This window comes from Chrysoperla carnea, chromosome 4 (genome assembly GCF_905475395.1).
Source record: "Chrysoperla carnea chromosome 4, inChrCarn1.1, whole genome shotgun sequence".
NCBI classification, from domain to species: Eukaryota; Metazoa; Arthropoda; class Insecta; order Neuroptera; family Chrysopidae; genus Chrysoperla; species Chrysoperla carnea.
The window spans coordinates 40,982,643-41,054,731 of NC_058340.1; the positions used below are offsets into that span (position 1 = coordinate 40,982,643).

General features: G+C 29.1%; 5 protein-coding genes and 4 non-coding genes across 13 annotated transcripts; 4 read left to right on the forward strand and 5 right to left on the reverse strand.

Moving 5' to 3' along the window:
• Window positions 1–11,607: 11,607 nt before the first annotated feature.
• Trnar-acg lies at window positions 11,608–11,680 on the reverse strand. Its single transcript has one exon. It is a non-coding gene; the product is annotated as a tRNA-Arg (tRNA).
• A 1,563-nt stretch (window positions 11,681–13,243) lies between these two features.
• LOC123297529 (zinc finger protein 879-like) lies at window positions 13,244–20,438 on the reverse strand. 2 transcript variants are annotated; one of them, XM_044879224.1, is made up of 8 exons: window positions 20,374–20,438; window positions 19,453–19,702; window positions 17,231–18,234; window positions 16,351–16,803; window positions 15,569–15,835; window positions 15,087–15,321; window positions 13,777–13,862; window positions 13,244–13,504 (listed from the first exon to the last, which is right to left on the reverse strand). In XM_044879224.1, exons 2-8 carry the CDS (start codon window positions 19,676–19,678, stop codon window positions 13,331–13,333), a joined length of 2,445 nt encoding a protein of 814 aa, XP_044735159.1. In that variant the 5' UTR covers window positions 19,679–19,702; window positions 20,374–20,438; the 3' UTR covers window positions 13,244–13,330. The 2 variants fall into 2 exon arrangements, with proteins under 2 accessions (XP_044735159.1, XP_044735160.1); XM_044879225.1 differs by lacking the exon at window positions 20,374–20,438 and having other exon boundaries at window positions 19,453–19,743.
• LOC123297531 (FAD-linked sulfhydryl oxidase ALR) lies at window positions 19,836–24,329 on the forward strand. 3 transcript variants are annotated; one of them, XM_044879229.1, is made up of 4 exons: window positions 19,836–19,956; window positions 22,117–22,277; window positions 22,368–22,621; window positions 23,823–24,328. In XM_044879229.1, the coding sequence occupies exons 2-4, from the start codon at window positions 22,119–22,121 to the stop codon at window positions 23,983–23,985; spliced, it is 576 nt and encodes a 191-aa protein (XP_044735164.1). In that variant the 5' UTR covers window positions 19,836–19,956; window positions 22,117–22,118; the 3' UTR covers window positions 23,986–24,328. The 3 variants fall into 3 exon arrangements, with proteins under 3 accessions (XP_044735164.1, XP_044735162.1, XP_044735165.1); XM_044879227.1 differs by lacking the exon at window positions 19,836–19,956 and adding an exon at window positions 20,077–20,316; XM_044879230.1 differs by lacking the exon at window positions 19,836–19,956 and adding an exon at window positions 21,810–21,822 and having other exon boundaries at window positions 23,823–24,329.
• Window positions 20,642–22,130, reverse strand: LOC123297530 (leukocyte receptor cluster member 1 homolog). The gene is made up of 3 exons (XM_044879226.1): window positions 21,813–22,130; window positions 21,641–21,740; window positions 20,642–21,483 (listed from the first exon to the last, which is right to left on the reverse strand). The coding sequence occupies exons 1-3, from the start codon at window positions 21,833–21,835 to the stop codon at window positions 20,677–20,679; spliced, it is 930 nt and encodes a 309-aa protein (XP_044735161.1). The 5' UTR covers window positions 21,836–22,130; the 3' UTR covers window positions 20,642–20,676.
• A 950-nt stretch (window positions 24,330–25,279) lies between the features above and the next one.
• On the reverse strand, window positions 25,280–45,386 carry LOC123297581. 2 transcript variants are annotated; one of them, XM_044879305.1, is made up of 9 exons: window positions 45,187–45,386; window positions 43,204–43,420; window positions 29,547–29,703; window positions 29,307–29,472; window positions 26,624–26,757; window positions 26,400–26,559; window positions 25,995–26,335; window positions 25,751–25,932; window positions 25,280–25,545 (listed from the first exon to the last, which is right to left on the reverse strand). In XM_044879305.1, the coding sequence occupies exons 2-9, from the start codon at window positions 43,410–43,412 to the stop codon at window positions 25,332–25,334; spliced, it is 1,563 nt and encodes a 520-aa protein (XP_044735240.1). In that variant the 5' UTR covers window positions 43,413–43,420; window positions 45,187–45,386; the 3' UTR covers window positions 25,280–25,331. The 2 variants fall into 2 exon arrangements, with proteins under 2 accessions (XP_044735240.1, XP_044735241.1); XM_044879306.1 differs by lacking the exon at window positions 45,187–45,386 and adding an exon at window positions 43,590–43,630.
• On the reverse strand, window positions 27,765–28,336 carry LOC123297583 (probable small nuclear ribonucleoprotein E). Its single transcript, XM_044879307.1, has one exon. It carries the CDS (start codon window positions 28,224–28,226, stop codon window positions 27,936–27,938), a length of 291 nt encoding a protein of 96 aa, XP_044735242.1. The 5' UTR covers window positions 28,227–28,336; the 3' UTR covers window positions 27,765–27,935.
• Trnag-ucc lies at window positions 28,443–28,514 on the forward strand. The gene has a single exon. It is a non-coding gene; the product is annotated as a tRNA-Gly (tRNA).
• Window positions 45,387–48,083: 2,697 nt separating the features above from the next.
• Trnan-guu lies at window positions 48,084–48,157 on the forward strand. The gene has a single exon. It is a non-coding gene; the product is annotated as a tRNA-Asn (tRNA).
• Window positions 48,158–49,014: 857 nt separating this feature from the next.
• Window positions 49,015–49,225, forward strand: LOC123299384. The gene has a single exon (XR_006535323.1). It is a non-coding gene; the product is annotated as a small nucleolar RNA U3 (small nucleolar RNA).
• The last annotated feature ends 22,864 nt before the right edge of the window (window positions 49,226–72,089 follow it).

Sequence of the window (72,089 nt, forward strand, 5' to 3'; positions counted from 1 at the left end):
TAACCAAAATTTCAGAATCCAACTTTCAGAAAATTTTTATAAAACCTAAAAAAACATGCTTTTAACCTACTGACTAAAGTCTTTAAACAAGCGAGAATAAAGTTGTCAGAAATTTTTTTTCATGAAATTGTTTGAAAACCTCAAAGTTGACAATTTCTCAATTCAATTACGTTGAAATTAGAACATTTTTGCTAAAACTAAAAAGTTGTTTATATGTAAATTTTATTTTTCGACGAAAAAACTTTAAATGTCACGTTTTAAACGATTTTACTTTTGTTATTTAGATCACAAATCAAATACTTTTTGTTTAAATTGTTTTATTTCAAAAGAGAATACTAAATAAAATATAGTGCTCACATTTAAATAGAAAATAGATAAATCTAGAGAATATTTGTTAATTTATTTGATAAATTAAACGTATTATGGGCGGATTGTTGAATTGTTTCACACATTTTAACACAAGAGAATAAACAAATAAAGAAAAATATCGAACCCAACATTTAAAAACTTTTTTACCTGTCCGTCTGTCATCACGATAACAGAAAAACGAAAAAAGATATCGAGTTGAAATTTTTACAGCGTGCTCAGGACGTAAAAAGTGAGGCCGAGTTCGTAAATAAGCAACGTAAGTCAATTGGGTCTTGGTTCTGTAGGACCCATCTTGTAAACCATAAGAGATAGAACAAACGTATTCCTTATAAAAAAATGAACAACCGTTGTTTGAAACATTTTTTGTAAACATCACTGTTTACCCACGAGGGCGCAATTCAGATGCAAATTTTCTAATATGTATTATATGAGAATATCAGTTATAAATATGTGGCTATCTAAAAAAGGATATCATTCTTTACTTACGTGTCGTCAAAAAACAAACGATTGCGTCATCAACACTGTAGATACGTCTATACATGCGTATTTCAATAATTAACTCAGTCAATTGTTTGTTTTCACTAGTTATGTTGTTAATACATATTTTTATTTGAATTTCATCTGATAAGTTGGATGTGTAGCAGAGTTTCATGAAATTCTCCTCATTTATTTGAAAATCATCAGTTCATTTTTTATTTTCATATAATTAGATTAAAATATAGTCGAAAATTTGTTGATTTAAGTCGAATCTTTTTTTATTTTGAAAAAGTCATTTGTTTATTCTCGATTTTCAAATTTTCATTTTGTAAGCTTTTATCTGTAACAAAATCACCATTAACTATTTTTATTTCCGTTGTGTACATAGTCCCCACAAATAAGGTCCAAATACTATCCACAAGTAAATGATGTTCAAAGGTAGCATTTGAGTCAAGTCAAGCTATCGGTAACAACGATAACTTGAAAAGAATAGCAATCTTTGAAAATTTATTTGGTAATAATCGTTTTATCAAACTTTGATGTCAAATGTCAAAAACCACGATCCAATTTGTGCAAAAATCCCTGAGAATCTTCATATTATAATAATAGAGATTACGAATGAAAATTTGTAAGTCAGTCAAAGGCCACAGTTGGTTTTCTGAGTTTCTAAGGTGTATGAATTAGTCAGCAGATTGTTTTCCTCATATTTTTCCTTCCACTTGATTCAGGGTGAAGCACTTAGCTGGTTATTTAGTACTTAGCAGGATTTAGCAAGTGATAAGGATCCATTGTCGACAACACAGATGATCCTCGGAATACTATGGATATTAACTATAATCATCACACAGGCACCGCTTTTGGGCTTGCAATTACTTAGCCCACTATCAATTTTATTATTAAGAGAACCATATATCGATGAGAATAATGAACTAAGCATAATAATATAAATTTAACGAACCAAATATAACTTTAGTCTTATATAAAATAAACATGTTTTTTGAATACACAGTAACCAATTTTTAAATAGTTTCATATAGCTTTCATTTGGGTACCATGTTGTTATTGTTTGGTTTCGTAAAAATTCATTCGTACCTATACGTATAATGTTCTATGTGTTTCTATTCCGAACATTTTGAAATACTATTCGATTTTTAAAGTAGTAGAAATGAAATGAGTGAAATCCAACGAATGGCATTTCTATGTTAGATACTTGATCGTATATGTAAAATTGTTTTTAACAATTTTGACATTTTCTACAATAAAATAGAATCAGTTAATTTATGTGTTTCAATGAATCAAAATAACTTTTTTTTTTCAAAGAACTGTCAAGCGTTACTCGTTAAATTATTCAAAAATATTAAGGGATATGTATACCTTAATTCGATAGCATAATTTTGTTGTTCTGAAATACACATCACTACTTTTTGGTCGAGGATACATGAGTATCAAAACTGACTGGCGTTGATTATAACAACATCCGATTTAAGCACATGCAGTGTTGTAAAGTTCTGGAGCTTAAACCCACTCATGAAAATCTAAAGAGGCATATACATAGTATGTAATACCAATCCCCGAAACTGGGGGGTTTACATAAACTTTATAACACTTTAAGGGTGTAAAAAAATCAATAATTTGGGTAGGCTGCAAAATATTGGGTTACAAAGGTTTTGGGAATGAGTCATCCTTCATTAAATATCCTCCTTCAAGCTTATATTTTACACGGAAAATCGTTAAGATATTTTCACTGTAAAATGCTACCTTTTTAGAGAAATTTAGGCATGTTCAATTACAATAATATATTCACTGCCACTGGGGCCAACTTTTTCCACTTATTATAAACCAAATTGGAAACCAAATTATCTAAAAATATAAAAACAAGCGTTTTTATAAGTAAAAGGTATAAATAATTAAAACTAAAAGGGGGTTGCAGATAAGTAGATATACAGTATGATTAAATAATAAGTATTCATTTCAATACAAAACTGATGAACACTAAAACTGCACCCCGAATAGAATATGATTCAAATGCGGAAATAATTTTTTTTACTAGCAACTTTCCAATGTCAACAATCATCATTTCTGCAAATATCCCAAGAAAATTGTTTGTAAATATTAGGTATACTTTAAGGCCGGTCATCATGAAAATCAATAGAGTTCTATGAATGAAATTTTTAAATAGATAGAAGGGTTTATACAAAGCAACATATCTTCTGTACATTTGTATATCTAAAACTTGACTCAGAAAAACTTTATTTTGCTTTCTACGTAGCCCTAAATAAACAGAGTTTTGTGTGGCTTTTAAACATTTTAACAATTTTATACAATTTTTTTCATAAAATTAATAAGTATAGATTTTAATTATGGCTATACTCGAGTTTTTAAATTCATAGTCGACATATTTTGAAAGATATTTATGATATCAATTTTTAAAAATCAATACCAAAGATCTTTCCAAGTATTGTAATGATTTAGAATAACTATGAAAACCAGTACAATTAAAAGAAGTTCAGTTCCAATCTGTACAGATTCTGCTGCAAGAAGCTTCAAAAAGTTAAAACTGATTAAGGCGTACTTGAGAAGCACCATGAGCTAAATGCGGCACATCTAGTTTATCTGTTCTTTAAATTTTGAAGCTGAAAATTCGATTGTTTTTATTAGATACTTTAAAGATGTTCCCTCGCCAGTAATAGAAAAAAATAAATTAGTAGATAATGATCCGAATTTCTAGTATGTTATAGTTAACGAAATATATTATTGTATAAAACAAAAATTTGGGTATCTTACCGATCAATTAAGGGAGTTTTTATTAATTAAAAATACACTAAATAACATAACCATCCTCATAACCTGTTTGTTGCCTCACGAATCTGATACCGCACAAAGTTCATGTTTTTTGTAGCGCCGCCACTGTTCCTTTCCAGGACTAATAAAGAAATAAATACAAAAATAAAATCTACACCTAATTATTCAATAGTTTCATGAAAACCCATACTTTATATACACGTTTATATTTTTATGAAACAGTGACGTATGTACACGGTAGGCACGTGTGTTTATATCAACCAATTTCCAAATAAAAAAAATTATTATAATGCACGTGTTTTTTCCATTCCATTTCAGCTTGTAATTTATTTTCGATGTCTTTATGTTACATAAAACTTTGTTTATATTTTATTCTTTAAAATTTTATTATGTACTACACATATTTTTCTCATGATTGAAGAAATTAAAACTTAATAATATTAAAAAAATAATGATCGTCATTTTTTTTATTTTGAAACTTTACGATCGTCATATACTTTGTCGGAACTGAAACTAGAATTGTTTTTATTATTCCATAAATTATGATGACAATATTATTAGAAACAAAAAAACATCTGCTAATCAATAGAATAAATAGATGCATGGCATAATGTTCTCGGGGCCATGTATACAAAATACCTATATTTTTTCTACATCGTTTGAATATTGTTTTTTTTTTAATGTGATTATGTATTGTCTGTATTTACTCGACGTGTAGAATAGTATTTACTTGGATCAGAAGAAAAAGCGTAAAAATTATCGCTTTCTACTTTTTTTAGCAGTTTAGGCTTTTTGATGATTTCTTAACATAATTCAAATTCTGTACTTAACATTCATCTTACTCGCCTATGACAAATTGAATACATGTTTACCCGGTTCACCAAATAAGTAATATGCATCCTAGTCCAGGTTTAGTATGATGTATGAAAGCTTCTCAAATTTTTTATCACATTCTTTGGTACATTATTGGGAACTACGGATAGTTTAGAACAAGTTTTTCTTTAAATTTCAATTTCAATATCTCCAAAACGAATCGAAAAATTGTTTTGATAAGGTTCGATTATTGAAGAAGAAAATATATTTCCAAAATTCGTGTAATTGAACAAACGTAGAGTAATTTCTTAATCTTCTTAATAGTGTTTTTAACTCATCAAAATTGTTTATCAAATACACTAATCTGTAACTGTAGCCAACTTAATCATTTTTTTGATTAATATTGCTGTGATTATATTATTATTGATGCGGATAGAAGGAAGAGAATTGTATGGAGAAGACCTTCACAGACCTTCACAGTGGTGTCCTTACCTATGCACAGGCAGTTTAAAGAATAGAACATTCCGTTAATTACATTTGCCTAGCTGCCGCAGCTGAGACTCTAGCCCATATCCTTTCAGCTCTAGCCAAAACCAGCAAAGAACATTCCCAGGCAAGCATTATAACTCCACAATCATTGCACCTAAAAGCCATCTCGAATAGCAATATACACATTTTGCATTGTTCATTTAGCTCTCTGAAAGTCTCCAACACGAAAAATCCATTCACTAATCTTTTGCATACTCAATCGCAGCTGGAATCCATACATGATCGCGATGAGTAAATGAATATAATTCATCACTGTACCAAATTTAAATATACAATCATAAAAAAGGGTAACAAGGTAACAACAACATCGCAAGCAAACTAAGCATCAATACATTTGCTATTCTACTAGGAACTGACATAGATTTTTATGTAAAAATCCTAACACTAAGGCCAGCATAAATAATAATAATAAAAAAAAGGTTTCTGGAAGACACGTCTACGTGCACGAAGGAATTAAAATTAAAAAGGTTTAATATCTTGGATACAGCGAATTTACCAACAAAGTGTTAGGTAAGCAAACGGCTAGATCTTGTTCACCAACTACTAACTTACTGATCAACATTAGTGTCAAAAATGGGGCAAATATCAGTGACTGTACTCGAATAACGATAAAAACCAGTACAATTAAATTAATAATTTGAAAAAAGTTCAGTTACAGTCAGTACCATGAGCAACATGAGCTAAGGGCGGCATATCTGGTTTATCAGTGCTTTAAATTTTGAAGCTGAAAATGCAATTGTTGTTTACAAACTATCACAAAATATTAAGAAAATTTTGTGAGATAAACAGCCGAAAAGTTCGTCTGTTTTAATTTCTGCTTGTGTAGTTAATCATCATCTGATTAGCAAAAAGACTTTTGAAGGCAAGAAACTTTTGCATGTCTAATGCTTATTACCTAGTTAATTTCATTTTTTTATTGGTGAATAATTAACTCAACCCATTTCTCTGAATACAAAATGCAATATCTACCAACTATCAACTTACTTATCAACAGGCGGCTAGGATTTTTACATAAAAATGCATGTCAGCTCTTAGAAAATATATGCAAAATTTGTATGAATTGAAACATGGTTCATCGTTCTTCTGTTTTGTTATTGTTCATTTCAATATAAAATTTGATTGTTTGTTTTTAATAGGGTTATTTATATTGAATCTGCCACCTTGTTGTTCTGGCTCACGTCTTGTTCAATAAAGACCATGATTGATGCGTTCGTATAAAACCACCTGGACATGAAAGAAACAACACAACTATCTCTCCCCATATCATCTATTTTATAAAATGAAGAACTTATGTACATATTTTAAAATTCATCAAAACCATCCATGGTTGTTTAAAAACTATGTTGTTTGGATTCATTTTTAAACTTACGTTCGTATAACAGAATAATCATGCTATGTCATCCATTACTCATTTATCAAACTTAAGTTGAATTACTGGAATCAGTTGAAATCAAATCAATTCATAGTTTGTAATAATGGTTTCCAGTTAAGACAGTATACAAGCTCTTTTGTGGGTAACCATTCAGGCCGGAAATGTGGTCAATAGCAATCACGATCACGACTAGTCACTTGAAACAACTTCAACTATTACCTGAATAACTTAGTATAATACCTTTGCCGTATAGTAACTAGTACTTTGCCTTAGCACTACTTCCAAATGTTTTTTTAACTCCCTTTCAATAAAACTTTTGCTATGTCTGGAATCAAGTCTCCGAAAAGATTGTCGCCAAGATCATACTGAGTATTTTTGTGAATCTGCGCATAGTCCATATTTAAAAAGGAGCCATTTAGCAAATGGAAACCAACCAATTAGGATATCTTTTAATAGATCAAACAACAATATCATCATGGGGTCTTAGCCAGTCTATCTGATCACCACTTAAATTCGACACAATTACCGGCTAAGCCAAAAATTATCTATCTACTGCTGGCTCAATAAAGCAACATGAATCCCAACTTGGCGTTACATTCTTAAGATTATCAGTAATTGTTATAAGAGAAAACTTTTTAAAAGGCAGATACGTGAAAATAGCTTACTAACTAATGAGGGAATATAGTTTCCCATAGAGGATATTTCATTATAGATTTGACATGTTATTAATTTCCTACAAAGGTTTCAATTAATTAAAAAGAATTGAAACAAAATATTTTTAGATTACAGGAGGTGTAAGTTACATTATTACGAGTTGGCTTCATCTACTCTGAGGAACTGGAAAAAAAATTTACGAATACAAGAAAAGCAATTTCAAACTTTTTTTTAATCTTATGAATTAAAAATTTCAACTTCTCTAACGTTAGGTTAAAATAGAAAAGGTTAGGTTAGAATACAGTTGGATTGGGAATTTTCGTGTAACCTAACCATATTGTAAATTACTAGCCTTTACATAACATTTGGAGTATATAAAACTATAATAAATTTAATGTCAACCAGAAAAGTGTTAAAATGTCTTCTTTAGGTTATTAGTACATACGACATAATAATTTAAAACATTAAATATATCTATCTTCTGACAAAATGACTTGAACAATTTAAAACATTTATATTATATAGGTTATAATAAATACATGACCTATTCTCTAAATTAATTAAATTGTATATGTATAAAATAAATTTTAATCAATTTAAAATTTATTCATTTTGTTTAACAAAATTTTCATTGTTATTAATATTATAAATACCATTCTTTATTTATTTAAATGTTGTGTATTGAAGCTTATTTTATTATAGAGTTTATATTAAAACATTCTTTATACTGACAACCATAAATAATTATGTTTGACAACGGCACCAGGTGTTTTTAATCAGTATTGCAGGAAGATATCTTTCTCTTTTTTAACCCAAAACCCCACAAAATTGTCTCTACAGTACGTAGGGAAAGATATAGTACCTGGAGTACAATGTATATAGTAGGTACCTTGAGTTATTTGATAGTTTCTTGGTGGATATTGCTATTTATTGGACAGCATTTGTATTGAAATGGGGCTATTTTTTTAAAATGTAGGTAGGCTGAAGACTGGTTGTCAATGTGGTTTTGTTTACGAATAAACTAAAAATACAAATTTTTTCCTACTAAAGTAAAAACTTTTGATTCTTCTGAGAGTCTATTTACAATTACTAAACATTGTATAATGTTTCAACGCAAAACATTGGTTGTTGGTATGCAAAGTGCTATACTAAATTCCTGTGTTAAATATAAAATATCTGGATGACCGAGCTTTGCTCGGTATTCTTAAAAAGACACAAATTTTATCACTAATAGAAGACCGTTTTAAATGTCTCCACACAAATACCAATTTGAATGTCCCGGTATTTTATTTCATTAACTACGATATACACCAATAGATGTCAGGAAGAGTTATAATTTGCATTGTATTTCATTAACTACGATATACACCAATAGATGTCAGGAAGAGTCATATTTTGCGATGTATGTTTCAGTTTTTTATGAAGAAACGAATAAAACGACGTTTTTTTAAAATGAAACCTTGTTAGATCGACTTATCGCCCCAAAAAACCCCTACATACTCATTTTCATGAAAATCGTTGGAGCCATTTCCAAGATCGTTGATATATATATATATACAAGAATTGCTCGTTTAAATATATAAGATATAACGTATAATTCGGAGGAGGTAAAATTTCAAGTATGCAAAGTAATGTACCTTGAATCTAAAAACATAATGCACCAGTGAAACATGATAATATGTCTTAACTAAATTTTACAATTATTCTTATTTTTAAAGTGTTACCAAGTACAGGTAAGCGAAGTATAAGTTAAAAAATGAAGTCTCATTCACTCCAAGCCATTATAACTTGAAGCTGTTACTGGGTGCTCGGAATAGTGGATGTCTGTAAGAGAAATCTGCAGGAATGTTTAGAAACGTGTTTCGAATGTTTCAATCACATTTATTATCTGATGCTGTGCGCTGAAGTGAAATGTAACAATTACATGTTGAAAAGAGCACCTGCAGATACAGTCAGATACAGGTACAGGTTTAGATATATGGTACATTATGATATTTTACCATGGGTCGCATTTAATGTACCATGGTTTACACGTTTTAATTGATAGTTGCTTAATATTTAAATTCTCGAAAAAATAACCTACATAGTGTTGAGGAATCATAGTGCTATAAACAAAAACAATTTACATTTTGATATTTTAAAAAGTTACTTTAGAAAACTAAAATTAATGTAAATTTTTATTCTAGGTATTAAACCTTCCCCTGAAATTTATATTATCACAACAATAACGATATGTGACATAATAAAATAAGCTGCTTATATGCGAAAAGTAGGACAAAACGTGAATGCTAATAATATAGGAATTGATTATCTAAAATAAATATATTATGTACAAAGTTTATTATAAATTTTAAAGCCTGCTCTAGGCTAAACTAGTTATACATTTATTTAATAATATGCAAATTAAAGACCCAGTGAAATTACCGTAAACTTGAGTTTTTCTAAGTATGAGTTGAGATAGATACAGGTAGATCATAAAATTATTTCAACAGGATCTCAAGCTATTTTAGGTGCCTACGAACAACATTCTTTAAAATTAATTGCAAGCAAGGTTTTATTTTTAAAATTAACTTAATGGATTAAGAGTCAGACCAAACAAAATTCGCTGAATTTACTAAAGCTGATAGAACAAAATTAAATTTTTTCTATTCCGATAGAAATCATAAGTTAAAAAGTTAAAAAATTAAATTTTTTTGATAACACAGGCAAATTTGATCCGATCTCATTGGAATTTTTTTTGAAACCCACTATTTTTGGGTTATTCTTTTCAGCTCTGATGTCAGTTTTTCGTTAGCTATCACTAATTTTCTTAATTTCGGTATCAGGACACCACATTCCGAAAACCTATTAGAGCTAGGTTAATTTTGATCACAAATTTAAGAAGAATGGCCCAAATTTAGTAGGATTACACACTTGGTTTATCAAAATTGGATAAAATTTGGATGTGATATTGCAAAATTAATTTTTTTGGGTTCTGATGACGTCATAAAGTTAAGAAATTCTAATTTTGAGAACACAGGCAAATTTGATCCGATCTCATTGGAATTTTTTTTGAAACCCACTATTTTTGGGTCATTCTTTTCAGCTGTGATATCAGTTTGTCACTAGCTATCACTTACTTGCTTAATTCCGCTGCCAGGATACTACATTCTTGCTACCTATTAGAGTTAGGTTAATTTTGATCACAGATTTAAGAAGAATGGCCCAAATTTAGTAGGATTACACACTTGGTTTATCAAAATTGGATAAAATTTGGATGTGATATTGCAAAATTAATTTTTTTGGGTTCTGATGACGTCATAAAGTTAAGAAATTCTAATTTTGAGAACACAGGCCAATTTGATCCGATCTCATTGGAATATTTTTTGAAACCCACTATTTTTGGGTCATTCTTTTCAGCTCTGATGTCAGTTTTTCGTTAGCTATCACTAATTTTCTTAATTCCGGTACCAGGACACCACATTCCGAAAACCTATTAGAGCTAGGTTAATTTTGATCACAAATTTAAAAAGAATGACCCAAATTTAGTAGGATTACACACTTGGTTTATCAAAATTGGATAAAATTTGAATGTGATATTGCAAAATTAATTTTTTTGGATTCTGATGACGTCATAAAGTTAAGAAATTCGATTTTTTTTAATAACGCAAGCAAATTTGATCCGATCTCATATATATCCGAGCGAATATATTAATAATAACTACAATTTTAATCCAATTTTGTTTGTAATACTCTGTATTATTTACTTTATTTATTTTCAACAAAATTTTGATTTTGAAGATTAATCAGATGTTTATGCAAAATAACCCAGCATCATTTAGGAGAGCAATGAGTTCCTTAAAAATATGTTTTGCTCGGAAACGTAGAGAGAAATCAATAGTTTAATTTGATACTTTATCATTTGAATAAATTATACAAATTTATCAATTAAATGTACAATTTTGCCTTCACTCTTATGTTTAATACTATCAGTATACGAATGTTCATCAAAATCGTTAGAGTCGATCCCGATATATATAAGGCGTAACTTAAATACTTGCCTCCGGCGCTATGTACCCTCGTTACGGCCCTGAATAAAACTAAAAACATTATTTGTAAAAAGATAAGATTCGAAAATTAATTTTTATTTTCAATGATTCTAGATCATTCCAGCCCTCATAACATCTACTTTTAAGTATGTGAAACGTGAAACTCTTTCCATTTTACCAATTGAGACATGTGAACCGGCCACATAACTTTCCGATGGAGTGTAAAAAAGTGTGCAATGTAAGTGTAAAATAATATCGTAATAATTTGTTTAGAAATTTAATTCTATTATACACACACAATATTTTATGTAAAGAAAAGGGTAACCGGATAATAAATAGTTTAAACAAGATTATAATTCAAAATTAAAATGAATAGAGTTTATATGTTCCTCAAATCATTTACCCCTAATAAATTTGAAAATCAAAAAGACATGTTTCAAAATGTGTCTAAAACAATCGATGTTTTTGTTTAAATAAATTTACACACAACAGTTTAAAATAAATTTATAAAAAGTAAAATAGAACTTTAGAGTAAAATTAATTCGACCTTGCCAGGATTCGAACCTGGAATCTTCTGATCCGTAGTCAGACGCGTTATCCGTTGCGCCACAAGGCCTGTTATGTTACGTGGCAATAAATAGCAATGTTTACAATCAACAATGAACAATAATGCTAAAAATACATTTCTACTATTATTAAATAGTAGAAATAGTAGATATGTAGGTATATTATAGTATACCTACATATCACTTATTGAAGATCATTAAAGTTAAAACACGTAATATACCCCGTATATATTATACATTATGACTAACTATAAGATTGTTATTCGTTAGAATTAATTAATAAAATAGTACGTATTTACGTTTAATTGATAGATCAAATAACAATTATATGTCATAGACCACAAGCCTATGCTGAAGTTTCTCGGATGAAATGATCCACCAGGAAACATATTGAAAAAGATGTTGATACATGTAAAAGTAAGTTTAAGCACCATGGCGTTAATTTTGCGCCAGACATGTGAGTACAGGTGACAATATGAATGTATCTCACCTCTGCACCTGCAAATATCTAGCGCGTTGGTGGATACAAACTCTACATAGGTATTCGAAGCGAATTACATAAATGCCGTACAGAAATAAATGCGGTAACGTCGATACAGGAAGTTAAGAAAAAATTTTGATATCCTGTCAATTTCCAAAGCTCTAAGTACTTATTTCTGTGCGGCATTTATGTTATTCGCTTTGAATACTTTTACAGAGATAGTATCCATCAATGCCGTACGTATTTGCTGTTGCAGGGATGAGATACCAAGGGGTGTGACATCCATATTCTCATCTGTACCCACCTCTACCTCGAAAAACTGACGCCATGGAGCTTAAACTTACTTTCAAAAATTTAAGCATGAGCTTGCGGTCTATAAGCGAAATCTGAATAATCTGTTTCAGAAGTCTTTATCATCATATGCGTACAGTATACCCCCAAAGAATATTCCCCACCCTTAAATAAGAAATATGTACCGAGGAGGGAAGGTCAAATTTATTTATGTTTATAAAAGTGAATTTATGACATTTTTAGAACAAAAATTTCTAATTTGTTCCCCCAAGTACTTAATTCAATCGCGTTTGATTTTATTACTCAGCCTGAAAATAAAAACCCAGCTCATTTTGTTCTTCGAGATATCTCCAAAATATCTCCAAATTTAATAAGAGCTTTTTGAATAGTTTTTTAGGCGATATCTCAAAAACTACTAATCCAATCATTAAAAATGCATGCGATTTTTCCATTTTTTGTTTTTGAGATGCTGTTACAAATCTTATACGTTGCAATATCCTAAACAATTTCAGCCGATATATCAGAAACTTATCATATAATCGCAAAATAAACCATTTTTCTTTTTTATGTAAACAAAATATCCAGTGTCAGTAAGCAATGAAACGAATTAAAAAAATCAATAGCATGAAAATAGTAAAATTATTTATTATTACTCAAAAAATGCTCATGAACAGTTCATATTGCCTCCCTACAAAATATTTTCTGGGCTTGCGTTTGGTACTAAATAAATAAATTCACAAAATTATATTATTTAAAAAAATAAATATTATTTGATTAAAAAAATATATGTACAAGTATTTCCTAAATCAGTTAATAAATACAAATTAATAATTAAGAGTTACATAATATCACACACAATATCACTTTCAGAAAACAAAAATTTCTTATGTTAGAAAAAAACAAACATTTCGTATTAACAATATTATTATTATTGTGATAATAACGCCATCTGTAATAACGACGAGCATTCCGGTTCGGCGGGTATTGTTATACCTCCAGTATCAATACACTGTTCATCATTTAATGGATCGTATTGTAAATAACAGGGTTCTTCGTTATCACTATATACAGATAATTTACGTTGCTCATTATTTGTTGAAACCTAAAAATACAAATATTTTACTAAAATGATATTAAGTTTTTTTCCAAAATTTGTCGCAATTGTAAAATTGCAATTTGCATGCGACAAGTAAATTCCGCCAAATCAATAGAAAATTAATTTACAACGACAAATAATCGTAGTTTTAATGGCTGTATAGCAGGAGCTAAAGCCAGTTTTTAATAAAAACAAACAATACACTTGTACAATATTCTGCTTAAATCCAAAAAGATATTTATAAGAACCGTAGCACAAACCAAGTACACAAATATTACCTGTAGTTGTGGTATGATGTTGCTCGTCTCCTTTTTAACGTCTTGGTAAAAGTAGACAGTTTTACTTGCATCATTTTTATTATTCCCTGGAATATTAGAATTAAATTGTTATAGTCAAGCGGAAATCTTTTTAAGCAAACAAAGAAGTTAACCCTTCAGAACAGTTGCGTATAGAGATTCATCAAAACGCTTAGTTTATTCAAAATTTCAAATGGAATGATCACTTGAAAATTTTTTATCTTTGCAAAATTTCATAAGTCACATTATATATCCACATTTAGATAAACGTTTAATAAGTAAGTAAAATTAATATACTATTCTTTCATATGAATTAATGTATTTTCATATATTTTGGCGCTTGCATAGTAGTGGGAAATTTTCTCACATCGCAAGAGTAATGAACGAAAACGTACGAGAAGATACAAAAAAAAATCAGTTTAAAGGGTTAAACTTTGTTGTGTGTATGTATTACAGACTACTATAGACCTTTTTCACATTTTTTTTCCTTTTTTTTAAATGCAAGTAAATGTCTTGATAAATAGGCTAATTTTTCCCCCGACTTTTTTGGAGCCATATGACTGAGAAAACAGACAATGAAAATCATTAAAATTCAAATTGGCGAAAACGATCCGGAAACACAAGATGTTACACGAAGGTTGGTTTGACGTCATTTAAACTTGATAATAATGATATATTAATACGACTGTTGACACTATTTTATTGTCATTGCTTGTCGGATTGACATCACAGATCACGTGTGCGGTGGAGCCAAAAAAAATTGTTTTAAATTATTTCAAATATTGTGACTTTTTTACAATTTTTTTTATAGTGTTTTTATTCTTAAAAATGCGTAATTTTCGAGTTACAGGTTCTACTCGACCTATATTTTCATAAAAAATTATCAAAAAGCATTTCTGTTTTTCATGAAAAAGGTCTATTGTTTATATTTATGATGAAAATAAGTAGAACTTAAAATATTTATGGATCTAGATGCCACCACTAGCGAACGTGATTTGTTATCGAAAAATCGATTATAAATACACAAAACTTACACTCATACATATTAAACTAAAAAAATGTATACTATTATTTGATTCAATAATAAATGGCGTTCGCTAGTGGAGACATCTATAAAAGAAAGTTTAAATTGGTTTTGCTAAGTAGAATTATTTCTACTAATTATAATCAAAATTTGACTCAGATCCAATATCAAATTTAAAATTAGTTTGTAATAATATCATTAGGTTCAAATAATCATTACAGATTTCAAATTCTATAAGTTTAACTTTAAGAACGACATTCATGCTTACCGTCATTAGAATTTGTTGTTGTTGAAACACTTTCAGCAGCTTTCGTTGGTGGTATGACACCTTGCTTGTGATCATTCAAATGATTGATGTAATTTTCCTCACTCACTGATTTAAATGAACATATATTACATGCAAATACACCAGGTTTTCCAGGATGTTTGATTGAAATATGATATTTATATGCATTCGATTGAATCGATGTATATGGACAATGAGGACATTTGTATGGTCGAATCTAAAAACAGTTGATGAAAAATTAATTGAAATTGACACGAATATCCGTTTTATTATTTTAAATGGGATAGCTAACTCACAAACTCCGAAACTTTTAGAAAAGTTAAGAAATTTCAGGAAATTGGCCCACTTCCGAAAATTTTTGTCGAGGATAAAGTTGTTAGGTTCAGAATAATTAAGAGGTGTATTTATCGATGGCATCATGCTAACGGACACTGTGACTAGAATTTATATTTAAAATTACTTACACCAGTATGTTTCATATTATGTCGTCTTAATGAATTATGATCGCCTGTACGATAATTACAAATATCACAAGAATAAGGTTTTTCTCCAGTATGTTGACGTAAATGCATTTGTAACATTGCTTTTCTGGCGCAACTATGTCCACATACATTACAAATAAATGGTTTCAATTTGCTATGAACAGATTGTAAATGTTTTTTTAAACTTTTTGAATTTGAAAATATTTTATGACATTGTTCACATTCTTTTTCGCGATACCATAATGGTCGCTGTAAAAAATAAATGAATTATATTCGACTTTATAAAATTCTAGAATAAAAAAATCAACCATCAAATTTTAGGTCACCTAAGCTCGCATATTAGATGAGAGCATATGCTCTCTATTTTGTTTAAATTTTCAGCTACTTTGAATATTAAGAAAAGAAGTGGTTTTAGCAAGGTTGAGAACAGGTCACACAAATCTTACCCATAATCATCTTTTTAACCAACAAGAACCTCTTCAGAAATGTGAAAAATTAATGTGCAATTAAGTATTAAACATATATTAAGTGATTGTGCTATCACAAAAGGAAATTTAAACGAAATGGTGAAGCAAATTTTAACCTAAACCACCTACTAGGAGATAATGAAAAGACATTAAAAATTATGTTTAATACTTTAAAGACAAGAATCTATATAACTTAGTTTAATGAACGCAACGTATCACTGAATATGATAATTTAGAATATTTATGTGGATATAGCCTCAGCAGCTGTGTACAATAAAAAACAAGGTCCAAACATACCTTATCTGATACTTTATCCAAATGAATAAGTCGATGATTACGTAATTGTGATGCTTGTTTATAAAATTTTCCACATTCTGAACAGCAATAAGCTTTTTTATCGCCATGTGTCATCATATGATGTTCTAATTGTGGCAATGTTGCTTTAAAAACATTACATACTGGACAAGTAATTAAATCTGTTTGTATGCTATGTGCTCGCCACAAATGCAACGCTGTGGTTCGCCAACTTTTTTGTGCAATTCCACATTCACTACATTTATACGCAACATTACCTCCACTAGTACTTCCATTTCCATTGGTTTTAACGGTTTCATTTTTCACATGACATTTTTCATGTTGCGAGCGTATTACTTCAGTTGCGAACTTATACGAACAACCTCGAACACGGCATTTTAATGGCAATGATGCATTTGTTTTACGAATTTTCAATATTGTTTTCTCGAATAAAGCCTGAATACAAAAATAAAACAATATTTAAAGTTTCACTTATAGAATCAAGTCAAAAATAAATATAATAGATAAATTATTGAAAGCACTAAATACGGCTATATCGTACAATTTACATACCTTCGGGAAACTTAACTTTTGATTATGTTTAATAAATCCTAGGAAAGTGACTCATCTGTTTAAAGTAGCCAAGGTAACCGACTTTCCCTAATTTTTTTTTTTTTAAAGTTGTTAACTCATTAGTTCTTAGAGAAGAGTCAATAATAATATAACCGAAATGAAACATTTTTTATACTAAAACCAGTTTTTTAATAAAATAATATCAGAAATTAAAAAAAGTTAAAAATTTCAGTAACTCGAAAATCAGTCATTTGCGAGTGCAAATTAAACTTGTCAAATTTGTTACAAATTATAAAACCTTTTTACTTACACGCGGATCATCTACAATGATTTGTTTCCCATTTGTATTGGTTTCAGATCGATCATCAACATGAACTTCAAGATTAGATACTTCAATTTGAGAATTATTTGCAATTGTATTATTAGCGATTGAAATAATTTTGGGTCTAGGTTCAGATTTCACAGACAATTCTCTTAATTTGTGATCATCAATCATATGCTGTTTACAAGCGTCAATTGAATCAAATCCTTTTTTACATTGGCTACATAATAAAATATATTTTTCTTTAATTGTTTCTACCATTTTATTGCCATTCGTGTTCAAATTTTCTAAATTATTACCATTAATCCCAATAGTCTGAACATCTTGTGTATTTAATTCATAAGTACCTTCATCCGTTTCTAAAAAATACTTTGGTTGAGCTTCTGTCTCAGATTTTACAATAATATTATCAAATTGTTGAGATGTATTTTCATCCTGCAATGTTACTAACTGTATATTATTTAAATGAAATTCTCTGTAATGTTCTAGAAATAGTTCTTTATCTGTACCCGTATAATCACAAGATTTACATTTATACGCTGTTATGACGTCAGCTAATTCAGAAATTTCTATTGAATTCTGATTTGAATCTTCAAGAGATGTTTCATCACTGTCATTATCAATGTGAAATATTTCATTTGAATCATCAATATTTTTTCTTTCTTGAATTGGAAATAGAAGTCCACTGACTGTAAAATATCCTTTGCCAGGAATTTCAATTGTACTCTCTGTATCTCCATTTTCAGTCAATACTGATGATATTAAGTTTGCATTTTCAGTCAAAATTTCAGTCAATGGTTCTTCTTCTTCTTGCCCTTCTTCATCTTTAACAATAATAATATTTTCATTTTGATTTATCTGATTTTCACTTTCTGATTGTTGTAACATTGTAATTTCTTTTGATGTGTCGATTATAGGAGTGGATTCTTGAATTTCAGATTCAGACATTTCTGAATCTTCCACGGTAAGTTGATGTAACATTGGTTGCCCATCTAGAAAAACCATTTTTTTAAATTAATGTTTGATATAAAATACAGTCAGTAATCTGGCGATACTAAGAGCAGTGCCTGCAAGAATCAATTTTTAAGCACAATTCCTATTTTTCCCAAATTTTTAAAAGTCTATACAGATTAAAGCCTTACTAAAGTGTATGTAATGTCATTGGAAAGTAAAATATCTTGCAATTAAAAAATTAGAAAACAATTTATACTGTGGATAATATCAAGTTTTTTGGATTTCAACAGGTTTTGTATTTCATAGCATATGATAAAATTTCAGATGATTAAACGGTAAATGATGTTTTTTGGGTTATAATTTTCATTAATAAAGTTTTTTTTCCAAATTAAAAAATTTTCTCTCTCAAATTTTTACGATTTTACTTGAACCCGCTTTTTTGCATCAACATTTATTGCATCAATAAACTTAAAAAATTGTAAAAAACCCAAAAAATTGGTATCCCGGTTCTTTAATTGTTTAAAGTAATTAGTGTCCAAAAGTAATGGAAGTTCGGTTCATATAACTGTTCGACAAATATTTTCTTAGAAATTGTCTGAAATGAATTCTTCATATGGATTTTTTGGGTCAAAATTACCTTATGTAGTGAGTTGTATCGAAATTACAGGGAAAAATAATTTATCGATTTTTTAAAAGGGAGACTTAAGAAAATTTCAAAAAAATCGGGAAAAAATTTTTGTCTGTAATTTCGATAAAACTCATTACCTAAGATAATTCTGACCCAAAAAATACAAAAATCGGATTAAATTGATGATTGAATGCAGTTTTAAACATATCGTCCAAAATCCCATACGATGACTGATTTCTCAGATCGGTTTCAGGCAAAATTTTTAGCAAACAATTTTTGTTTCGAAATTTGATAAATCTGTTTTCTTTGTCCTGTATATTCAAATATATAGAGTAAATATAAGTTCGACTTTGGGTCATATTTGATTTAAAGCAATTGTCTAGGGTTATTCAAATAAAAAAAAACAAACAAACAAACAATTTTATTATTTGATAGTTTATTCCTATAGATAATTCCAAATTATTCTGAATAGTGGCCAATCTGTAATATCATTTGTGTTTTGGGTTTGGTTAACTTTAAAGTTTTGAGTGAATAATCTTTAAAAAAGTTATCATGTAGTATTGTTTAGGTTTTATATATAAATGAACAATGGAAACTCCAAAGAAAAGCGATTAAACAAATTAATTACCAGTTGGAAATAGAACAGGTAATCCATCCAAAGTCCAACCGGTAGTTCCATCTTCTAAGCCTTGTAAGAACATATTCGTATCATCAGTTAAATTATTTTGTAACAATAACTGTGATGATCCATTTCCTCCCACTCCGTTTTCCGCAGAAAACGTATAAGTATACAGTGATACACCTTCAGTTTCATCTTCTAATTTTATATTTGATGATGATTTCTCCAAAGGCATAATTTATTCCTTTTATTATTCGTTCTAAACATATAAAAATAAAATTTGTAATTCAGATCGTTGTTAACAAAGCTGATGAATAAAAGTTACTAAAACAAGTAAATTTTCTTTATCTTTGCTTATCAATAAACTTAAAAGTCTTATTTGGTACGAAGATAAACAATTTTAAAGTTTCGGTAAAAAAAATTATATATGGAAATCTTTAAAAATGATATCAAAATTGTTTACGTAATACGTAAAATTTTATATCCTATTTGAAATTTACACATATGAAGAAGGTAGTGAATATTTCACCTATTTTACTTTTTAAAATCTACAACCTAATTTATGTATTATTATTATTAAATATTTAAAATACCCGCGTCCATTTTTTTAAAAATTGTGGGGTTTTGAAAAAAGTTCATGATTTGCCTTAAGGTTATGTTCCAATATCTACAAATTCGACTAATAAATATAAAAAAATACAATAAACTAAGTCAAAATTCATTAAAATAACTAATAACTCCACATTAAAATCATTAATATGGTAAAAGGCAAAATTTTACAGAAAAGTATCGAAATGTAAAAAGTGATTGTGACTCATTTTCGTTCGAGGTTTTAATCTCAACACCAGTTTGCCCCATTCAGTATTTATTTAGGTAATTATACTAGCGATTACAATTTGATTCTTAATTTTAAATTAAAGCTATACTTACCAAATTATTGTTAATATTTAATTCACGTAAAATGCACTTTATAGTAGTATTTAAGCAATATTCACTTCCACCATGACCTTCAATTATTGATCACATGACAAGTATGTATTAGAAAAGCGCGGATTTATTTAAAAAAACCTTTTTTATTCTTATACTGTCTGATGCGATAAAAAAAACTTTATAAATTTTGAAATGATAATTTTGTATTTATGAAAAGAAAAACGGAATAATTTCTAAAAGAATTTTATTCGATAGAACTTTTTTTATGTACAATACAAACTATTTACAAACAGCAAATTAAATCTAATATCGATCATCATAATTTTGTTTTGCAATTTCTGGATTAAATTGAGAATTATATTTTTGTTTGATTGGAATCCTTTTGGTTTGATCAATTTTTGGTTCTTCGATGACATCTCCACGTAGTTTAGCTAACAATTTCTCAGTTTTTAATCGCTCTTCACGTTCACGCTTCAGACGTTCCTGTCGTAACTGTTCTAATTTCTTTTTCTTTTCAATTTCATACGAGTCATCATGATTCAATTCAATTGAACTACTTCGTCGTCTTTTATGCTTCTTTTTATGTTTTTTACTTTTCTTACATTTTTTCTTATATTTTCTTTCATCAGTTGAACTTTCACTACACTTTCGTTTACGTTTCTCTTTTTCGCTTTTGCTTTCACTTTGAATAAATGAAATTTCTCTAGGTTTACTCAAGCTTGTGGATGTTTTATTATGTTTAAGCAATTTATCAATTAGGCCTAATGGATCATCTCTTAATTTTTTTGCCAATCCAACTTCAGTTTTCTCATCCACTTTTTCAGGTAAAACATCGTACCAATTTCTCTTACCCAAAGCTTCGTTAGTATCTTGTCCTAAATATGTTAAATATCCAATTTGTTTTTCATATTTTTCCTGTTCGTCTTTCTTTTCTTTTTCATGTTCTTTATTTGGTTTATGATGACTAACTTTTCCATCTTCTAATTCGGCAAAAAAATTAACATGCCCTACCGATGTTGGAGTAGATTCCTCTATTTCATCAGGAATTTCATCATTATTAAATCGGTCTTTTGCTCGCTTTCTAAGTAAATTAGTTCGTGCTTCTTGTTCCTTAAACAAAAACATATTTTTATAAATTTTACGGAAAATGAAATGTCCGTTTAACGTAAATCTTATACAATAGTTTAAATATTGAAGACATTTATGTTTTATATTGTTAGATGCATTTCGGTAAAAATTGTTATAAATTTAAATAATTATTACTTACAGCTAATTCTTGTCGTTTTTGTTTGGCAAGTTCTTCTTCAGCAGCTTTAGCTTCATCCCTTCTAACTCGGGCAATATTTTCTTTAGTTCGAACATGCCACCTATAATAAAACAAATAATATTTAAAAATGATAAAATATAATTTATTATTGGCAATTGTCCTAGGAACTTACCTCTTTTTGGGTAAAATATTCATAATTGTCAATCAATTTATTATAAATAATTTTCTCTGAAAATTCAACTTAACAACATTAGTTTTGTTTTCAATTTAATAAAAAACAAAAACTTTGAAAATTCTTCACTTTCATTTACGATATATTCTGTCAAAATAATACAAAAAAAATCCAAAAAAATACCATCAATGAAAATGTCTTCGTTTTATTTTTTCATTGTTGTTTAGTGCTATTTTATGTCATATATTTGGCTGTATTGTTTATTTACTATCTTATTTAACCTTATATTTCGGCGTGTTTCTAGAAATGTCACCACCCAATGCTTTTCCAACATCTACAAAAGAAGCCACTGATACATTAATTGCAAGAGCAAGTAGTGATCCAACAAAACCTTGCCGAGCGTGCACTGATTTTAAAACATGGGCGAAAATGCAATCACAAACTGCGAAATCAAAATCTCCGCAGGTATGTTCTGTCATTAATTCTGACGTAACATGATGCAATATTTGAAATTAATTATTAAAAATATGAAAATTAATTATTTTAAATTGATAGACCATCTCGGGCGAAAATTCCGTTCAAAATACGATGGCAACTGCAATGAGCGGTGATAATGGTGATCAACGAAGAACAGATTGTCCTGTGGATAAAGATGAATTGGGAAACGCTACCTGGTCATTTTTACATACTATGGCTGCTTATTATCCAGATAAACCAACGATAGATGAAAAAAAGCAAATGACACAATTTATATCATTATTTGCTAATTTCTATCCATGTGCATCTTGTGCGTCACATTTTAGAGATCAGTAAGTTTATTTAGATATATACTTTAGTGTTCTGAGGTCAATAACGCATCAACAAATTTGTGCTTGAATTGAAATTTACTCATTCTCTTTGACTTACAAGGAATGCGGATTCAAAATAGTGACCTCCGAGAGCATCCCTTTAATAGGGACTTCATATCGCTGACTAGCGAGAGAAATTGCGTTATCTGTACGCTTAAATTTAGTTAATATTACTTTTAGGCATGATCTCTTTGAAATATTAATTTTATCCATACTTTTATTTTCTACCTGTTATGACGGCACACGGCACCTCAATAAAAAGCATTTTCTATTAATCCCCCTAAGAATAAGTCCCTTTTATAAAAAATATAGGCAATGTATATTACCAATGCCGGATTAACCCTCAATGGGGCCCTAGGCAACCATTAATTTGGGGGTCCTTTTTTTCACGTCCGCTCCCTTCTTTTTTCGGTTAAAAAAAATACAAACTGTATATCTGTCAAAAATATATCTGTCATAAAAATTTTATTGTCACAATGTAATAATATCAATAAAATTACCATCTGCATTTTAAACATGTCGTTTTCTACATTTGTTTTCGGCAAATTCATCAATTATATTATCAATATCGATTTTGTTCAATAAATCTGACTCAATGCAAACAATACCTATCATCTCGAGTCGCTCTTGCCGCGTTGTAGCTCTTTCAGCAGCTTTGATTCTTTTTAATTGCGAGAAGGATTATTATTCAATATACTCTTCTTTCACTTCGATACACTTCTTTGCACGCTCATACAATTTATCAAATGAGTCGGAAAGGTCCTTTTTAGGAACCTTGTCTAGTTCGTCGGTCGTCGCCTTTCGAATGCGATCAATTGAGTTTTATTTATTTGAGTAAAATTTATTTTCAGTTCTGATTATATTTTTCTTTCACTCTAGAATTTTATGTTTGTAAGAAAATTTTAGAAGTCTTTTTCATTTTTCGGGGGCCTCCTAAAATCGGGGGCCCCAGGCAACTGCCTATTCTGCCTACTTGTTAATCGGGCCCTGTGTATTACATTACCAATTGAAAACTTTATTTGTGAAAAGTGCATACGCCTAGACATATTTATTTTGGATAAAGAACAATAAGTGTATTAGTGCCCCAAAATGACAAATGATTTGAAAAATTACTGATCGAATGAATTTCAATCAATTATACTAATAGAAAATTTATTTACAGAATAATAAAAGAACCTCCTAAAGTTGAAAACCAAGAAACATTATCACAATGGTTTTGTCGAATGCACAATAATGTAAATATACGTATTCATAAACCTGTATTTGATTGTAAACTAGTAAATCAAAGATGGCGAGATGGTTGGTTAGATGGATCCTGTGATTGAATCACTTAGAATTTTGAATTAATTTTCTTTTATTTTGTGATTTATTAGTTTAATTTATAAAAATAGTATTACTACACACGTTATACATATAAACAATTATTCAGAGATATATATGATAAACAAAAACACAAAAAACCTGGCTGTTGTTTTAAAACCAGTTTAAAGCATTATTTTATTCTTAAACACAATCATTTTTTTAAGAACAAAATAATTTTATGTAATACTTTCACTTCATCGAAACATTTCAAGATTGGAATAATGTATTTGTTATCATGTTGAAACATTATTCGTCAATTTTGTATTAAATTCCATAGACGTAATATTTGTACTTATTTATTCGTCTGTAGTATAATTTTTGATAAACACTGTACATTTCTATTGAATTCTGTAAGAAATAAAATTTTTAACAATAATTCCAACCAAACAAGTTTTGTTTATTCGTGAACCAAGAGCCAGCGCTCCCAAATTTTGATCGTTTGCTGAACTTCTTGTATTAATATACATCGATAAGGCAGACAGTATTTACCTTTACTCCATACAAAATTAAAAAATCCAAAGGGTTGCTTTACGAATTACGCTATCTGTCTATTGATTAAACAACTTTCTTTACCTTAAAAATAACAATCAATCTTGCAATAGTACGTTAAAATCTTACGGAATAAAAACTTTCGTCAAAAAATTGGTCGAAATCAAGACTAAAAAAGTTTTTCTAAATTTTTTTAGTATTGGTCCTGGAAATGCACGTAAAATACGTATGAGATGACCGCGTGGATATTTTAATACCAGTCAGAGATGTTACTCGAACTGCCGTTTTGCATAAAGATTCAATGTTGTAATCCCCAATCAGGGAGGAGATGTAAAAATCGATAATTTTAATAATTCGATTACCCTCCTATCTACTACTTTGCACCAAATTTCATCAATCGTGCTTCATTCAGAGGAGATGTACACTCCAATTTTTTACAAAAATCATATATTTCATGAAAGAAGAAGGGCAAAATTGGGTCTAAAATGGCTGATTGATGCCCATTTATTTCAATTCAAAGAGATTATCTCTCTCCTGGTTGGGGTAACGATGAGATAGGACAATATCTTTGGTTGCTATTAAATTTTCCACACAGCCGTGATTTTCGGAAGTAAACTGTAAAAATATTAGGACCTTGAAATATCAAAATAAGTAAAATTTTTGAATAAAGTATAATTTGTTTATTTTGTATAAAAAAAGTCTTATTCAAATTTACATACTTATAATACTGCTAAAATTATGTAGAGACTAAAAAAATATACCCAACATTTTAAATGAGTAAAATTTGTTGTCTAAATCTCTGGCAAGTATAATTTTGAAATCACTGATATCTTTCTGATTTTAGTGATTTTGTCATGACTACTGGTGTAAAAACTTCATAGTCGGTTACAGAAAAATTGTAATCCCCCATAAGAGCCGCTGGTGATGCACCTTCACCTTCATAAGAATGTGGTAGATTTGAATAACTTTCCATATTTGTATTACAATTACTTGAAATTAATAAATCAGCACCAGCTCCAAAAATTGGCCCAGAACTTGAAAAAAATGAACGGATATTTATTAAATTGTCGTTGAAAAATAATATATAACACAGTTCCACACTTGTATGCGAGAAATAGCTAATTGTTCATTGTGTGAATGTATGGAAAAGAGTGTGGAAAATACAGGTTTGTTTTTAAAGACAATCGCCTAAATAATGTCAATGTCGAAATAGCTGAAAAAATTTAATCTAATACTCACTCAGGGTGATAACAAATGGCGAATGGTTTTTTATATAAATGAAATTGAGTGGGTGGTAATTCTTGATGATTATGTAGTGTAAATAGAAACGCTTTTTCTGCAGCCGTGTAATAACTTTTGCCAGATGTCGGTCTTCCCCATGCAGCATCTGAAAAACCACCACAAACGTCTCCACGTCCTCCCTTTAAAATAAAATAAAAATAATCAAAAATCCATAAAATAATAGAAATCTTCCAGAACTCACCAAACAAATTACGTAAGTAGGAGCAACTCCATCACAATGTCGATGAAAAGCAGCTGCTGAATATCCATGGCTGGAAGCACGATACACTAATCGCCAACTCTGACGAGGATGTCCATACCATGCATTTAACAATCGTTGGAAATGCGCTTTATCACCAGATAATATTAATGAACCCGGAAATAAATGTGGGGCGATTCTCGGCCGTAGTCGTACATCATCTGAACTTGAAGCACCACCTTCAGGATATTTTAGAGGTAACGCCGCATGTCGATACCTTTCTAAAGACAATTCAATTGGTACAGCACCTGTTGGCTCTACTTCTTCAGCAAAAACTTGACTATCTGTATAAAAAAAGTCGATCGTAATTATTATGAAAGAATTCAAGAATTACTGTATAAGATATACCAATAAGTAGTAATCGGACGTGATTTATAATTCCAGCTAAATGTTGACAAACTCTCGCACGTTCTTCTTCTGTCCAATGTGCTGTGGGTTGTGTTACACCAGCTTGATACTTAGCCCATGCTAATGCTGCACGCCAAACATCTTCCTCTTCAATACACAGCTGTAATAAAAACCAAAAGTATAAAAATAATTTTTTTGATTTACTTTTATACTTGAAAGCTTACGTGATCTGATGAAATTAATTTGGTAACAGCTTCTTTGGAAAGTGTTAGGAATGAATTTGTTTTCACACACTCTAATGCGTTTTCTCCAATAAAGCTGACACATCTTTCTACAAAGGTGGCAGCTGCTTTTCCTCCTACAATAATATGTTAAAATTTCAAAAATTAATTTTAATTTTGCAAAAGAAGTTTGCATTTTTAATAAACTATAGTGAAAGGGGGAAGGTTTGTCGCATATCTTAACCGCCGCGAAAAGACTCGAAATAAAAAATAATGTTAATGTACCTAATGCTCGAGATTTAGAAAAGTATGAAGTACACAAGGTACTGCATGAACTATGCTGAGGTATAAGTTTAAGTATCTAAGCTTATATTATCAATATTCACGGAATTATTTATCGATTTTAATTGTTTTCGTTCGATCAAGTCCATTTTCAATTTGTTTCCATATAATTGTGAATTCCATTGTAACATGTATATAAGAATTTTCGTTATACCTGCGCGTATAATACAGAACAATTGATTAGAATCGAAGTAAACTTAATGATTAAAAATCTCCTCAATTTGAAAACAGTTCTACAAATGAAAAGATGAGAAAATATTCAGTACACGATTTTTACCAACGAACTTTGATTTTTTAATTGGTTTCGGGAGGAAATCGCATAGCCTGGTTTTTTTTTTAATATCAAGTACCTTTTACCTTCTTGAAAACCTTGAACAAGGTATAAGATTGGTCATGTTGACTGGGCTACGTCATTAACAATATTCGAAGAAATTTTGAGCTTGTATTTCGAAATCACCTTAACCAACACCAACAGATAACGTCATCGTTGTTTGAAAAACGTGAAATACAATGTAAGAAATATCGAACCGTAAAAAATAAAAAACACAAGCTGTGTGTTTGACAATGTGATAAATATTAGCTGGACTTGATTCGAAACAATATTCTAAATTCTGTCTCTTTGGCGCCCAATGCAAATGCTTTGTGTATATAGAAATTATGGATAGAACTGTTTGATAAAAAAGGATATATTTTTACTCTTTATTAAATTATTTTTATTTCGAAGTTTTGTTAATTCATCCTCTAGATTTATTATGGAAAAGTATAAAACGGGTAATATTTCTGAAATAATACTTTCGAGAAATTTTTGTTGAAAAAAATTTATTTTAACTCGCAGTAAGTTTGAGGTTTATTGATTACAACTTGTTACTTAAGATACAAAATTGCTTAAATTAAAATCTTATTCTAATTAATCATCATTATCTTAAACGAACACCACTTTTATACAGTTCATTCACTCTTTTTGTTAAATCTTCTAGGCTGTAGCGCTAGCACCGCTCACATTTTGTATTAACGTAATATTATCGCCTTTTAACATAATTCTTCCTAATGTTTTCCTATTTTTGGTTTTTGTATTATATTCTTCAGCTTCCTCCAATACAAGATTCATATATTCGTCAAATCCAACGATATGTCCTTCAATTCGTAATGTTACATTTTCAAATAACCATACTTGAACTCGTGAACGATTTTGTAAATAACGAAATATAAGGTTAATGGGTTGTACCATTACCTTTTGTACTTTTGGTGGACCTTTGTATGCCATTTTTATTAAATTTATTGTTTATAAACGTATTTGAAATCACTGACGCCGGTCCTCTATAATTTTACTTATAGGTTATAAAAATGAACGAGATACGAAGCTTCTTCTTTGTGTTCGCTGGTGTTTCAGTTTACAGTGATACCAACGTTACATGATATAAATAATAAGTATTTAATGTGTAACATATCTATTCCAAGTTAATTTACTAACACACAAGCGGCGATGGTGGTGTAATGGTCAGCATAGTTGCCTTCCAAGCAGTTGATCCGGGTTCGATTCCCGGCCATCGCACTTAATTTTTTATTTTCAATTAGAATAATTATACAACATTCTTTCCATATTAGCAAGCATATGTTTATTTGGTTCGTATAAACTGAGTAAGATGTTTAGGCAAATATTTTAATGAATTGGAAAACTATTAGGTTTCATACAATATTTTATTAGAGGATTGAAATAGAAAATAATTTAATTATAATAAAAATGCTTAGCAGCTTTAATTGGACTAAAAAGTAGCAAATAACGTTTCCTCCGTCTCTTTTATATTATTACTTGCAAAAACTAGAAACATCCAATTTAAAATATTCAAAAAGAATTGGAGCACTTCAAGCCTTGTACGAATAGTCAATAATGAGTGACTGCGGGAAAATATTATTTTCTATTTTTAATTGCATTTAAATTTTAACAAATATGGTAGAAACGATTGGAAGAAATTTAGTATTGTCATCCAACTTACAAAAATTCTGCGACTGTACTTTTCAACTACAAGATTACCAGGTGGAAACCAAAATGAAACCAAAGTCAATTGGTTTCATTTTAATTATGCCAACCTAGACAAATACTTATATTGCCTGCATTACATACTATTTTTAGATCATCAAAAGAGACAAAAATTTTTTAAGTAGACATAAAAAACCCGACTATAAAATAAAGACTAAAAAGTAAATAATGAAACCTTTCTATACATTATAAATTCTACTGAATTCTATGAGAAAAACTAAAGTCATTTAAAAATTTTATAAAATTCTTTAAGTTATGACTAAATATTTAGCATTGACACTGAAGTTTCAAATAAAATAATCTTACCTGGTACTCTTTCTTGAATATCTAACGCTGCAGCCAAAAATGTGCAAGCAGATCCAACGGATAGAGTTGATGTTACGTGGTCTTCACATGCAGTTCGTAATTCCTCAACACCCAATTCTTGTGCTAGTGCCATCATTTCGAAAACCATGCTATCTTGAAGTAATATCTAGAACAAATTTAAATTGATATTTAGATATCTAAAAATCTAAAGTCCTTGATGCGTAAAATTTTGGTAGTTACCTTTCCCGTATAAACATATAATAAAAACTGTCGAAATGTATCTGGCGGTGCATGCGGCAATTTTATTGGAGTGGGAGTCCCGGGGGCTGCTGGGACTACTGTACAACCGGGTATTCGACATACTTCACTACGTTTTGCTGTTTGAAATGATTTGCATCTGTAACAAAAATAATGTAAGCTATTCAACAAAATAAAGCGACACCTCAAATTTGAATATGGTATAAAAGTTTGCAACGTTACAAAATATTGATTTTAGCGCTGGTTGACGACTGGATTTTGGATTTTTTTCTTATTGCAATTAGGTAGAGGTAAAGTACGTCTGACACCTGTGAGCTATGCACTGCACTTACTTCCTTTACTATAGTTCTGTTGTGAAAATTGTTGATTTTAAAATCATTTGAAGACAATGTTTTAAAATGTTTTTCTATTTTCATAAATTGTAATTGGCAGGCAGTTTCCCGTTGCTAACACCGTGCCAGATATTATCTTAATAATTGAAAAAAAAGTTTTCAAATCATTTTAGCGTGGCTTTAATTTTTATATGATTCTGTTTTATAGTTAAACGCATTCAGCGTTAGTAAACGCAACCCCCTTAGGTGCGAGACGTACTTCATCTCTACCCAAGTTTAATATGGAAAGAACTCTCGTACCAAACTCATTGGAAAAGTATTTAGTTGGTATATTTCCTAATATGTTCTTTCAGGTTGATGGATTTTGACTTGCATCGTTTAAGTCAATGACAATTTTGATTACGGACACTTTTTTAAATAATTTATTCGCTCCATTATTTAGTAGTTTGTGATATTAACTCAATTTTGCCTAAAGTCAATAATAAAATTTGAATTAGATTGGAAACCCAACACTCCAGGTGTTGGTAACATTTGAGTGCCAAGCCCAAGGTTCGTGAGTTTAGCCACCAAAAAAGTTTTTTTCTGGTTGTTACATCAATATTTCTACATTGGACATCTGAAATTTGGACTAGTTTTTTAAAATTTCATGTTGTACAAATATGGGTTTTGATGTTGACCAAAAGCAAGGTTTTATTCTATTTTCAGATGTTAGATGCTAATTTAAAAAGCTAAATTTGCAACACGAAATTATTATAACAAAAAACTAGTTCACATTTCGATTGGACAACCTCGAAATTTCAACTACCAAAAATATAAAGCCACTCAAAGTTGCTAAGTACATCTAGAACTGTAAATTCATCCGTTACCAACTCCCGGTGTATGATAAATTATCTGTAATAAGTTTTTTTTAAATGTTTTTTATATCGAAACATCTTGTTAATAGGCCGTAGAAAAATACATACAATTTTTTTCGTGTATGATATTCAATATACGAAAAAAAAAATCTAATTAAAAAATACTCATCCAACCTCTGTGTTTGACATGTTAGTATATTAAATTATTTGTTGTTTGATTCTGCCATAATTATGTTATTCAAATTAATGTTATTATGTAGTTTGTCGACCGCGAACGTTCATCAATAATAAATTGTGGGATCAAACAAATTATTTTTGAAAGTCACTTACAAAATAGTACCGAACTAACAGTCATCTAATTTTAGAGTGGTATTTAACCCGAAATGATGTCCGCGATTAAGATATGGATGCCACTCTCATCAATTATTACTATCCCTCCACAAGGAAAAAATATTTCTAGCCTACTCCTATAATTCCCAATCACGTTCAAATTGTATCCTTCCGCCGTTTATACTAGATATTTTAGGGAGAGACAGGCTATCAAGCAAGAGTCTGTGTATATCAAACTCTCGGCCCTTTTTCATATGTGATTTATAAAGCACTTTTAAGCAAACATTTTATTAATCGTTAGGTATATTTCGAAGTAAACGTGAATGAAAGTAATTGAAGTAGACTAGAAATGTTTTTTGGGGAAATTCTAAGAATTGATGCAAGTGTGCGACCATATCAGGGTCTCCAAATATTTTTCCGACTAAATATCAGTCTATTTGGGATTTCAAATTTTAAAGACAAAAATTATCGAATCTGATCGAATCAAAAGAATATCCTTTCAACATGAAATATCAGATCAGCTATAGATTATAGAATACAAGGAGGATCAGTTATACTGAAAGATTAGAAGTAATTGAAAAAGAGATCTAGAATTACAACTTGAATGGCGATAATGACAGAATGTCAATACTCTGATATGTTCTCTTCTTGAAGAGCAAATGCGTTCCAAATCGCCGGAGGGAACGTAGGGCCGCCAGACACGCCTTTTGTCGCACACAGTTCTGTAACCTTGATTTTCTTGATTTCACCCCAGCTCTTGCCTTCTTCCTCTATTTCCGTGCTGACCGACCTTTTCCAGGTTGTCTTCAGCCTTCCTCTTTTCCTGTTCCACTAAAGATTCCACTCGAGGGCTTGGCGACTAATGGTGTAATTTGGCCTACTTAGCGTGTGGCCAATCTAACCAAACTTTCTTTTCTTGATGGTCTCATTTACTGGACTTTGAATTGTTAGTCCCAGTAATTCTTCATTAGTTTTTTTGTGAAGGCAATGAATGTTCAAAATCCCATGAAGATATTTGATGAAAAGACATACCTATCTATCTATTTTTACAAATTAGGACTTATAAGTATATTTATAAATGCCTGATTTATTTGAAATCCTGGAATTTTTTTTGAAGCGTTAATTACAGCAGTAATATTATAAATAGGAGCAGCTTATAAAATGCAGCTTATTTACAGTTTTCATTAGGAAACTGCTATTACTTCTACTTTAGGGACCAGATCTTGAAATAATAGAGAAAATAGAAAAAATTAAAAACTAGATGCCTCTAAGTAACAACAAGTTGTCTTAACTGACATACAGCTTATTTACAATTTTCATTAGAAAACTACTAATACTTCTACTTTAGGAAGCAGATCTTGAAATCAATATTTGAGAATATAGAAGAAATTCAAAAATAATAACAAATTCTAACCACAAGTCGTCTTAACTGACAGATTTCTCTATAATACACTAAATCTTAAAAGAACAATTCAGGAGATTGGATTAGTAACTAGATCCCGTAAATTTAGTTGAATTCAGTGGTAAAGTCGACTCATTTTTTTAGTAGATCATCAGTTTTTGTATACATTAATATGTCTAGTTGAAATTTTCCTTTAACATTATACAAAGTTGGAAGTGAAATCTATATAGACATATTTACCATATTACCATAAATTACTGATGTCTTATTATGCAAATACTACAAATAGTTCGCATATAATAGGAAAATTTAATATTAATTTTTTTTTTTGTGTATGTTGATAGTAATATTTGCAAATTATAACTACTAACTTCAGTATACCGGCGTATACTACCACAATCCAACTCTCTTATTCGATATAAAACGTTTGTTCGAATCAACGGAAAATCTACCTACTTTATTTTAAATATAACAGGTGTTTCATGGTAAACTTCTCATGTCGAGTGTAACCTTGTCTAGCTCATGAACTAAAACTTATAATTCGAAAGTTTTTAATCAACAAGAAACAATTCCTTGTTTTTTCGTAACTTACAAAATATCAGGCAATTTTTGTCAAGGTATAAACTTTCTACTCTTATGATTGGGCGACAATAATTTACACAAGGAAATTGAAACTTAACATGAAAATGAAATATTCATATTACTGAATGACACACGTCAGTAAACATAGTCTCTTTCAAACGACATGTTTCGAAACTTGGACTGGATAAACTGCGCAAAAAACTTATTTATTAAACGATAAAACGTAAAAAAAAAATGGTGCCATTAATAATCAATATCCTGTTAAATTGATGAGTTACGGGCGGTGGACTCAACCAACGCTGAATTACATTTGTCGGACAACAAAAATTATTTTAATATTTAGACCACATAATCTTTTCATTTACAATAAGTAAAGAGATCGTGATCCTAAAGCTCGAAAACGCAGCATGTCTGAGAATCGTCACAATGGTAAAGTAAGGCAGATTCGACAAAACCCAGCCACTCACGAAGTTTGAAACGTGAGGTAATAACTGAAAAAATTACGTGATGTAGGTTACTGGGAACTATATGTTACTTGCTGGATGAAAATTTTAATGTTAAGAGATTAAGATAAAAATTATTATCACTATTTTCATGCCTTCTTTCTTCAGTCAATAACTCTGAAACTCTCTGTATATTTGTGGATAATACCTATCTAGGTACTATAGCTATATACTAAAAACAAGTACCTTTCATTTATATTCCTTTCTATCCATCCCAGAATGTATTATACAATTCGAAATTGAATGAATTAATTGACTACAACTATACGTCATTCGATGAGACTATTCCCAATTTATATTCAAGTTTAAATTTCTAGTAGCAAATCGATGAAATAAATTGAATTAAATTTTTTTTTACGGATTTCACTTCTTTGCAGCCCTTTTGCTATAAAAAAAACTATTTTCACTACACGTACAAAAAAATTAATAAACAAAAAAGTTTTTTTCATATTTATTATGGGATATAGATTTAAGGAGTACAATCTCTGTGTAACGAAAAGTGACCCCAAATAGTCTGAAATTAAGATGGCGTTACTGTACCAGAGGACCATAAATATCCACACGGTTCATTTTAAATCAAACACAAAAATTTTGAGCTCTTAAATGAAACATTGTTGTCATGCTCATACATTCATAAGTTATTTTCGGAGAAAATCTGTAGAATAGTTTTCAAAGTATGATTTAAGAAATTTCAGTTTTAGTAAAATGGGACATTAACTCTTGCCAATATCTTTTTTAATTGAAAAGTAAAATGTTTTGAATTGATGAATTTTCAAGGGAAAGTTTATTCTTAACATCTACTCAAAGTTGTATTTCATTCTATAAAAAAATAAGTTTACAAACATTCTACCTTCAGTGGCTGGTTGATGATTTTCGACAAATTTACCTTTTTATACCAATTATATATGAAATATAACAAGGTATACTAAGTTTAGTCCCAAGTTTGTAACGCTAAAAATTTTAATGCTGCGAACAAAATTTTGGTATAAGTGCTCATGAAATCATTTAATTAGTCCATTTTCAGTTATCCGCCCGTCTGTCTGTCAATACGATAACTCAAAAACGAAAAAAGATATCAAGCTGAAATTTTTAAAGCGTGATCAGGACATAAAAAGTGACATCGAGTTCGTAAATTAGCAACATAGGTCAATTGAGTCGTGGATCCGTAGGATCCATTTTGTAAACCGTTAGAGATATAACAAAAGTTTATATGTAAAAAATGTTCCTTATAAAAAAATAAAACAACTTTTGTTTAAAAAATTTGTTCGTAAACATCACTGTTTACCAGTGAAGGTGCAAATTTTATAGAATGAATTATATGGGAATATATGAAAGTGGCTATCTTTCTTTACTTACATCTGTCTATACTTATGGTATTTCAAGAATTATTTCAGTCAATTGTTTGTTTTCACTTGTTAAATTTATAAATCACATTAGTATAATTTTTTTTATTGCAGGTGTCAATATTCAGAAAATAATCTCTATCTACAAATATCAATATTGAAGTAGCAGGTTGTTAAAATGTTGTATGCTGGGAGTCATCATACTAGAAGGGTATTTAAACTATTGTAAAACCATCATTTAGAATGTGGTTTTATCAAAATAGATATATATTGACAAATGGAAAATTGAAAGAGAAATACATATAACGTATTTTATTCTATTGAAAACATCGTCATGTTGAATAGAATAGTGAAAATGTAGAATAAATTATTTATATAAACCAATCACAGAGATGTTCTATTTGTAAAAAAAAAATGTACCTACTATCTTTAAGGTAAGTAGGAGCAAGTCATGTACCTTTACACATTATCCACAACTTGATATCAATAGGTAACTTTCCTGATAAGTGAAAGGTTTAGTATTTTTTCAAAATTTGAACAATATTTTATTTAAAGTTATCTACAAAAAGCATTTATTTAGGAGAGATTCTAGTTATATTTCGAAAAATATTCATTTAATTGCCAAATGGATAGGAGTTTTATGTTTTTTGGTAAGTAATACCCTAAATAGCCCATAGACATGAACATTTGATTGATTGAATTACAAGTGTTTGAAGTATGGAATGAAAAAAATGCTGTGGAATATCACCTTTCATACCTATACGATTTTAGCCGATATTTCAGAAACTATTCATCCAATCGTTAAAGGAACTCGATTTTTCTATTTGTTTGTTATAATTACTCTAAAAATAATGACTTTTTTCAAATTTCATACAGACAAATTTTGCCAAGTATTTGTTATTTTACTTAATAATCCCTCATAACAATTGGGTGAGAATATTTGAGATGTCACCTCTAAAACCGTCCTCGAAAAGCCCTTATTTCAGAGCAATTCTGGTGAAATTTCGAAAAATACTCATATATTTGTCAAATATATGAGTAGTTGCAAGTTTGTGTTCAAAAAAAGTAGTCCAAAAACATAAAACTATGATTGATTTTGCGATTAAGTGACAAGTTTCTGAAATCTCGAATGAGAAAATTGCTCCGCCAAATCACTTTTGGTATACGATTTTATCCGATATTTCAGAATCAGGATCTATTCCTCCAATCATAAAGAGACAAGAGTTTTGTATTTTTTGAATAAAAATTTCTCAATAAAAATGATTTGTATGCAAATTTAAGACAAAAAAGTTTTGCCAATTTTTTGAAATTTTCTTAAGGGACTCACTTTAAAAAATTTGACTAAACCTGTCATATTAAAAATACATTTTCGGGTTCATTTAACTATTATTAGATGAAAAGTTTCTGAGATATTGCCCAAAATCTACTGCGAAAAGCGTTTATTAATAGCCGGGATATCACCTTTCGTATACGATTTTAGAAGATATACCAAAATATATTCGCTCAATCGTAAAAAGAATCCGACATTATTATTATGGTTAGGGGCTGCTAGCCCTTACCGATTTCTTTACATTTCGGAGTGGGTAATAATTAATCAAACAATAATATCTGTTATCCTTTTATTAAGAGGATATTAAATTGTTGATTAAAAAGATTTAATTAGATGGTATGTTCACCATTTAATGTTTTAGGAATTCCGTTTAAAAAAATGTTAAAGATAAATTCGATATACACATATATTTTTTTAAAGAATAATTAACATTTTTGTTAAAATAATAATAGTTTGTTAACAATGTTACTTTTTCAAAAACAATAACAATCATTGAAATTGCATACACAATAGAAATGTTAATAATATTAAAGAGTATATTATTATAAAAAAAGAACTCTCTTTGATATTGTAAATTATTATGAATAATAACTGCACAAGATAACAAAGAGTTTAAAGAGGATACTAGTAAAAAAAAAAACTGTAGTAGTTAACATATGCAAATTTTACAAATACAAGAACTCTAAAAAGTTCGGAAAAAACACAATATAGTACAGCTTCAAAAAAAACTTACATCTCAATACCCTTTTGTTACGTTTGTTTATCTATTGATCCAAGAGATAACAGCAGAAATTAAGAAAATTTGATAGAATTTTATATAATAATCAAAGATTTTAAGCACTCTGGGCAAGCGTGATCTATCGTAATCAACGGGGGCCCCGGCCTACCCTTATAAAAACCATTTTTTGTAGTCGTTGTTCCATTCTATGCATTAAGAACACGATTCAATGACAAAATAACTGATTTGCAATGCGATTTTCGAAGTTTCTAGCTCTAAACTTATGAAGTATTAGTATTATGTTTCTTTTATTGGTTTTAAAGCTTATTGTCAGCTAGTACATTAATTAAGTCGAAAAACTTGTCCTGGGTAAATTAAATGCTAATATTTTGTATTTCGTGACAGATAATGAAATTTTTTTTAACACGTCAATTTGCTTATATGTATACTCGAACATACAGATGAGCCTGTCTCTTTTCTTCCTGTCAGTAATGACGTGACCATAGACATAGAAATAGGGTGCGTTCTCGATCTAGCTATCAAATGATCAAAAAAAGGGCTCCGTGATTCGAATGCTTTCAGGGTTATTTGAACTTTTAAAAGATTAACGACGACCCAGATAGTCGGCAAAGCCAGATACGAGTAATAAAGATGGAATGAGAATAAAAAGTTGTCAAGATTTATTAAAAAATAAAAAACTAGGTGCAGAGATAACGAGTGCAATTTATAAAATTATAAAAACCCCCGAGAAATTTTTCGGAAACGGAACCCTAAGCTCGTACTTGAAACATAGCTAAGAACACACCCCATTAAATTACCTTTCAAACGAAACAAAAAAATTCAAATCGGTTCATCCGTTTAGGCGCTACGAGGCCACAGACAGACAGACACACATAGCGCTCAAACTTATTACTTCCCTTTTTTAGTTCGAGATTTAAAAATAGTCAAATTATGTAGAACAAGCACCAAAAAGTTGTATCAATGGCAGATACTTATTATTCGACTAGTGCATCCATGTAACACATATTTAAAACCTTTGAAATCAAGCGAGGTATATATCTGACACCCTACGTTGAAACGACGATGATGCTGCTACGAGATTGGGCGAGTCTTGGTTTTAATGGACCGATGCTCAACAATCTCCAGCCACTCTTCAACCAATATTGGTCCGGTTATTCTTTCCTATATAGGTATGAGTCTGTAAAAAATGAACTTTTTCATTTGAAATATTAAAGCTCACCTTATATGGCCATTTAATATATTTCTTGAATCTCGAGACTTTTTTGTTCGTACATTTAAATAAAGTGTCTGTAATGTGTTCGGTTGCGTAACTTTTGTATAACTCTGTATAACTCTGTGTCTTCATCTACATCATCATACATCACAGTAAAGTGCTTACTACATATATGTTAATATTAAATTATTATTACATATTATTATGATGCAATTTTTATTATCATAAACAAGAGTAGGTACACCAACCACAAAGCAAGTGGATTTTGTTTTGAGGATGAAAAGGATGACATTGTTGATGACAAATAATGCGTATCATTATTATTATTATTTTTTTTATTCTTTTTATTATTCTATTTTTTTTATTTATTCAGTTTAGTTCAATTTAATTTTGTTATTATTGTAACTTCTTTTTGTTTTGCTTTATTTGATAATTTTTGTATTTAAAGTGTTTTAAGAATAATGAAAAGCGTGGTATCGTTGTGTGCGTAGTCATCAGGATAATAAAATCGATGCCAGTGCTTCCAGTGAAAAATTTTGGCGATAAAGGTGGCTGTTATGACTAATTTGCAGTTGTTTACATGTTAATCTTATAGAAAATGTCAAATTAAAATTATTGAAAAACACTAATTAATTAAACTTAATGCAATGTAAGTCAATGTAAGTCATAAATGCAATCCATACAATTATATATGCATCCATACAATTCTATAATTAAAGTAGTGTATCGCTACCATGGAAACGCCTCCTATAAAACTCACGCACGGTGCGAATAGGTGTAACAAAATGTTTGTAGTACTACTATTAGTACGATCTTTATTCTTAAGGTTTCTGTAGGTTTAAGGCGTCGATTTAAGCCGATTGCATGCTCGTTGTCCTACCGTCGGTTATCTGTGAGACTTTCGACAAGTGCCATCGCCGTGTCGTTTGACTTTAATATATTAATTTTATTAAGGATTATTTTCGAAATAAAACAATTATTTCTAAATATAAAATTGAATAATATGTGACGTCACACCAGGAAGTAGAGGGGAAAAATCATAAAATTTGTGTGATATAATTTATGGATTACCCCTAAGTTATTATTCATGGATACTAGTTAGCCCGATGATTCAGGAACACTCTCTATTATGAATTAGCCAAAATTTATAGGTCTATAGTAATCCGTAAATCAAAAATATTGCTATGTACCGGAAGTACAAAAGGGTGTGGAAAAAATTGATATTTTTATTATCTAGGAAGTTGATGGTGAGGACCCTTAAGGTCGCACTCTTATAAACTTCTTTTTTCATTAAGGAAAGTGAGGCGACTTAATTAATGAGTTTCATTAATCATTTCAAATTAAAATATTGTTTTTGGTTCAAGTAATCAAGGAAATTAAAAAAAAAGTTTTATATTAAGCAATTATGAATTTCAATTATTACTTCTTCATTTTTCTAATTTATCTTAGTATCTGTAATTTTTTACGAAGATAATAATGATAAAAATGATAAAACTCAATGTACTCTCATCATAGATTACGGCATATGAAATAATAACTAAAAAGCTTGTATCAATCAGACATTTTACGGGTAACGTAGTACCAATTTAAGTTCATATTGTATAAAAATTAATAAAAAGTATAGGAATTCTTTCTGCGATACTGAATTTGTGAATTTGAGCATTTTGCCACGGATGGGAATCCACGGATGGGAAAAATTAATATTTCTCTAGCACATCCAAATTTTATCCAATTTTAATAAACCAAGTATGTAATCCTACTAAATTTGGGCCATACTTTTCAAATTTGTGATCAAAATTAGCCTAGTTCTAATAGGTTTCAAGAATGTGGTGTCCTGGTCCTATTATGAACAGCCCAATAATATTTCAATAGTGTATTTGGTCGGTGATAGAGCAGTACGAACCGAATATTTGAAAGTTCTAGAAAGTTTGACAGCTTACTCGAATTACGCCTGGTATTGCAGTAGTGTGCTTATAAACTCATTTTCTTGAATTCTTGAAAACTAACTACCTTCATGTGGTGTAAAATTAGGGTTATAATTAGGGTTATTGAATTAATACTTTCACTAGTTCTTTACTTATTTTTAAATATCTTCAGAATTATATTTCCAAAACATCGAGATTAGGTATTCCGTAAATTGAATTTATTTAACTATTTTTTACCCCTATTGAAATTTATCACTTCCGATAGAATCCAAATTTGGATAAGGCGATTTTAGATACATTCCCCTGAAAAAATGAGAAACACACTGAAGGAGTAAGAAGGTTAGATTAACTTCCCACACACATGCAAAAGAGTACCATACACATATGTGGATATATATGGTGTTGTCTACTCCACTATATAAAACTCTCTTCTGTAAGTATTCGAGCTATGTGTTTTGTAGGAGCTATTTATGTTATATACAAAAGTTGTCGCTTGCTTTGATAAAACTCTAACCAACTACTACTCACAAGTATATAGGAGCGCATCTCTTTAATATTGTACTCTAGGAAAAAAGGTATGAGATATTTCGTCTTTAATTACTAATTAGGGATTTGTATGATGCCTTTAATTAGTGCTTTTACATCTTTTTATAATATATATAGATATATATATATATACCATGGTATATATACTCAAGGGGCCAATCTTTTATATGACTCTTACATAATTCCACATATGTAAATTTTTATAATAATTTGTTTTTTTGATTCATATGAATTTTCACATAATTAATAATAAAACCTTTTTTACTACCGTGGGATGTTAGCAGACTAGAAGCTTCAATTTCTTTCGAAAAATTCAATTTTTCGATTCCTTATTATACCATGTATATGAAATATATCAAGATATACTAAGTTCAGTCCCAAGTTTGTAACGCTTAAAAATATTGATGCTACGTACAAAATTTTGGTTTAGATGTTCATAAAATCACATAATTAGTCCATTTCCGGTTGTCTGTCTGTCTGTCGTCTATCATCACGATTATGAAAAAACGAAAAAAGATATCAGGTTGAAATTTTTACAACGTGCTCAGAACGTACAAAGTGAGGGCGAGTTCGTGAACAAAATGAGCAACATAGGTCAATTTGTCATAGGTCAATTCTTGTAAACAATTAAAGATAGAATAAAAGGTTAAATATAAAAAATGTTCCTTATAAAAAAATAAACAACTCTTGTTTAAACAATTTTTTTGTTTTATCATCACTGTTCACCCACGTGGGGGCAAATAAGATGCAAATTTTATAGTATGTATTATATGGGAATATCAGTTATGAATATGTGGCTATCTAAAAGTGGATATCTTTCTTTACTTACGTGTCGTCAAAAACAAACAAACGATTGCGTCATCAACACTGTCTATACATGATATTTCAATAATTTACTCAGTCCATTGTTTGTTTTAACTTGTTTTATTTACCCTTTCGAAGAATTTCCGTGGAATTATCAATATCGCTTCTATCGTAGACTAGATTCGGTGAATATGACTGAGCTAATAAAATCGTAAATATTTCGGAAAATAGTTCAGTTCGCATTTGCGACGGGACCATTCATACACTCTATTAGATTAAATTAATAATATAATTATAGCGGGAATACCTTGAATACCTTGATACAAATAAATAAGTTTAATGCTTTGGATTGCGCTTTCGCCAACTTGAAGAACTGTAGAATGCAAGTAGGAAAGGAATAAGCTTAAACCGACTTTTAAATTTACAAGCATTCACTGAAATTGGCCAATCCGTTTGAGAACTACGATTCCACAGAAGAACAAACAGACCAATTATTGCGCCAATCTTAAAACCTATCTTTTTCAGGAAGGAAAACAAGTCTAGGCTAGAATACACAAATCTAATAAAAAATGAAATTGGGTGCTAAAATAAGTACCTATGAATAAACATCAATATAGAAATTTAGTTATTTTACTCTTCCATGCTTCCGTTTATACATTAATATCAAAATTTTCGAAATAAAACCACGAAATTTTAATCAATTAAACAAAAAAAAAATTATTTTTGGACACTTCAAACAAAAATTTTTATCAGTTATTTTTTAAACATACTCAGGAATTTATATTCTGTTGAATGTATAATCTGAATTCAAAAAAAATTTTTACAACCCTTTGTTCTTTAATAATTCACCCATAAATTAGCTTAAAAAAAAGATAAACATATCGGTAGATATGAATTAAAATGAAATAGGCATATAATGTATTGTAATAATTGTAAAAAAAGAAAAATACCGCGCGCATAAGCATTATTATCTTTCTGATATAAAATTATTGTATTCGCTCCGAAAATTGAAATAAAAGTTGTATAATATCTTTAAATTATAACGTCGGTATACTTGTGTATTGACATTAAATTTTTATCCATCGATAACGCGATAATTAAGGGTAGCAGGAAAAAAATTTATTATTTCTTGCTCAAATTAGTAAAAAGAAAATATTTTCTTTTTTTCTAAGGCTAATTTATAGATATATGAGCAATTTCAGAGGAGAAAGCAAAGTTTAGAATTTCTTAATTAATGTCAATAAAATGCAAATATTTACCACAGGTTGTAAAAAATATGTGTTAGCTTTTATCATCAAATACCGTTTTCTTTAATCACCTTCTAAATAATTATGTTCAAAAACATCATTTCATGTTCTAGAACATAAAATTTGGCATTTCACGGTGAGTAGATATCTTGATTTTAGCAAAATCGATTTATTGATCATACCTAAGCAATATTGTAGAAAATAATTTTTACTAGCACATATAGATACCATTTGTCAATGAATACAACAAATTTTTAATCAGAAAGTGGTGATCCTGGCAATTAAAGGTCATGTCCATCACGTCTTATATGATAAATGATGAAAAGTCGTCAACAATTTTTAATTTTTTTTTTTTTAAATAAAAACTGTTTTAAACAGAATTTTTTTTGATTCATATTAAACTTAAAAAAAATATGATTAATTATTAATCTGGAAAGATTTTTAATTACGTTCAAGTGTTTTAATTTAAATATAAAAATAAAACAATACCTTGCCATTAAAATTACACGATGAGCTAAAACACGTTCTTCATCCCGGCCCAAAATAAACACAATATCAGCCAAATCTGTATCTTCGGATAAACGTTGTAAATCATCTAATAATCGTGGAACACCAGCTAATGCTTTATCAGCTGGTAAAGTTGGTCCATTCGAACCAGAACAATGCATGTTTCCACTATTCACCACACGACTACCCATTTTGATATCTGAAGTAAGAAGATTCTTTGAGTTATAATATGTCTGTTTGAGCAAAGCTAAATAGCGTGAGATAGTTTTTATTAGTTTGAGCACTTAACTCTTCTTAATTTTTCAGATAAACTTAGTATTAAAATTCAATTTTGATTCATGTCAGACATTAGGTATTAAGATATTTACCTGATTTTGGAAAGATTTACTGAGATTCAGCTTCATGCAATAGTTTGTATCTTCGGATCAAACAACACCAGCAAAAATGCATTAAAATGAGTAGAAATGAAAATAATTTCTCAAGATAAGATTTATTCTACGGTTAAAACAGTTTACAAACGAGTTGCAAGTCATATCCAAATACGGACGCAGTAATGGGAAGAAAATGAAATTTAGTGTTACAACGCCTAAATATTTCAATTTTTTATTTAAGTCACAATATTTCATTGTCATTTGGTTTACATACCCCTTGCGATTTAACAGGCGGCCATACAGACTAGAAAGCGAATTAGAAAATGTGGTAGGTAATACAGCTTGGGTAAAGTAAACGATATACGATATTAGCCGAATAAAACCTTTGATTTTTCTAAAAATTGGGTTGAACCATCACTTGTTTTGGCTTTGCTTTCGGCATGTGAGAAAATACTTTGTTTATTTTAATTTCTAATTTTGTTTGAAAATTTCTGGATAAAAAATCCTATACTAATGCTACTCGTTGGATTTCATTCAAAAAATATCGTGACCTATATTTATAATAATCAACAGATAAAAAAATCAAAATAAATATAAAAAAAATTACATTCAATTCATGTAAACAATTATAAAATACTTGATCAGAATAATTAAATAACTTTTTTTATATACCTTTATTACCTGTGTAATAATGGAAGTGTCTCAATGGCCACAGTCTGTCACAAATATATTTAAATATTATTGACTGCCTAGCAATTAATTTAGCAATTTACTTTGTTTACCAAATTTCTAAACTATCTCATACTTTTGTTTTCTAAGTTTGAAAGTCATTAAAATATTAATTTGTTATGTAATCAATCGATATGATTAGGTAATGTGTAAATGTGTAATCGAAATGAGTAAGCTAAAAAGTTGTGGTGGGCATCTACCTCCCTCGGTACACCCATGTCGCTTAGTAACAATTTTTTACTCATTGCTCGGTATTTTTTGAGTTACAAAGACACAAATTTTATCACTAATATAAGACCGTTTAAAATGTCTCCACACGAATACCAATTTGAATGTCCCGGTAATGTCTTTTTTCGTTAACTACGATATACACCAATAGATGGCAGAAAGTGTCATATTTTGCAGTGCATGTTTCAGTTTTTCATGAAAAGACGGATAAAACGACGTTTTTTTTTTAAATGAAACCTTGCACCCCGAAAAACTCCTGCATACTCATTTTCATGAAAATCATTGGAGCCATTTCCAAGATCGTTGAAATATATAAATATATATACAAGAATTGCTCGTTTAAATATATAAGATTAATAAAAATAATTATATTTTATTACTTAAAGAGTTCTTAAAAATTGGTACGATGTAATAATTTAAAAATTTGCTAAGCGAAACAAAGAATAGCCAAATGAACTGATAGAATATGCTATTGGTAACAGAATATACAAATCCAACGGCAATCTATAAAATTGCTTGTGCCCATTCATATTCGAATTTACTCATTAAAGAGAGTTAAACAAATCTATTTGAAAATATTTGTAGCCGACGCCGGTTACGGAGGTATTTCCGTGTAATATAAAGTTTACTTCCTCACCTGTCGTCTCTGGTGTGTGCAATACCGGCTTTTGGCAAAACCACAAATAAATTGAATAAACACTGCAGATACACAGATATGGGATGATACGCTTGCGTAATAATCAATCACAAACACATTAAAATTCACTAACTGTCACTTTTTTTTTTACAACAATAATTTTACACAAAACAAGAAGAACTTTGTGTGTATTTATTGTAAACATAACATTTCTCATGGGATGTTTGTGTGGATTATTCTTCGTCAAAATTTAAATATTTTTGTAATTAAATTTTTGGAAAATTAAATAAATTTTTACGTTTATATTATTGCATATAAAAGTTCTTCATCTATTCAGAATAAATAATATACACTTTAAAACCATCATCAGAGCAACATTCTGTTTTTAATCTTTAGAATATTGGTTTCTTTCATTTTATTATAGTTTTTTTACACTGTTGTCATATTTAGTTTAGTTGACCACAAAGGTATATTTAATGAGTACTTTTATTACCTCAAAGAATTCACCTGATGAATGAAAAGTAACTTAGTAAAATGACGCTTGACGGTAACCAAATACATTTTCAGATTTATTTATTCAATTCAAATTGCAAGCAATTGTTAATTCAGTCATTTTGTTACGAAGGACATAGCGGTTACAAATCAAAATTGAACATTCATTTTTTATTTAATATTTATTGAACCCTGAACAAAAACCAAAATACCGTTAATGTAAGAATAATTGACCTACATAGCAATTGATCCAGCAACATTTGAGCGATACACTGCAACTAATTTGCCTTTTTCTCATATTTAATTGTTGTATTAATTTACTTATGATTGATTACCAAAGTTATAACTAAAAAAGGTTTTTCTCGATTGGTTTGAGTTGGGTTGAATCGACACCGATTGAAGGAGTATGGGATGGTCGTTTGTAATATCTCGTACTAGACGTACTAGAAGTGTAAGAATACAGTGTATCTACTTGAAAGAAGCATTGGTATATCGATTGACACAAACCCATTTTAATTGTTGAAATACCCTATATAGAAAGTGTTGAATATCAGTGCTTGGTGCTTATATAATTAGTATAAATAAGTTTAAAAAAAGGATAAAATAGTGGCCATTTTCTCCCAAAAATTTCAAAAATTTATCTAAAAATTTTGATTAATTCTTTGCACTTTACATGCTTTGAAACGATTTTAAAAAATTTACCCCTTAGTATTATCAGATGGGTTTAATATGAAATTAGAATCACTTATGAATCACTTGAGTTTCCGTTTTTGAGAAAATGGAAACTCAAGTTTCGTGCAAATTTGGACCCTCACGGGAAAACAAAGGTATTTATGAAAAGATATTTCAAACAAAGTTTGTTTATTTTCTCATAAGAAACAATTTTTTAACTTTAAATTTTTGATGTATCTATGGTTTCCAAGATGGATCCTTCATAAAATAGACCCAATTCATCTATGCTGCTCATTTACGAAATCAATCTCGCTTTCTACGTCCTGAGCACGCTCTAACAATTTCAGATCGATCTCTTTTTGTTTTTGAGTTACCGTATAGACCGGCCGACAGATGGATGGACGGACAAACGGAAATGGACTAGTTTTGTGATTTTATGAACACGTTATTAAAATTTTGTTCGAATTATCAATATTTCTAAGTGTTGCAAACTTGGTACTAAACTTTAATATATTTTATTATGTACAAAATTTTTAAACTTTTATATCACAGCACAGGTAAAAGTAATATGGCAACATCTATAAAATATTATTTTAACTTGAATCAACCTTGTGGAGATCTTACTTATATAAAAGTGGTTGAACTTGCCTCAGGTATACCAAATGCTTCTTAACCAACAAACAGTTCTTACTGTGAACTTCTTAAAGGTAACTCTGTAGGATGATAACCATAATATAGGTACAATAGTAGGTAAGAATTGAATTATAATAGTAGTACACATACTTAATTATAAAGGTACATGGGAAATTATGTTAATAATATACTTTTAACGAATTGCCTATTCAAGGAAACACAGCTATTGATTTTCTACCTAGGATTGAATTACGAGAACAAGAATTTCTTTAAAGGTAGTCACTGATTCCACCAAAAACATTTTATTTTTCACATTTTTATCACACTAGAGAAGCGTGACTAAAGAAGACGAGCCACGGCGTAAAGACACAAGGTGCGATTGAGCTGGCTTATCCTCTCCTCAAAACCTGTCTATATGGTAGTATTTTTTTAGGACTGCACAAATTTCTATATTTTTCTACAGTTCTTCACAAATGTTTTCTATCTCAATTTCTTGTTTTCACTAGTAGAAAATTGGAACTAAACAGATAATTATCTAGAACTGTACAAATCGGAAGTAGAACTGCAGAATTTATTTAGAACTGCCTCTAAAAAATTAATTGGGGAAGAATCGTAGAGTTACTTAAACTAAGATTTTATTAATTTTCATAAAACTTGTTTCTGAAACGAAATTGAAACTACTCCAGACGCTGTCCACCCACAGTGCCTCGAGTAGCAACAAATCCTGCATTGCTGAAGCAGACACATTTGAATTCGCCGATTAGAACAAAATAAAACACTAAATTTGGGATTTTTCGATTCATATTAGAATAATGCAAAATTATACTAGGTTTGTGAAAAATAAATTTTGCTGGTAATTATTAACTATTGCAAGCAAAGTTTATTTTTTATTAGCCGTTACCCAAGCAGCTCTACATTGTATTGTAATAAATCTTTTTAAACAAAAATATATTTATATTATTTGTCAGTGTCTAAAAATCAATCTAAAAACTTTATTAATGAAACATTTTTGAATACTTATAGTTTTAAAAAATAATCATTAAAAACAATGAATACATTGCTTTTTTTTAAATATGTAATTTTTTTATTTATGAACATGTGCCTCCGTGGCGCAATTGGCTAGCGCGTTCGGCTGTTAACCGAAAGGTTGGTGGTTCGAGCCCACCCGGGGGCGATATATTTTTTATTTTATTATTTAATATATTTTCTCCAATCCAACAATTGTAATTAATCGATCGATTCTTCATGTTTTACAAATCTATTTAACATAAATTTACAATATTCTAAATTCCCCCACGAAACTACGAAACTTTGTTTAAAAAATTAAAATTTCATCGAAAATGTCTCGATGACTTTTAATAGTAGCTTTACGTGTTATAATCATTTAAAAACTATGCCGACATAAGTTAGTAATTTTCAAAGTACTATATGAATAGCTAATTTGTAATTATTTAATGAATGAACAAAATCCAGACTTATTTTTGATAGTAAAGGTTATGTTTATTTTTATTTTTTTTTTAATTATTCATATTGAGTAGGTTTTTTATACAAAAAATTTTATTATACCTATAAAAGAGAAAATATGAACAAATGTATAATTACTTTTGAAATGATGCTTTATTAAAGTTATCTCAGAAAAAAATATAAAAAAGTTATTTATTATGAATATGAATTAAAAATTGTATGTGAAATTAGTAGCTAGTGACTTTGTGTCTATAATATTAAATAAAAAAAAATTCCATACTTCAGATTTAGATATGCTTATATGTATCATGTCATGTAAAATATATTATTAATTCAAAATATGATTACACATTTTCAATTTTTTAAAGGAATATGATATACTTGTGTTTACGATTTTGAGCCAATTTAAGAGTTAGCATATGATTACATAATTTAACTCTAAAATATATTGATCTTATTTATTTGAAATATCTAAAAATATACTCCAAAGTAATGAATTTATGATACTCTCGCTTGCAGTATGTTGAAGAGAAAGGTATAAATACTTATTGAAAGGCAATTTTCATTAAGATCATACTTCACAGGATCATTTCTGTAGTATGTCTTCACATTATCTCTACTCAATTGTAGAGTCAATGTAACCACGATGAGGAGCTGCAGTGAGGTTTTCTGAGCGTGAGGTAGGTTTCAAGTTTTCACTTGGAAAATTGGAACCAACGATGATCGTTCAACCAAGTCGCTTGCGACATGGGTATGGAAACTTCACATGCTGAGTGGTATTTTGAAATTAAATTCAAACAGGAAACTGTGTTAGGGCTAATAACAAAGTAAAATTATAATCTCAGATTTGCTGAACGGCGTGAGTGTGCTAGCTAACGTACGCGTGCACACAAATAGACGGTTTACCGGGTAAGGGACTGATTAGGTGATATTATACTCAGTACCAATATTTTAACGTTAATTTTGGTAAGCGTTATAAACCTGGGACTATATTTATAAGCATGATATAAAAATCTATATTATTATTTAAGTATTTTGTTATGAGCTTTTTCCGAGCAAAAGTTTTTCTATGTAATTTAGGGTTGAAATTATTTGTACCTTATGATGATGAATTTTGTTTTAATTTCATCATCCTTAAAAAATAAATATATTGCTTGTTTTGAAATAAAAATTATAATCATTTCTGTTTAACCTATTTAAAAGGGCAACAGCACTCTCTATTAGTAGCTATATAGTAACTTACAATTTTCACAAGAAGTCTTATTTTAGTTTGAACCGCCTGTGTATTACGGGTTTATTCTTGAGCTTTGTTATTATCTACGAATTTCAGAAAAATAAGAATTTGATATACGGGTTCATTCGGTAGGTATGTTATTTTCTACGAATTTCAGAAAAATAAGAATTTGATATATGGGTTCATTCGGGAGGTATGTACGAATCTATCTACGAATTTCAGAAAAATAAGAATCTGATATGAAGTTATTTGTTGTATCACGAAATGAAGTAGAAATCAAGAAAAATCTGACACAATATCTCGAGACATTATAATTTTGTGTACAATTTATACTGTACAACAACTGAGAGTATTTTTCTTACGTACATTTCGTGTAATAATGTAATATCATCATTTATTATATGACATAACCAAGTGTTTGTCCATAAAACTACTAAATCGATCTATTGTTAGAAAGAATAAACAAATAAATAACAAAAATAATTTTTATTTTTCTTTTGTACTTTCTTACACTTTAGTAACTTTTCTATCGAATGTATGCAATTGACATGATAGTAATGTATTAAGTTTAGTGTATATTATATACCATAGGAAACAATGATATTAGATATAGTTTGTAATTTGTGAAACCTAAACTGAATGGACGTAATATGAAATTATTTTACAAGTGTTATAATTGTTATCATTTTTATTTTCGCTCAAAATAAGTCACAATTATTGTGACAGTCCCAATAAAAATTATTTTTTTATGATAATCGTGAAAATTTTACATAGAAGTCGAAATAGCCTTTCGATCAAATCGAAAAAATATCAAATGCTGTTAAGAAGAAACTAAGGTCTGAGGAACCTCGTTGCTTCATAAAATGAATTTTACTTTTAAATGAACGTAGCTTTATCCTTCTCCTCTGCAAACTTTAAAATTAGCATTTATTGATCTTACAATTTTAAGAAAAATGAAATTTATCCTTTGAAATAAGTTTAGAAAAAGCTATACCTAGTTCTCCTCCATCTCTATCCTAACCCGGAAAGTACATAAACTCATTAAATTCAATAATAAATTGTCTAATGTGAACCTTTTGGACGTCAACGTCCCGAAATAATCGCCGGGGTATTTAAAAAAGTACAGTTTTGCCCAAAACAGAATGTATATTTGTATTAACCATTACTCAGTCATAAAAAATTCTATTCCTAAAAAATACCACAGATATGTTAAAGAGGAAATGAAAAAAAATGACAAGTGAATAAACAAAAAATATTTTTAATAAAAACTCCCTATTTAAAATTCTTTTTTTATTCAATATAGGCAAGTCGTATGACATGAATGTTATATGAATTGTCTATCAAAGCAGGTGTGTTTCATTAAATGATAAAGATATGTTTTTTTCTCCATCAAACCGGAATTATGAATTGAATGAAATAAAATGACATATTTTATAATAAGATTAAATTTATTGTATTTTAAAATACTTCTCTTTCTGTAACTATATATTGTGTGATACAATTCTTTTGTGTACAAGAACGCCCGCCCGTTTTTCGCTATTGTTATATATTTTACTAAATGGAATATATAGAAAACCCCAGCCACATCTCCATCTCTTGAATGTATTATTGTGTTACGACGCGAGCTTTTAAGAATTGTTTTGTGTATAACTATTCACAAGGGTAACAACATAACATAAACTCTGTACAAAAAAAATAACGTAGTGTATTTCTCATATTGCCGTTTTTTTTTTTACTTTTTGATAGAAACTTATTGTCTTCACCCTGAAGATCGAAGTACAAAAAGCTCTGATGTCATTACGTATATAAATCTACTATTCGTTTGTATGTTATAAGTTACAACAGCAGACCTTCATCTTTAAATATTAATATATTCAATAGTTTCAAAAAATAATAGTACAATAAAACTAAATATCTAAAAAGAAAAATTAATGCATCCTTGAAATTTTTCACAATTGTTTATTAGGTTGTAAACACTTCGTAAAAAAAGTCGACCCCACAGGGGCGTACCTAACAGGGGTCGATTGGGGGTTTTAGTCATTTTTTTACAAATTACAAATAAACTATGCAAAAAAAAGGTTCAATTAAAAGTTCTAGCTGAAGTATTTGTGCACATTTTCGTTTTTTTCGGCTTTTTAGCTACAAAGTTGACCGAGATATACCAATTTTAACAGGGAATTTTTTTTGCTCGTTCATTCTAAAAATGAAAAAGTATCCATCTTGTAAACCGTTAGAGATAGAACAAAAGTTTAAATGTAAAAGTTGTTTCTAACAAAAAAAGTAACAACTTTTATTTGAATCATTCTTCCGTAAAAATCACTGTTTATCCGTAAGGGCGCAACTTAGGAAAAACTTCTTTGGTGGTTAGAAAACAAAGCACATTCCAGAAAATACTGCCAAAAACTTCGAAATTTTCGAAATTTTTTGAAAGTATTTTCGAGACTCCTTCACGGGTAAAAAAGGATGTTTAGAAAAAAATATTTCAAATAAAAGTTGTTTTTTTTTTTAATAGAAATAACTTTTACAAAAAACTTTTGTTCTATCTCTAACGGTTTACAAGATAGTTGTTTTTTTTTCATTTGATTGAATGAGCAAAAAAACTACTTATTGAAAATACCTACTGCGAAAATTAAGTATTTTCTGGAATTTTTTTTTGCTTTTCTAGAATGTTTCATAAAACCACTAGTTAAAAGGTTCCCAAAAATTCTAAAACAAGGTACACCTTAATAAGAAAGTTATAGGTTTAACTAATATTTTAATGGGGTATTATCCACCACGACTTGTTCTGTATAACTTTCGCCCCAATTCTAGAGTATATTTCTTCTATCTGCTACAATATTTTGTTACATTTTATCGTTTTATTGTTCAAAATTTGTTCACAATTCGAATAAGTACTATTGTTATTTTTCTCACATATATTTAATAATATAATAATAATAATAATAATTATCACATTTTTATGTTATTTTATAAATGCAATATAAAAAATAATTTTTATATTTAATTCATTTTTATAACACAATTTATTTATTTTTGATATTTATTTTAATAATGTTGTGTACTTGGAATTTGATACTTTTTTAAATATTTTTATTTTCTGATTTTTTTTTTTTTTGAAATACAATATTTTCGAATGTTATAAAATTAATAACAATTAAAATTTATTGTTAGTTTCACTTGTCAAATAGAATTTAAAATCCATTATATATAAAATTTATTTTTAAGGTGATCAAAATTATCGATGAGTATATTTCATTAATTTTTTTAAGTTTACTTTCATCTTTCGAATCTATGGTATTGACAATCAAATGCATTTTGGTGTTCAAATGCGTGTGGTGATTCGAAAGCTAAATCTTTATCACAAATCTTGAAAGCATTCTTTATCACTGTGGATCCAGATAACTTCTTTTACTGCTAGTAGAAATTGAATAAAGTAAAATTTGAAAGTTAGTTATGTCAGGTTACCCGATGATGAAGATGTAGTCAAGGCTTATCATCAAGGCAATCTTTTGTGCATAGCGCGTGACATCAATAATTGACATTTGATTAAATGAATAGGAAATAATATCGAAGTCTATACAGTTTCTTTCTTTCATTAACCCACTTTAAGCAATAAATCTGCAAATAAACGAATGCTTGAGCATCGATAATATAGAAAAAATCTTTGGGTCCATAATAGACTACGGCGGTCCATAATGAACACAGTAGCTAGTGGTACAGTTGAACAACTGTACTGTATTATGAAATATTTGGGTGCTATGCAATATGCACAAATTCGCCTTTATTTCATTTTTCCAATTATTTCGTTTCATCAAAATTGATTTTAAGTGATGAAATTTATAAAATTTTTCATTCTAAAAAATGACGAAATCAGAAAATGATCTTTAACGAGCTTTTTGTATGTTGTATTTGAAAATTAAGGCAATTCCCAAACATCAATGAGATACTCAGCTGAAGGGAATTTGTAAATCGAATAACGTTAATATTATGTCAATTTAAAATGACTCAGAAAATTGGTTGTGGTAAGTACTTAGTTGATTGAGAGTCTCAAGTTTTGGTAGGTGGGTATTTTTCTTACACGGAAGTTATGGACAGCAGGTAGCCGACGTTTACGTCATTCCCATACCAAATTTTTCATAATTCCATTATTCCTCTCAGCAAGACCTCTAATCATAAACAATTCTCAATTATTCATTTCAGAAAGTAGAAAACTGTATTCTAAGAAAACAGGAACTATTAAAATTTGTTTATAAGAGAAATATTTTCCTAATAAATTTGTGACAATGAATCTAAACATATATCGTTAAATGCACAAGGCTCTACCTACACGTTTGTTTATAGCTTGTTTTGAAATGTTTTTGTTTAACAATAATTATTTTCCAACTGACTCGAGAATTGTATTACAGGGCAGCATAAAAGTGCCGCACAAATTGAAATTGTGATAAATTTCTACAAATAAATGATTTTAGTTTTTTGACTTAAGATTTTATAGTTAAAATTTGAATTCTCTCGTTTGAAAATTGAAGGATCCAATTGATCAACTCTTAAAAAAGAGATTTCATGAAAAGCGCATTTGAAATTTTGAGTGTCAATATCAAATCAAACAATCATCAAACAAATTAAAATAAAATCGTTGAAAAAACAAATCACAAGGTGTACTCTTTAAAGCTAAGACTAGAAAATCGTACCAAACAAGTTTATTTTTAGTATTCGATTAAAAAAGAAAGTTTTTGTAAGAATTTGCTTTATTGGCTATTGGGAGATGTCTCTTGAAAGGCCGGATCCGCATTTCTCGGTTCGAACCTAAAAATATGCGACGCCAAAAACAAATAAGTAGGACGGCTATAAGGTTTCCTTTTTAAGGGAAAAAACTATATTCCTTTTTGGCTTCATACCATCAGTCGTTTAGATAGTACGACTATTACGAGAGAATAAAGAAAATAAATAAGATTTTCTTTTGTGTGTGCGTGACTTTTGTGCCACTTTGTATTTTCCATCATTTCCTTGAATTTATGGAAGTTACAAAAGAAAAGTTAAATTGTTTAAGCCTTAAGAGAGTTTATAGATTCTTGTATCTACCTCCATGCTGTGTCTTCTATGCATACAATACGAATGGGTAAACTACTACCTTTTATAATAATATGACGTAATATGTGTTGCGTATATGTAAAATCACCCCGTGAGAAAACCCCAACATGTCAAAATGTTTAGTGTTACATTATTGTTAAAGTTTAGTTGTATTGTATACATGTTATTATTAACATGCACAAAATGTTTTTCTTTTGTGTATTCTGAGCTTTTTCAGGCATTTGAAATCATATCGTAGATCACGACGCGACGGTATGATCAAGTTGTTTCTTACAATAGCTCTAGAAATATTAAAATAAGTATAATTAGATGGAAATTCCTGCGAATTGCCCATTCTAGATGAGTGAATTAATTAGTCAATTCTACCAAAAAATTCCATGAACACATATCTTTGAGATATAGGAGGTCAAAGTTCAGCAAGACGTTTAATCAATTTAAATAAACTATTCAATGAGAATTTCGCACACAAAGAGGTGTGCAAAAATAAAAATTTTCATCATTTATTGTGGTTAAAACCGAACGAAAACTTTTATTAGCTCTATTGAGTAAAGTGTTGCTAACAGATCCATAAAACCCCCCTTCCGACAGGTAAATATTACAGATATATATTCTCCCGAAGACAGTTATTATTGCCTGTAATTGAAATTTGACGAACCTTGTTCAGAAGATTCATTGTATTTCCTGGGGGTTATTAAATTCAGCTGAAACAAAAGTATTTATTAAATATGCAGATTAGAAATTATAAAAAGTTTGATCGAAATAGAGAGTAAATAATATACAAGGTGGGTCACCTTAATCTATAATGGCTAATAGCTCCTTTTGTAGTTAACAAATCCAAAAATTACTCTAACAAAAGTTTTAGAGCATGAATCTAAATTGGCTATTAAAGCAACTCGAAGAACTAGGTCCAATCTGATGTCAGAACATGATATCATCCTCCATCAAATTCTGCAGTTTTTGTTATTTTTTGATTGGTTTACTACAAAACGAGCCATTAGTCATCATTGATTAAAATAATCCACCCTGTAATCATATAGAGCAATTATCATGTGAAAATTACAGAAACAGGAGTTCTGTTTTTGTTATTGTTCATTTAACATCACAAAGAAAAAAAAATTCTTTTGAACAACGCTAGCTTCGGGAGCTGACTGCTCCTTTCTTTTTAACGCTTAGATGTCCCTCTGAGCTTCGAGGCCCTGGTGCACCTTACCACTTAGCCTTATGATAGCTAAGCCACGCTTAGTAAATGTCGGTATTAAAAACGAAAATAGAACATTGGCTAACGAAGTACTTTCATTAATATCATGACCTATAGTATAATTAGAATCATACCAAAAAAGTAAAAATTTTATAAGCGGTGTATACCATTTGTATTTATATAACTTTTATTACACCTAAATCACCAAAGGTATTTTCAAAAGGAATTCAATAAATTGTGTGCCGCACACGTCTATAAAGTTTGGTTTATATTCGTTATAAATGTTCGATACTCAGTGGTTACTTAAACCTATAACAGAATGAAAATTGTGATATAAGTTTATATAGAACGGAGGGATGGTAGAATTAATCAGAGGAAACAGCTTAAATTTACGAACCACCTGCCGCGTTTATATATACATTCTATGCCATATTCTGCAATCATATACTTTACGCTCTATATATTTACGATCAACGTTAGTTATATGCATGAAGAGGATTTTGTTAAACGTAAAATAATTTTCCGGAATTGTTTTTCCACTTTAAGAAAGATTTGATATATATTGATAAAAATATTATTTTTAACAACTTGCACGTATAAAATTATTGTTAATAGAATTTTCTGAATTTAATTTTTAATGATATTTTTGTATTTTATTTGAATGTAATGATTTATTCATGTCAATCAATTTAGGAAGATGAAATCACTCATTTTTAATTTCCATGTTCATGTACTTGTAAAAATAACCTAATAATTTTGGATAATTAGAAATTTTAGTGGAGCAGAAAACAGAAATAAAAAAATATCTATAAAAAAATTGTTGGATTTAAAAAAATACAAGCTTAATGATTATCTCATCTTGGATTTGATGGTTTTCAAGATTTACTTGAAATTTTCAAATATCAGTCTCTAATTTTACCCGTGGATTCTTAAAAAGCGTGCATTTTTACTTAGAAATATATGTAAAGGTCATATATCTCGTATATAAAGGTCAGTTTATAAGTCAAATCACTACACTTTTTATTATTTCGACTTCAATTTCTGGTTCAGTATAAATTTCCTATAATTGATCTTTTTTTATAATAATGACCACGACTTTGTTATGATATATTCGAATTACGAAAAAGTAGGGTAGTAAAGTATGCAAATTATAATATTTTGAGTTTAAATCGAGATCTTGCAGATCTAGGGATGCATTATTCTATGTAAACTTTCAAATCGCACTTTCAGAATCCATAATCAAAATTAGGTTCAAAATTGAATAAACGATCAAAATCAAATTTAAGATCCTTAATTAAGTTTATCATTTAAAATCCAACAATTTTTATCCAGGTCGTTTTTTCGTGTACAGAATTTGTGACTTCTATTCCAATTTTTGGGATCGTTTCGTTTTGGATCGTTTTTAATGCCATGTACTTAACATTTACTTTCTCTAGGTTTTACTTACAAGATGGATATATAATATAATACTCATTGAAATGAACTATTTTACTATTTTTATTAGCTATGAGAATTTGTACAAAGCAAAATAAACCGTTTTTAATATGATATTTAAAGTAATTTAATTAGTTAATCAAAGAAAAGAGAGTATAGTTTATAAAAAAAAAAAAAAAATTTATCCATTTATTTTTTCAAATTAAATTTTACTGATATTACTAAAAGAAGTACTAAAAATTTAAGTGGTGTATGAACTGTAGTACATAAGATACCAATGGTTGGAGCTTTAAACTTTCCAGGAGTAAAAATAAAATAAATCGACTTGATCCGCTTGTCATGTCAGCCGGTATATCAGTTTGTGGGATTGACGCTCCTTAACTAATTGAACTGTTTGGAAGTTTACGCTTTCCCAGCTATAAGGATATTGTTGTTGTCATTTTGTCATTGTCATTTTTATTTTTTCCGAAATGGTATTTATTTTAACGTTATCTATCATTTGATAAAAGCCTGCTTTTAAAGCTTGGACAACCCTATTTAGTGATGTTTATTTCGGCACAAATTTAACGCATTACTTATAATAAAAAGGCATTAACAAAATATATTGGGTCAATATTTTTTTATAGAGAGAAGACGTGTTTTATAGAGAGAAGACATGGCATTAATAGCTTATTTAGCATTCAGCAACGTCTACTGGAGCCAATTTTTTTTGAACTCTCTACATCAATTAAACATAAAAAAATATATTTTTTCGATTTTAATGTATGAGGTGCGATTTAAAAATTGATCACAAAATGGAATCTCATAATGTCCTAGGACAAGTATCTGAATTGCATTCAATATATTCAGATATCTAAGCCACTTTGATTTAAGGACATGGTTGACAACTGTTGATAAACACGGCTATAACAGCTTAACTTGTACATAATTAAGAAAAAAAGTGGCAATGATCGTAATAGATTTAAAAAAAATTTGCAGTTTTTTGGATTAGAAAGTTCGAAGTATGTGATTAAAAGATTATCCTTAGAAATATTTCAGCTATAATTGCCTAATTGCATAGGCTAGGTTAGGTTAGAGTGGCTGTCCTGACGTGGGACATTCTCATTGCAAGAGCTGGGCAATGACAGAGAAGATGAGACATTGTCTCCTTCTGCTCACCACTATGACAGCTCCTGCAGTAATCGTGATACACTACCAGTCCTAGGCGTTCAGCATATTTACCGCACAACCAGTGTCCTGTAATAGCCGCAACTACTTTGCTAATAGATTCCCTTGGAAGTGATATAAGATCTTTCACAGTCTTGGTTTTATTTATTTTCCCAATTATTGTTTGTTTGAATAATTGAATTTCTTCTATAAAAATAAATTTGATGATCAGACCAAGATAATAAACCTACAGACCTTAAAAAGTGATACCAGACACTGTAAAAATACCAATTTTTTTTTCACAAAGAAAGAACTATATAATGGTGCTATAGTAGGAAATGAAATATGTTTTTTCTGTATAATATAACCCATGTAATTTTGCACTATATCGTTATACACTTTTTTATGATGTTGTGTAATATAAGAAGCCGTACAGAATCTTATGATGTTTTCTGAAGTGTATGAGTATGAACTTCACAATAAGAGTGAATATTATATAGACCTCTGTATTTTATATACCTGTACATTATATAATACACATAGGTGGTAGTAACCTGTAAGCTTTATGTTTAAAGTTCAAATCTTTTTATTTTTTAAAAGTGCACTTGATAAAATTTACGCTGGATGTGTTTTTCAGACCAAGGTATAGATACCATATATACAGAACAGGATGCAGTGAGGAAAAATCATTTTTGGTACAAATAGGATGTCTCAAATGAAAATTGAAAAAAGTTCAGAATATAAATTGTAGAAACTTTTATGTTTTTCAACTTTTCTATTAAACAAATTTCAATTTGACTAATAATCATCAAGAAATCATCAAAATCACAAGCAATAGTTAAAGAAATCCTATCTCATTAAAATATCATGGAAACAAAAAAACAAACCAATTATATTGAAAATCGGAACATGGAATATACGAATTCATGATCGCCAACGTCTGTTGAACAGACATGGCTCACAAAGATGATCTCGTTAAAATTCCATCAGATTAAAAATTTGCAAGGGAGCTTATTTCTTAGAGTTTATCCTCTTTATCATCCTGTTTCTATTATTTTAATGTTTTGAGACCATCTTTTATTTAGAAATTTATATGATCAACTGAAAATACTGGAAATATATTGATCAAAACTGGAATAACATTATTCAAATGTAACTCTCATTACAAAGGAGATATTCTTTACCAAGAAAGGTTATTGGTTTCTGCTACTGAATTTGGCACATTACACAATACAAATTACTAGACTTAATACCATTATAGACTTTGAAAATAAAATTTAAATTAATTAAAACAAGTGAAAACAAACAATTGACTGAGTTAATTGTTGAAATACCATGTATAGATAGTATTGATGTCTGATATAGCCATAAAATAGATTCCCTACAATTGGCGCATAATTTGCGCTCTCACGGGTAAATAGTAATGTTTACGAAAAAATGTTTCGAACAAAAGTTGTTTATTTTTTTACATTTAAACTTTTGTTCTATCTCTAACGGTTTACAAGACGCAATTGACCTATGTTGCTCATTTAGGAACTTGACCACACTTTTTACGTTCTCAGCCCGCTATCAAAATTTCAGCTTGATATATCTTTTCGTTTTTGAGTAATCGTGATGACAGACGGACAGACAGACGACAGACAGACAACCGGAAATAGACTAATTAGTTGATTCGAACACCAATACCAAAATTTTTTTCGTAGCATCAATATTTTTTACCGTTATAAACTTGGGACTAAACTTAATATACTATGTATATTTCATCAGCTTTCCAATATTATTGCCCGTCTCTTTCTTGTAAAAGGGAGTTTTATATGAAATCGCTATGGCAATTAGTTTATACAATGACTTCCCCTCTTTGTTTAATTAGTAATTTTAAATTTACATATTTTGCGTATATCTAATGATTTTCAAAAATTACTTCATTTTCCTGTATGTGAAGAAATTATTTTTCTTCATTTGAAGGTAAGAAAAAATGTAGCTATCATCTCCAATGTATCATAACACATTAATTTATAGTTTATCACAGAAATGCATTAAAATTAGTATAATATCTTTCCAACACTTTTCACATTCACAAAACTTTTATTATTTTTCGTAGTTTTCCTAAGGAAACCGTTGTAAAAATCTTGCTTAAATGCTTGGTAAATATCTTTAAGAATAAGTCCATTTTGTCGTAGAAAACTATTAATACAGTTTGAGGCATAAGAATTACCAAGTATGTTTTGGGCAGGTAGCCCTCTTTGGTCATTCGAAAAAAAAAGAGGATGTGCAGTTTAGTAGCATAAATTCCTGATAAATGATCGATTGCTGATGTAAATATTAAGTGAGTTCACGTCCAACCACATTCACCAATTGCGATTTTTGCGACTTTGGACTAAAATTTCCATTTTTCTAAAAATATGTAGTAAATTATATTTGGTATTCTTTGTATTTCCACATATTATTATGTATAATATTACTAGCACCTTAAAAGCGTCAAGGTGGTGGTAAAAAACTTCTTTTTAAGTGTATGTCTATGTATGTGTTAGCACCAACAACGCTACTAATATTGTAGTATTGTATACACAAGCATACCTAACACATTCGGTGTATGTTTTTTTTTGAAAAAAAAGTGATGTTAATATCAACCAAACATACACAACATCATGCATAAAATATACACGTACTTTACCACCTTGGTATTCTTTTGTTTCTCTGCACAGAGCCTCCACCATTTGTCGTTTATTTTAATAATTTAATCGGTATACATAGTACTTTTTTAAGGACCAAATCTTAAGAGATTGTGGTGCTATAGGTCATATATTTTTTGTAAATATTTTTGACACTTTTTCATATACCCATTGTTTATTGTTTTCTTTCTAGGATAAATGTTATCTCTTTTATATAAAAGAGAATATTGTGTGGTAACATAAATACAGTGAAACCTGGTTCAGCGGTATCTGCAAATTTGTCTCACTTATAGAGGTATTCCATTTATCCAGTGTCTTAGATATCTAGTTATAAATAAATATCTGTCTCATTTACAGAGGATTCCATCAATAGAGGTAAGAATACAGGCCATTTCAGTTATAGAGGTTCGAGCATGAGCTAGAGTTATGGAGATGTCTTACTTATCTTGGTCCCACTTAACCAAGTTCCACTGTATAAATATTGTATGTGTGGTAAAAAAGGGAATCAGAAACAATTAATCCCAGGAAATTTACGATTTTCAATTAGAGTAAAAGATTCTCATATAATAATTATTTACTAATTTATATTCATTGTCTTCCCAAGTTCCCATTAATTCTTAGACACGTATATTTATAATTTTCAAAAAATACGAAACTTTAATTTGTTTCATTTTGCAACGGTTTCATTTAAATTTTTGATTACTTTGACTTCGAAATGAGTATTTTTTTGAATATTTAAGGAATTGGAGCAAATTGAAACTTTAATTTTTATGCCTTTTGCGAAGATAATTTTAATATTCAATTACACGCCTATATAATATTAAACTGTATTAGTAAAATCATAAATCAGAGAAAGACTTCTATACAGGCAATGAGCAGAAGAATTAAAAAAGAGGCGTGGCTTTTAGAAATAATAAGCTCGAATTTTTGTACTAGAAGAAAAAATAATCGAAAAATCATTTTCCCCACATATATTAATTATAGATATATTAATATAACGAGGTTCACATTAACCGAAACTCAAAAATTTCAAAGATATAAGTCAACGGTAGCCCCGTTTTATTGAGTGAATCTCCTGTTAGAGAATAACGGATATCCAGCTCAGGTATTTAGAATTTTCTTATGTAAGAAGTTAACATAAGAAAATTCAGGATATACAAATCACATATACATATTAAGTCTTAATGGTGATTGCAATGAGTAAGATTTTAAGCATGGATATACGAACTATATGTATTGTACCGAAACTCCACAATGTCTACAAAAAACTAGTGCCCTATTGTCTTAATCTTATGATTAAAATATAAATTAAAACTTCACCCTTGAATAGTTTCAAATTAAATATGTCTAATAAATATTTCAATTGTATACAAAATTAAAATGTCTATTCACTAATTTTTCCATCTTTTTTCTATAATATTAAAATATTATACAAGTATCTTTTTCTATTATAAGCTACTCAAATTGTTTCACTTATTTTTTAAAAGAATCATTATATATTTGAGATATTATAATTGTATATGGAGTGTACGTAGTACGTATACAATATATGTATATATATACGGAAAATGTAATAGTTGTTTTTTATTTAGCCCATGACTGTACTTTATGAAGGGTGCCGGTTGCCTATACAACAAGGCGGTAAGCATAGGCGGCAAGATCAATATAAACATTGAGTACTCTGTTGTAATATATAGGGTAATGAGTTGTACCTTGTATCGTTCTTACTTTAGATCATTCTTACTTTCTTAAAAGATCCTTAATATCTATCAAATAGAAACTATATGAAGGCGTAAGAATATACGCGTAAGGCAGAGGGGCAACATATTTTTTCTTAATACACACAATAAAGTTTATGGCACACAATAAAGTTATAACAATGGTGACTGTGACTGAAAATAACTCGCCCATGCCTGCATGAAGTAAAATCAAAAAAACAATTTTTTAGTGGAAAAAGTATACAAGTTTTGCTTTTTCTTTTGATTTGTTTTCAAGTTGACTGTTTTGTATTTTGTAACGAAATATTTTAGTTTTAAATGTCATATGTTCAGAATGGAAAATTTAAAAAGACGCAACCTCATGTATATTGGATCAAACAGCATACTATACCACTGATCTATGATTATATACGATCGCACTAAATTTCAAAATTATTTTCTAGTTTGGTATAGGTTATCATTTATATAGTTTTCTAAAGGGTACAAAATAGCACAAGTTTAGTTGAATTCAAGAAAAACTCCATTTGAAGATGTGAGTGGACGTTCAGAGCTTGTATGAGAGACTTGGGTGTTTCAAAGTTTGAATTACATACATTAAATGATGCCATTTCTTAGAGCGAATTGAATTCATTGAAGAGAGCGTCTTCGGATACAGTCTTTAAAGATGGTGAACCTTGTGTCACCTTTCTAGGATCACCTACCTAAGTATAATACGGTGTAATATATGGTATTTTAATCCTTTGTCATGGATCATAAATTAAAAAAATACAGTTTTTATGGATAGCTATTCAATAATTAAATAATTTAATTCTCCTTACGCATTAAGGAGACACTATTTCCATTTTAATACTTGAATGAACCTAAACAGATGAATGTTAATTTTAATTCCAGATAGGTACTATGCTCTCCCCAATACCGGTAGATTTGTATGAGTGTGTCTACAACACGTATTGCCGCCTCATGATAGCGTTTTATAGAACCTATATTGCATCGTAGCACTACTGTTCAAAACATAATACTACAACTACATTTTCCATTATTGTATTGTATGTCTTCTCCACATGTAATTACTGAAGTTGAGGAAGTTTAACGTCTGTTAAATTTGAATTTTGGGTGATGTAATTTACCGCACTAGAGCTGTAAAAAGGATGAAAACGACAAAAATATATCAGAGGTTGTACTTTTCCGAATTTCGTCACTGTGTTTTAATTATTATTTCTTTAATGTGCTCCAGGTTTCTATGCTCCAAAACAGGATGGGTACTTTTTATCATTAAAATAAATCCTACGTACCCGCTTATTAATATTCCTAACCACAACTTATATTTGGCTGCATTTATCAGGCTAATGGCAAAATAATATGTAATAAATTACAAATAAATACTAGCGATTTATATTTACCGATAAATTTGTAATCGTAAACCTAGACACTACTTATTAAGCATGCCTTGTTCACAAAATTTATATGTTAACTTAACTGAAACGCAATTTAATTTGAGCTATTGTGTTTTTCCTGGCTCTCATTGGCAATTTAATTACAAAGGGATAAAACTACCTTTGTTTATTTTAACATAAACAATTTTTTTTTGGTTTATTTTAGTATTATATAGGAATTGTTATATTCTGAAATGTATGTGGTGACGGCACTACAGAAAAACTTCATTTGGTAGAAAACTTATAGAAGAAATTTTATTTTTATCTCCTATAATCATAAATGGAAATTATAGGACTTCAAGATATTATTAAGAACTATAATAGTAATACTAGTCTAAAATTTTATTGGCATACTATAGAGAAAGTTTTGGCATTAGTTTTGATTTAATGCAAGTTTCTTGAATAGTAGAATCATATAAAACGACGGCAGTTTCATATATTCATGCGTCACTTTTTATTTATATATGTTTTTCAATGCTTGTGAGATAGAAAGACTTACTAGAATCGGAAATAACATTCTGGCCCTGTAATATTTTTAAGTGTGCAACAAAACCAAAGAAAAAATGTTTCAAGAAAAATGCGAATTTCATATTTTATTGACTTATTCAGATAAATATTCTAAGTGCCTGGTTTTTTAGTCAAATAAAGCACTATTTTAGGTAAGGTTGAAGTTCTTGCTCACTTACTTAAAGTCCTCGGTGAGAATATTACGGAGGAGGATTAATCTTTTATTAATCTTCGTTTTGAAGTAATTAGCAAACCCTATTATTTGTTCTCCCGATCTCAATTTCTGATATAATTTAATTAGGATTAATAAATTGGTTTAAAACTGTTAATATAGTATAATAAGAGAGTTTTTTTAGTTCCGGAACACTAAAAAGTCTGAATTAAAATAAATAATAAAGAACCTGCTAAATAAAATCTGAAAACAAAGAAACAAGTCCAGCAGTTTATAATGAGATTTTAACAGTCGGGGCCCATTAATATCTAGAAGAGCTTAGATCTTCTCAATGCTGGGCCTCGACTGTTAAAGTCGCTATATAAACTACTGGAATTGGTTTTTTCTTTTCAGATTTTTTTTAACACAGTCGAGTTTTTATTTTTGAAAATTTGTTATTTTTTTCATTTTCATAGCTCTTTAATTTATTTTTAAACACCTGTATATGAAAATTGTGTATAAATTCAGTTTTTTTTAATGTTTATTTTTATTTTGCACATAAAATAAAGTAAGATGTATATAATAATTTTTGTGGTATATAATTATAATATATATATTTTTTTACAATATTTTTTTAATGATTTTAATTACTAACAAGGTACCTAATTAATTTGCACTTTAAAAGAAATAAATATGCTAATTTTAAAACCATCGTTATGTATCGTGTAGTAGCAGCGCATATACAGCTGTTGTTCTGTAGTGTTTAAGTATGACGTGTGTTCGTACCTACGTAGGTTCATCATTTTTAGATCAAAGGATTTAATTTTTTTTTTTTTTTTTACAATTTTTATTTTGTAAAATATAATTTTCTTTCTATGTTCTCACTAATTTTTACATATAATTTCAGGTAGAAAATATTTTTTGCATATTTTTTTTAAAAAGTAATTTTTTTGTTATTATTATTACGAATGTAAATTTTTTTCTTCTGAATATGTGAGACATGAAGTGCCATTAATTATCATGGTTATTCGTTACTTTTATGTATGCTGTTAATTTGAATTTTTTTTTGCTAATTTGTGATGAAAGATACTTTTTGCCAGTTAATTTTTAGTTAATTATTTGAATAAGAGCATTTCGGTATTTTTCTGCTGAATGCTTTATACTAAGCTAAAATATTTTGTGCATACCGTAAGAAATGTATGGCGTTTACTACAATGCTGGTGAGGTGGACTCCGATTTTTCTTTCTTGGACCTCCAAAATTCGTTTTTTACTGCGCAGACTATTCTATATGTATTTTAAGTTAAGTTCAGGAGCAATAAAATCATACATATAATCTTCTTGCAAGCAGTGGCGTTCAAACAAGTAAGGTTGGAATTTTTATTATTATAGGTTAAGAAAGAATTTTTCCCACTCGCTGACATTGTAACTTTCTATACAAATCTTTCTTTTTCAAAACAAAAATTTTTGTGATGTTCTCGATTTTATCAAAGGGTTAGCCCTTCAAAAATTGCAAGAAAATCGAGAAATTTTTTAATCTCCAATTTCGATAAAATAAAATAAGAAAATTTTGACCCAAAAAGTACAAAAATTGGGTGCATTTGACGACTGGTCGAATAGTTTTTGAAATACGGTTTAAAATCGATCCAAATATTGAGATATACTCAGAAACTATATAATATTGAGAATACTCAGAAACTCTGCTTCCAATCATTAAATTTACCAGATTTTATACTTTTTGGATCAAAATTAATCCATCCACCGAGTTGCCTTATCTTTTTCAAGTTCCTGGTTAGTTGGTTACTGAAGACTAAATATTAATGGGATATCTTAATGAAAATCGTTATTATATTCGCTTTAAGGCGTTTGAATATATTAGATTTACAAAAACGCAAGGTATAATAAATTTAAGCAAATATTCAATACATGTCAGACTTTGCATGCATGCAAAAATCTTCTTCATCTTATAAAGCAAGTAAGTACTTTGAATATAAGAAAATGAATTTAAGGTTTTACTTGTAAGTTTTATGCAATATATACCTACATACAAAAAAACAACATACATTATGTAATTAATTATTTAAACATAATTGCATACAACGTTTCATACATTATTTAACTATAGTCTGTATAGTTCAAGTACAAAAAGTTTTTGAACTTATAAAGGAGACATCCACAATAATTTCAAAACCACACTGTATATATGACACCTAAGTTAAAAATACAGTATAAGTAATTATATAATAAGAAAAGCAGAAAAGAGAAAAGTTTAAAAAAAATTAAAAGTAAGTTGATATTCAATTCTAACCGTTCTCACTATATAATAAAGTAAAGGATATAGCACAGAAGCAAGTAGGGGTTAAAAATCCCTTCAATTTTTCCAAATTCACTTTTTCACACCTACATACAAAAATGATTCGTAGGGCAGGAGCTGCATTTGCTAAGCAAATTCCTTCAGAGGTGGATAAAAAAATACAAAAATATTTTTTATTTTGAAAAAATTCAAAATTTTGTACTTTGCGCACACCTCCTAAATAAGTTAACGATACTAGAGAGATTAACTGTCTCTGAAGGGCTTAGGAGAAATTAACTATCAAACTCAGTTGTTTTACCAAAAAAGTGCATAATTCTCATAAACCGTACAGAGAATCAATATGAATTTTTATGAAGACGTATAAAAGGATGATTAATTGATAAATAAAATTTTAAATGTTTTTTATCATCAACATTTTAACTCCTTACGGTATTTCAATACCGTAAATTGAAAATTATATCAACGAATTGAAATTTTATTCATTAATTAATTATTTTTGTGAAAAATTCATCTCGATTCTCTGAACGGCTCATGAGAAATTAACTATCAAAGTCAGTGTTTTTCAGCAAAAAAAAGTTTTTCATTTTTATGCACAATTCTTAATTTTGGTATGATTTTAAAGCTTAAAACTTGAAGAATATTGATATAAGTTTTTTATGTAAATGGTAACATTTTTAAAAGCACTTATTGACTAAAAAACCAACAATTATTACGACTTCTTCATATACCACCATGGTAAAGGGCTGTTTTCAATCAATAATTTATCGTAAACCGTACAAAGAATCGATTTAACTTATATACAGAAGGCTTATTAAATACTCGTTTATTGACACACCAAATTTCAGTTTTTTGGTAACACTTGCGTTTTGTTAGAGAAACACCTTACGTATTTTAAAGCTAAGTAAATAAAACCACTTTTACCCAATAGGGTATTATCGTTAGTCAAAAATAAATCATGAAATTTGAAAAAAGTTAAAATTTATGTAAAAATATACTTAAATATTCTGATTTCGAGTCATAAAAGAACATTTTTCTTTTAAAATATTTAAATTAAAAATCGTAATTTTTAAACTGTATATCACGTGACCTAAAACGCGGGTAAGCCCTACTGTGATGTCATAGCGGTGATGTCATAGCCCTACTGTGGAGTCATAGGCCATCAATTAGTTCAGTGAAGAAAGTTGGGTATAATATATACATAGATAATAAGTATTTATATTTATTATAATCTGATGTCTATGAATATATCTGTCAAACTTATTTGTGTTATTTCGTATAGTGATACCCATATTACGTCATTAAATTGGATGCCCGCGTTTTTGACAGTTTAAAATTTAATTTTAAGTTTTTGGCAAGAAGGCGTGTATATTTTTCCGAAATAAATTTTTGGTGGATTTAAAATCAGCATTTTGGAGTACTTTTTCAAAAATAGTGGAATATCTTATTTTATGAATTCATAATTCCACATTCAATATTTTTCGAATCTCTTTCGTGTTTATTCACTGTATTTAAGAAAACAGACTACCCATTTACTTTTAAAATAATATCGTTATAATCTACATTGTATTACTATCTATATGTATATAGATACTTACATAGAATTTAAATGAATCAATATAATAAATTTTAATCAGAGTAGGATTACCAATTTTTCTAGGGATTATTTTTCTTCTTCGTGTCCTGAGTCGAAAAAAACACGCCGTAGAGGAATTATAAAAAATTGAAAATCATTTGATGTACATCAATTCCGAAAATAAATATGATGTTTCTAGTGGGTGAAGTCGGACCAGCAAGCGCAAGAATAGCCTATTAACGAATGAAAAATGTTTTGCGATACAAGTTAGAAAGTATTATCCCAGAAGAAGAAATTTGAAACTTTTATTTCTATTATCGCTTCCAAATTTTTGTCTTTTATTAGATTTCTAATAGAAAAACGAATTGTTCTTCACGACTTTTGGGAATCACGCTTCAAATTGACAGATAATTTTCGTTACGCAAGAGACTTTATGAAAAATTTTTTATTCAAAGAGATTAATCATGAATTTTTAAGGAAAGTTTTTTTGAGATTTCATTCGGTAGATTACGAGTGGTCAAAATGGTTTGGGATTAAAATGGCACATAATATCATTTTATTTTCTCCTTAAAACGCATAAAATGGAAATAGTTTGTTATTTCTCGATAAAGATGAATAACCTTACGAAAATATTTAATCTTTATATAATACATAAGAAGTTCAATATCTTATTGCTAAAAATCCTTCGCAAACGTATTTAGTTCTTCGTCGCTAAAACTAAGCTTACAAACTAATGTTCCCGATGAATATTTTATAATATTTTTCATCACATTTCAAACGTTTGCAATTAACTTGAGGAGTTCAAAATGAAACCTGTAAAAAAAAAACTTTCTAGAACCCAAAAGGATATTTTTCTTCAATCTCATTTTTATGAATCTGATCAAAAAACGATCTTATAAAAAACATTAGTTAAGAATGTGATTTAAACTTTATGTAACCTTTCAAAAGTTTTTCCAATTGAAAGAAAAACTTTACAATAAGAATTGTGATATGTTTATACACACTTTTAAAATGAGTAATATAACAGTTGTACCAACAAAAGTGGTATACTTTTAGCAATACAATTGGTAAAATAATGGATGTACCTACAGAAAATACACACACACGTATAAAGGTAAACAAAACAAAATAACCAAAGATTCGTTTGTTAGTGTGCTGTTGATGCGGTGGTGGTTATAGTTCTTCGTCGAGGAAAAACCGCAGACGAAACATGGAACGGTGAATGAACATGATGAATTATTATATTACTGTGTATTTAATAATTTTTGAGAAAATAATTTTTTGGAAACTATCTATTATTGTTAAGGAATACAACCTACTTTCAGGATTTTCCATGATCTAGAATCATGTAGAATTCATGGTTTAGAACGTAGAGAGAGTTAATAGTAGGAAATAAATTGATATTATTATAAGCCTTTTTTTTGAAAAGTTATGTTAACAAAAAATTTTGTTGATAAGTGTCAAGATTTTGTAAGAATTGTGACTCAAATAACAAGTACTGGTCGGCAATACAAAAATTTGTAATCAATCGATGTTTAACTTAAAAAATGTTTGTGCTAAATATGACAATTTGCTGCTATTTTTCAACTTATGAAAGAAAGAAAAAAAAATTGGATCGTTTCGATTTTGAAGATTTCAAATTCATCCTTAAAATTCCATCCAAATTCATTCTTGCCGACCGCTTCAATAATTCTTGGCTCGTAATATAGTTCCTTTCCAAATTTTTTACTATATTTTTTTTAAAAGACTTCATAGGTATATTTTCTTGAGTCTATTTTTGCTAAGAGGGTCAATATACCAATGTCGTATTTGGAATTTGATAAATCTTATGTAGGTAGATATTATGAGGTGAAAATAACCGAAAAAGCAGAATATAGGTTCAACGTCCTTGCTTATAAGTAATAGTTCGATTTTTGCTTCTTGTTGGGGAGTTTTTTGAAGCTTTTTGTATAAATATTAAATTTATCTAGTAAATCGACATTTCGACATCTTTGTCTATTAAAATAAATGTTTTCTAGCTATTTCTTTCTAACTTTCTTATGTTCTACAATACAGATGTGCATCAACAACAAGGAAGGATACGTATTTTTTTCCATTTAACAAAGTACAAAAGTACAAAAAAAAAAAAAAAACAATCCCCGGCTAGCTAACGCTATGTATATCCGTTTCAATGAGTCAGTGTACGTTGCACCGTTTAAAGAGCACAATGTTTTTATTTTCTTTAAATAAAATAAAGTTTTCTTCTATGGATGTGAAGTGAATGTTTTTTCACTTTTATACATACAATTTTTTGTTTTCCTTTTGCTTTAATAATTTAATTGAAGAACTTGTTAAGAATTTTTCTGGAATTTTTATTTTTATTATTTTGACGTTATTGTTAATTTAGTTAATATCAAACATTTTTAATTATTCCAACTATATTAACCTTAATGGAAAGAAAATGTTACGTAATGAAGAAACGAAGTTAATAAGAACGTCTGTCAAAGAACTGTGTTGTAATGCGTGGCCATATAATTCAAAAAACTGTAATTTGCTTAAAGCTTTCGATATAAAAGTGCAAATTTTCGGTCTCGTGTTAAAAAGTCCCATGTAAATTTGACCTAATCTAGTCACAGAGAATATTTAGAAGGCACCGGGGCTAAGAAGACTCATCATCATGAAAGACAATTAATAATTAATATTTTAATTTAATATTTTAATTTAATATTTTATTCTTCTATGAAAACATACCCACGCTCATACTGATGAAAATAATCTTAAATGGTTTTCTTATAAGACAAAGTCTTGTAATTTGATAGATAAAAATCTTGTCGCTATTATCAAATATGTATCTTAAATTAACTTTCAAAATTAAAGAATGACCGCATGGAATGCGGAATAAGAAATTAATGTCGAAACTGCTTACAAATTAACATAAGTATTTAGGAAACAATTAACAGGCTATGGTAGAGAGTTTTGAAATTTTTGACATAACGTTTTCGATTTACTTACCAAATCTTCAACAATAATAATTTCTTTAATTTATAGGGTTTGATTTCGTTTATTAATTTCTATTGATTACACCTTTTTTTAATAAAAAATAGTCCAACATATTACATCTACATGTAAGTTTAACGTGGAACTAGAATAACAATAATAATAATAAAACAAAAGAGGAGTACCGCAAGTGGGTCTCT

Coding starts and splice junctions, on each gene's coding strand:
- LOC123297529 (XM_044879224.1), bottom strand. CDS start 19,678: ATGCCTTTGGAGAAATCATCATCAAATATAAAATTAGAAGATGAAACT. Junction 16,804..17,230: donor TCATTGTAGATGATCCGCGT/GTAAGTAAAAAG, acceptor TTTTGTATTCAG/GCTTTATTCGAGAAAACAAT. Junction 15,836..16,350: donor TGGATAAAGTATCAGATAAG/GTATGTTTGGAC, acceptor TATTTTTTACAG/CGACCATTATGGTATCGCGA.
- LOC123297530 (XM_044879226.1), bottom strand. CDS start 21,835: ATGAATATTTTACCCAAAAAGAG. Junction 21,741..21,812: donor AATATTTTACCCAAAAAGAG/GTAAGTTCCTAG, acceptor GTTTTATTATAG/GTGGCATGTTCGAACTAAAG. Junction 21,484..21,640: donor AAAAACGACAAGAATTAGCT/GTAAGTAATAAT, acceptor TTTTTGTTTAAG/GAACAAGAAGCACGAACTAA.
- LOC123297531 (XM_044879229.1), top strand. CDS start 22,119: ATGTCACCACCCAATGCTTTTCCAACATCTACAAAAGAAGCCACTGAT. Junction 22,278..22,367: donor CGAAATCAAAATCTCCGCAG/GTATGTTCTGTC, acceptor TTAAATTGATAG/ACCATCTCGGGCGAAAATTC. Junction 22,622..23,822: donor GCGTCACATTTTAGAGATCA/GTAAGTTTATTT, acceptor ATTTATTTACAG/AATAATAAAAGAACCTCCTA.
- LOC123297583 (XM_044879307.1), bottom strand. CDS start 28,226: ATGGCATACAAAGGTCCACCAAAAGTACAAAAGGTAATGGTACAACCC.
- LOC123297581 (XM_044879305.1), bottom strand. CDS start 43,412: ATGGGTAGTCGTGTGGTGAATAGTGGAAACATGCATTGTTCTGGTTCG. Junction 29,473..29,546: donor TATATGTTTATACGGGAAAG/GTAACTACCAAA, acceptor AATTTGTTCTAG/ATATTACTTCAAGATAGCAT. Junction 25,546..25,750: donor GCCATTTGTTATCACCCTGA/GTGAGTATTAGA, acceptor ATTTTTTTCAAG/TTCTGGGCCAATTTTTGGAG.